Raw genomic sequence first — 72,089 nt, 5'->3', positions numbered from 1 at the left:
TGTACCATATTAATTCTCTAAAGCCCTTTTATTCCAGAGAATTAAAGGTTTGTCAGTTTACAGCCCAGGGAGGAGACGACGCTGAGTGGCCTGAAGGTGTTTACTACGAAGGGAAATGTGCTGGTGGTGTGGAAGAGGTGAACCTCTCCATGACCCTTGGGCGTATGCAGCGACAGCAGATCCAGGAGCTGTGCACTAGCTACGCGCCAACGTTCTCAGCCACCCCAGGACTGACTGAACGGGCATACCACTCCATTGACACAGGTAATGCTCACCCAATTAGGGTCCAACCTTACCGGGTGTCTCCTCAAGCAAAAACTGCTATAGAACGGGAGATCCAGGATATGTTACAGATGGGTGTAATCCGCCCCTCTGCAAGTGCATGGGCATCTCCAGTGGTTCTAGTTCCCAAACCAGATGGGGAAATACGTTTTTGCGTGGACTACCGTAAGCTAAATGCTGTAACTCGCCCAGACAACTATCCAATGCCACGCACAGATGAACTATTAGAGAAACTGGGACGGGCCCAGTTCATCTCTACCTTGGACTTAACCAAGGGGTACTGGCAGGTACCGCTAGATGAATCTGCCAAGGAAAGGTCAGCCTTCATCACACATCTCGGGCTGTATGAATTTAATGTACTCCCTTTCGGGCTGCGAAATGCACCCGCCACTTTCCAAAGACTTGTAGATGGTCTCCTAGCGGGATTAGGAGAATATGCGGTCGCCTACCTTGACGACGTGGCCATATTTTCAGATTCCTGGGCAGACCACCTGGAACATCTACAAAAAGTCCTTGAGCGCATAAGGGAGGCAGGACTAACTGTTAAGGCTAAGAAGTGTCAAATAGTTCCTTGACCCACCTGGTGTCCAAGGTAAGTCACTCTGTTTAGGCCTATCAGCCCCCTACAGGCCAAAGTGGATGCTATCCAAAAGTGGCCTGTCCCAAAGTCAAAGAAACAGGTTCAATCCTTCTTAGGCTTGGCCGGTTATTACAGACGATTTGTACCGCACTACAGCCAAATCGCTGCCCCACTGACAGACCTAACCAAAAAGAAACAGCCAAATGCTGTTCAGTGGACCGGAAAGTGTCAGAAGGCCTTTAACAAGCTTAAAGCGACACTCATGTCTGACCCTGTACTAAGGGCCCCAGACTTTGACAAACCGTTCCTAGTAACCACAGATGCGTCCGAGCGTGGTGTGGGAGCAGTTTTAATGCAGAAAGGACCTGATCAAGAATTCCACCCTGTAGTGTTTCTCAGCAAAAAACTGTCTGAGAGGGAAAGCAACTGGTCAGTCACTGAAAAAGAATGTTACGCCATTGTCTATGCTCTGGAAAAGCTACGCCCATATGTTTGGGGACGGCGTTTCCACCTGCAAACCGACCATGCTGCACTGAAGTGGCTTCACACCGTCAAGGAAACTAACAAAAAACTTCTTCGGTGGAGTTTAGCTCTCCAAGATTTTGATTTCGACATCCAACACATCTCAGGAGCTTCTAACAAAGTGACTGATGCACTCTCCCGTGAAAGTTTCCCAGAATCAACTGGTTAAAATCGTCCTTGAGATGTGGAAAATATTGTTAGTCTTTATGTACTTGGTAGTATATTTAGAGATGCATGTGTCTTATTAACTCTGTTTTTCCTAGAGCTCCAGGAAGAAATCCCAGCCAGTGTTTCACCCTAGCTGAGATTTGGGGGGCGTGTCATAAATATAAAGGGAAGGGTAAACCCCTTTGAAATGCCTCCTGGCCAGGGGAAAGCTCCTCTCACCTGTAAAGGGTTAAGAAGCTAAAGGTAACCTCGCTGGCACCTGACCAAAATGACCAATGAGGAGACAAGATACTTTCCAAAGCTGGGAGGAGGGAGAGAAACAAAGGGTCTGTGTCTGTCTGTATGCTGGTTTCTGCCAGGGATAGACCAGGAATGGAGCCTTAGAACTTTTAGTAAGTAATCTAGCTAGGTATGTGTTAGATTATGATTTCTTTAAATGGCTGAGAAAAGAATTGTGCTGAATAGAATAACTATTTCTGTCTGTGTATCTTTTTTGTAACTTAAGGTTTTGCCTAGAGGGGTTCTCTATGTTTTTGAATCTAATTACCCTGTAAGATATCTACCATCCTGATTTTACAGGGGGGATTTCTTTATTTCTATTTACTTCTATTTTTTATTTAAAGTCTTCTTGTAAAAAACTGAATGCTTTTTCATTGTTCTCAGATTCAAGGGTTTGGGTCTGTGGTCACCTATGCAAATTGGTGAGGCTTTTTATCCAACATTTCCCAGGAAAGGGGGGGTGCAAGTGTTGGGAGGATTGTTCATTGTTCTTAAGATCCAAGGGTCTGGGTCTGTAGTCACCTAGGCAAATTGGTGAGGCTTTTTACCAAACCTTGTCCAGGAAGTGGGGTGCAAGGTTTTGGGAAGTATTTTGGGGGGAAGGACGTGTCCAAACAGCTCTTCCCCAGTAACCAGTATTAGTTTGGTGGTGGTAGCGGCCAGTCCAAGGATAACGGGTGTAATATTTTGTACCTTGGGGAAGTTTTGACCTAAGCTGGTAAAGATAAGCTTAGGAGGTTTTTCATGCAGGTCCCCACATCTGTACCCTAGAGTTCAGAGTGGGGGAGGAACCTTGACAAGTGGCATGTTTAATTCTCAAGTTGCTCTAACTACCATACAACAGGGACTTTTCCAATTAGTTTTTGGTTCACTTCAGCTAATTTCATTGTTCATTTCATTGTTGTTGCATCTTTGTTTTGTTTTAGTAACAGAATTTTAAAGGGAGAAATGGGAGCTATAGAAGTGACACCTTGGCATTAGGCAACCCCAACTTTCCTAGCTTCTAATTGTTTTTTATGTCTGTCATATGGGCATGGGAAACTGACAGGGATCAAAGATTTGATTTAATAAGGATTTCAGCTTTAATTGCTGGGTAGGAAGGTCTATACCAGAGTCCCTGTGGTATCATAGAATCATAGAATATCAGGGTTGGGAAGGGACCTCAGGAGGTCATCTAGTCCAACCCCCTGCTCAAAGCAGGACCAATCCCCAATTAAATCATCCCAGCCAGGGCTTTGTCAAGCCTAACCTTAAAAACTTCTAAGGAAGGAGATTCCACCACCTCCCTAGGTAACTCATTGAGGTGTTTCACCACGCTCCTAGTGAAAAAGTTTTTCCTAATATCCAACCTAAACCTCCCCCACTGCAACTTGAGACCATTACTCCTCGTTCTGTCATCTGCTACCACTGAGAACAGTCTAGATCCATCCTCTTTGGAACCCCCTTTCAGGTAGTTGAAAGCAGCTATCAAATTCCCCCTCATTCTTCTCTTCCGCAGACTAAACAATCCCAGTTCCCTCAGCCTCTCCTCATAACTCATGTGTTCCAGTCCCCTAATCATTTTTGTTGCCCTCCGCTGGACGTTTTCCAATTGTTCCACACCTTTCTTGTAGTGTGGGGCCCAAAACAGGACACAGTACTCCAGATGAGGCCTCACCAATGTCGAATAGAGGGGAACGATCATGTCCCTCGATCTGCTGGCAATGCCCCTACTTATACATCCCAAAATGCCATTGGCCTTGGTAACAAGGGCACACTGTTGACTCATATCCAGCTTCTCGTCCACTGTAACCCCTAGGTCCTTTTCTGCAGAACTGCTGCCGAGCCATTCGGTCCCTAGTCTGTAATAGTGCATGGGATTCTTCCGTCCTAAGTGCAGGACTCTGCACTTGTCTTTGTTGAACCTCATCAGATTTCTTTTGGCCCAATCCTCCAATTTGTCTAGGACCCTCTGTATCCTATCCCTGCCCTCCAGCGTATCTACCTCTCCTCCCAGTTTAGTGTCATCTGCAAACTTGCTGAAGGTGCAATCCATACCATCCTCCAGATCATTAATGAAGATATTGAAGAAAACCAGCTCCAGGACCAACCCTTGTGGCACTCCACTTGATACCGGCTGCCAACTAGACATGGAGCCATTGATCACTACTCATTGAGCTCGACAATCTAGCCAGCTTTCTATCCACCTTATTGTCCATTCATCCAGCCCATACTTCTTTAACTTACTGGCAAGAATACTGTGGGAGACCGTGTCAAAAGCTTTGCTAAAGTCAAGGAACAACATGTCCACTGCTTTCCCCTCATCCACAGAGCCAGTTATCTCATCATGGAAGGCAATTAGATTAGTCAGGCATGACTTGCCTTGGTGAATCCATGCTGACTGTTCCTGATCACTTTCCTCTCCTCTAAGTGCTTCAGAATTGATTCTTTGAGGACTTGCTCCATGATTTTTCCAGGGACTGAGGTGAGGCTGACTGGCTTGTAGTTCTCAAGATCCTCCTTCTTCTCTTTTTTAAAGATGGGCACTACATTAGCCTTTTTCCAGTCATCCGGGACCTCCCCCGATTGCCATGAGTTTTCAAAGACAATGGCCAATGGCTCTGCAATCACATCCGCCAACTCCTTTAGCACTCTTGGATGCAGTGCATTCGGCCTCATGGACTTGTGCTTGTCCAGCTTTTCTAAATAGTCCCGAACCACTTCTTTCTTCACATAGGGCTGGTCACCTCCTCCCCATGCTGTGCTGCCCAGTGCAGTAGTCTGGGAGCTGACCTTCGTGAAGACAGAGGCAAAAAAAGCATTGAGTACATTAGTTTTTTCCACATCCTCTGTCACTAGGTTACCTCCCTCATTCAGTAAGGGCCCACACTTTCCTTGACTTTCTACTTGTTGCTAACATACCTGAAGAAACCCTTCTTGTTACTCTTAACATCTCTTGCTAGGTACACCTCCAGGTGTGATTTGGCCTTCCTGATTTCACTCCTGCATGCCCGAGCAATATTTTTATACTCTTCCCTGATCAATTGTCCAATCTTCTGCTTCTTGTAAGCTTCTTTTTTGTGTTTAAGATCAGCAAGGATTTCACTGGTAAGCCAATCTGGTCGCCTGCCATATTTACTATTCTTTCTACACATCGGGGATGGTTTGTCCCTATAACCTCAATAAGGATTCTTTAAAATACAGCCAGCTCTCCTGGACTCCTTTCACCCTCATGTTATTCTCCCAGGGGATCCTGCCCATCAGTTCCCTGAGGTTGTCAAAATCTGCTTTTCTGAAGTCCAGGGTTCATATTCTGCTGCTCTCCTTTCTTCCCTGTGTCAGGATCCTGAACTCAATCGTCTCATGGTCACTGCCTCCCAGATTCCCATCCACTTTTGCTTCCCCTAATAATTCTTCCCAGTTTGTGAGCAGCAGGTCAAGAAGAGCTCTGCCCCTAGTTGGTTCCTCCAGCACTTGCATCAGGAAATTGTCCCCTACACTTTCCAAAAACTTCCTGCATTGTCTGTGCACCGCTGTATTGCTCTCCCAGCAGATATCAGGGTGATTGAAGTCTCCCATGAGAACCAGGGCCTGAGATCTAGTAACTTCCATTAGTTGCCAGAAGAAAGCCTCGTCCACCTCATCCCCCTGGTCCGGTGGTCTACAGAAGACTCCCACCACGACATCACCCTTGTTGCTCATGTTTCTAAACTTAATCCAGAGACACTCAGGTTCTTCTGCAGTTTCATATCGGAGCTGTGAGCAGTCATACTGCTCCCTTACATACAGTGCAACTCCCCCACCTTTTCTGCCCTGCCTGTCCTTCCTGAATAGTTTATATCCATCCGTGACAGTACTCCAGTCATGTGAGTTATCCCACCAAGTCTCTGTTATTCCAATCACATCATAATTCCTTGACTGTGCCAGGACTTCCAGTTGTCCCTGCTTGTTTCCAAGGCTTGCATTTGTGTATAGGCACTTGAGATAACTTGCTGTTTGTCCTGCTTTCTTAGTATGAGGCAGGAGCCCTCCCCTTTCACGTTCTCCTGCTCGTGCTTCCTCCTGGTATCCCACGTCCCCACTTACCTCAGGGCTTTGGTCTCCTTCCCCCGGTGAACCTAGTTTAAAGCCCTCCTCACTAGGTTAGCCAGCCTGCTTCCGAAGATGCTCTTCCCTCTCCGTTAGGTGGAGCCCATCTCTGCCTAGCATGCCTCCTTCTTGGAACACCATCCCATGGTCAAAAAATCCAAAGCCTTCTCTCCGACACCACCTGCGTAGCCATTCGTTGACTTCCACGATTCGACGGTCCCTTCCCAGGCCTTTTCCTTCCACAGGAAGGATGGACGAGAACACCACTTGCACCTCAAACTCCTTTATCCTTCTTCCCAGAGACACGTAGTCTGCAGTGATCTGCTCGAGGTCATTCTTAGCAGTATCATTGGTCCCATGTGGAGAAGCAGGAAGGGGTAGCGATCCGAGGGCTTGATGAGTCTCGGCAGTCTCTCCGTCACATCGTGAATCCTAGCTCCTGGCAAGCAGCAGACTTCTCAGTTTTCCCAGTTGGGTCGGCAGATAGATGACTCAGTCCCCCTGAGGAGAGAATCCCCGACCACCACTACCCGCCTCCTCCTCGTCGGAGCAGTGGTCGTGGAAACCCCATCCCTAGGACACTGCATCTCGTGCCTTCCAATCGGTGGAGTCTCCTTCTGTTCCCTTCCCTCAGATGTATCATCTAGTCCACTCTCCGCATTAGTACCTGTGGTGAGAACATGAAAACGGTTGCTTACCTGTATCTGTGCTGCTGGTACATGGACGCTCCCCTTTCTTCTTCTGGAGGTCACATACTGCCAAATTTCTTCACCGTCCTCCTGTCCCTTCTGCGCAACCTGCTCTGAATCTTGAGAACGTTGTGCCCATAGAAGCATATCCTGACATCTGTCCAGGAAATCTTCAGTTTCTCTTATGCAACGCAGGGTCGATACTTGTTTCTCCAGACCTTGAACCTTCTCTTCCAATATGGAGACCAGCTTGCACTTTGTACAGACAAAGTCGCTTCTGTCCTGTGGAAGAAAGAGAAACATGGCACATCCAGTGCAAGTCACAACAGCTGAATGCTCCCCATCCATATTACCTTCCTTCTAAGAGCTTCCTCAGGAGTTGTAGTAACTACTCAGAGAAGCCGGCAAGGTGTAAGCCTCAGTGGGCTCTCCCCGAGTGAACACCCAGGCAAACTCCCTCTGTTCGCCTCTCTGCTGTTCACCACTCAGCTGTTTTGCAGCTGACTGGCTTTTTATAACAGTCAGGCCCACTCAAGGCTCACCAACACAACCTCCCTAATGCAGCCCTTAGCGTACTTCCTCTCAGACAGATCCCAGGCAAACTCCCTCTGTTAGCCTCTCTGCTGTTCGCCGCTCAGCTGGTTCGCAGCCGACTGGCTTTTTATAACAGTCAGGCCCACTCAAGGCTCACCTGGAACAAAGCACTCCCAATTCACACTTTTCAAACAAACAACCAATCAAGCACACAGTCAAACTGTCAAACTGTCCCCACAACAGACACTCAGATACTCACCAACAGGTAGGGTCCCTTGCGTCTGCTGCTTCAGCCCAAGCTTCCTCAGAACAGTCACTAAGCCACTGCTGCCTCTGTGCCAGCCTTTGCGTCCAAAGCCACCTCAGCTTTACTCTGTCCTCTGTTTTGTAACTGCCTCATCTCAGCTCTTTAGAGAGGGATTGATGGAATATAGGACACTTGACAGAGTCCTTCCCAGCAGAGCGGTACTCCCAGAAAAAGGTCAGAGCCCTTTTCTTCTTTCTCTGTTTCTTTAGCCATGTCCAGGCTCCCTTACCCAACCGAATCTGATTGTGGTCAGTCAGGGTGACCCTTTCCCCCAGGCATAGTTGTTGTAGATCTCATCTCCCTTTCCCACTAGGGACAGTAACATCTTATTGCTCCCAAACTGAAAACTTAACTGTATTTTATCCAAAATGCCCCAAACTGTCCCACAACTGCAATGCAAATGAAGCCTGGCCCATTCAGTCATTCCCTCTTGCTCACTAACAGATGCTGGCGGAGAGCTCCCTCCCCAGCAGAACCCCTGCCCATCTGGAACTCTCAAGCAGCTCTGGGTCACTCTTTGCCTGTTCACCAACAGGAGTCACTAGTGAGCTTCCTTTTCTCTAGGGCTTCAGGCCACAGCGGTTACTTACAGCTACACAGCAGCTCAGGGTGAATTTCAAAAAGGACTCATTTCAAAATGTTCTTTTTGCCAAAGTTATCAAGTTGACCAAACAAACTGTATAAACAAACTGTATAAAATACTATGGGAAATTCAGCTGGCCTATGAAGAGCGAAGACCAGATTTTCATCAGTTGTCAGTACCCATCTGTGATGCGTTCCCCGGGGTGCAACCTGGAATTGGGGTACTGCTGAGCCCTCTGTCCCTCCAACCTGGGCTTCTTCTCACACCATGATGCTGTTGCTTAGCCACAAACCTCTTTCAGGTACTGCACTTACACAGACATCCACAGGCAGGGACACAGCTGCTTGAGTTACATGAATGCTTCTCCTAGCCACTCATAAACTAACAATAGAGAGGTTCCAGCCAATTCCCCAAGCTCTCTAGGGTCACAGGGCTGTACTGTCCTGCCCTGATCAGAAGTGTGACCAGTATATGTTTATAATCCAGTCCGCCCCTCACTCAATAAGGAGAGGACATGCACCAGTTTTTTGTTCCTAAGCAGATTTCCTAAGCACTTCAACCAAATGCACTGTTTTAGGTAAAACATGAAACAGGGTTATTAACTACAGAAAGATAGATTTTAAGTGATAGGCAAAAAGGATAGGGATGGTTACCAAAGAAAATAAAAATAAGCACACAATCTAAGTTCTATAAACAGGATTTAAATCAAGCAATGTCTCACCCTGATAGATAGTACAAACAGGTCACAGATCTTCAGTACACAGGCTGAGACTCTCCTTCAGCCTGGGAGAACCTTCCCAGTTCAGTCCTCCAGACTTATTTCCAGGTGTTGAGCTGTAGGGGGAGTAAGTCCAAGTGATGATGTCACTTCCCCTCTTTTATAGCTTCTTCCAGCTTGCTGGAAAGAGCCTTTGCTATGACGTGAGTCAAGCAGTCTCCATTGTCTATGTATTATCTCTGAGAAGTCTCCACTTTTATACAGTTCCTAGGATAGTCCTTGTGAGTGTGGACTTCCTTTATTGGGCCCTCAACAGCATCTAGCTGCTCTATTGTTGTACCTGAAAGGCTGGTTGTGGGTGTTCCCAACCTCACACCATATTTCAGTAACACACACAAGATATTAACGTTCAACAGATCAAGACTTTAAAATGATACCTCACAAGGTATACTTTATATAAAACATGTCATAATTATATGACAGTGGTGAATATAGGGGTGCCAGGGTGCTGCTTTGAGGCATAGTGTCCCACACCATTAATTTGGCATTTTCAAATCTGGCCACTTCATTTAAGTGCCTAAATACAAATCAAGTTCTTTGAAAATCTGGCCTATAGTGTGAGGAGAATAAATTCACTCATTAGAGTGTGAAGAACAGGGATTTTAGTCTGCTTCAAGTCCAACCTTCACCACAGTCTTAACTATGGAGCTCTTAGGGCAACTCCATCATTTCAGAAAGTCCAAGTATGAAATCCTAGCTCAACCGAAGTCAATGGTAAGACTTAATTGACTACAATGGAACCAGGATTTCACCCCCAATATTTAAAGTGAACTGCTGGTTTGAGGGAGGAGAAATACCCTTGGTTATAGCAACTGGTGTTGCAGCTGGAATGACTGCTGTTCTTGCCATTGTTAGTGTAGACATTGCAACGAGCACCATTTGTCTCTTGGCCTTTTGCTCTATGAGGCAGGAAAGACTGGTTAGAACAATTTGTTTCATTAACATACTTTGACCGAGGAGTCAAATTAAGCATCCAGCAGCAAAAATATCTGTTTTGTTGTAGTGTGAGAAAATGAATGTACAAAGTTTCTACAAGTGAAACAAAGCATGGAAAAAACTCTCTGAGTTTTCTTATCTTAGTTTCAGTATCTCAGATTTAACTGAATAGGCAGAGGCTTCTTCGGAAAAGCTCTTAAACTAAAATTTATGTATATTCCTTGATGAGTTTCTCTAGAAGTAGGGCGCACAGAAGGAAGAAAAGCCTACTGGAAATTCCAAGGTGAACTTCATGCAGTTTCCTTCCCTTCATGGGTGCCGCAGTATGTGACTCAGCCTCTAAACAACCAATCAGATTAGCGAATTCCCCCACATGTAGCTTTTCCTTTTACTCTTTTCCTTCCTCTTTTCTCCTGATAGCTATCCCCTCCTCTGACACCATCAGATACAAACACATTTTACTCCTTTATGGCTCACCCCTTCCATTTCCTATCCTCCCTCCCCTTATGAAATGTAGGGATAAAAACCAATTTTGTACTGATACAAGAGCAAACTGTGGCCCAGCTTTACATCCCTCTTTCCTGAACCTCTACCGTGCAGCTTCTCTAGATCACCAGTCCAGAATCAGGGGAACAACAGGCTGTGTGAATAAGCAGGTGAGAGTAGCGTGGGGAAGAGAGGCAGGAGAGGGTGAAGCCTTGACTCCTCTACATTCTACAATGTGTTAGCCAGTGGAGTCAGCACAGGTGAGGAAAGTAATCAGCTTCTAGTAAGGGGCTGTAGAGCAAGGCAGAGCAAGAGGGAGTAGGGGAAGATCTCTTTCTCTGGACTACTCCTGGGGTAGTACAGCTATGCTTCGTTCTTTACACAGGGCTGCCTGTAAAGCCACAATTGAGCCCTAAATAAAGTTCTGCAGAGATTACTCTAAACCCCAATAGAAAGGAACAGAAAATCCTATCTTTTCCATGACCGTTTGTACACATCGTATAGAAATATCCCTCTATAGATTCCAGCAGTATCCAAGCAGTTAGAGGGGAACAGCTCAGCTGATCACAAACCACTAGAAAGAATCTTCAACTAACTTGTTTGCATCTAGGTTATCAGCTCAGGTAGAACTATGGTCTCTTGGCTGCAGCTATACCAAGTGACACAGAATTCGAAGGGCAACCCAGCTAACTATCTGTCATGACATCCCAGATAGAAATTAATCTAGTCTCCACCAAAGAGCAGATTACAGAGGATTTTGTCCTGTACATTGTTGTAACAAGTTGTTCCAGAAGCTAGGAACCTGTAAGCTGTTAAGAAAGCAACCTTCATAAACACAGCCAGGAAAGCAGTAATACAGGCTCTGCGTCCAGGAAAATGGTACTGAAAGATCTTCAGTGAATGAGCTGTTTCCTCTTAACTAAGAATGGACTGAGACTGAACTGTCCACGGAAACAGATGAGACATATATATTCTTCAGGTTCAAAGTTGGTGATTCCATGCCTGGGTCTCTAAAAGAATGAGATATGAATACTAAATAATTAAATGACAGCATTAATTGTTCTGTTGCATTCACCTTCCACAATGACAGAACTCACTACTCTGTCTGCCGTCTTTTTATAAGAAACAAAAGAGGACCATAACTTTAGAGTTGGGCTGAATCTTGAAATCCTTGCTTCATTTTTATGCAGATATTACTCAGGAAAAACTCTCATTAAAGTCACTAGCTGAGAAGTTGGGAATTCTGGGTGAGTGAAATCTGTGAAAAACTGAACTTCAGTGAGGACTCCAGGATTTGAAGTAAAATAATAATAAATAAAAATAATGTTTAACTAACACAGCTATGCCTTATGTTTTACAGTTTCCCCAGGTGTGGGGAAAAATGTATAGTCTCAAAATCAATTTGATTTCTCTCATTGTCTACAAGATAAATCAAGATTTTAATAACAGGGCTTCGGTCAATGAATATCTTCTTTGTAAAGTGGCAAGCCTTGAACCACCTTCAAATATCTATTTAACCCCCATGACTTCTAATCTGTGAGAGTCTCTTCCTTCTAATATGTATTACAGATTCCAGCACCCCCTTTAGGCCTGATCAGTTTTGTTTTATGTATCCTGAAATAACCACCTGAGAACTCAGATAAGAAGTGCTGCTTTTAAATACCCATTGGCAGAACTCTTTATCACAATTCAGGGCAGGGGATGACTCAGAGGAGATAGGGATCAGAACCCCCATGGGACGAGATAGTTGTGGAGTGGAAGAAAGAGAGGTTACTGCTGCTATATCTTGTTCTATCACTTGTTCTTTCCCTCTGATAGTGGAAACACTGGCTGCCAGTTTCACATTATGCATTTTCTCCTCTTAGTTTTTAGGATGTGGGGGAAGGTGCAATGAAGATGGATTAAATTAGTGCTGGTACAACATTTCTTCTCCCTGATTGCAGCTGATTTTTCACATCGTTTGGTTTCCTTTCATCTCCCACGTAGTCTGTCATACTTTCCCATGACTGTTTCCGACTCATGTTCTCTGCCACACAATCACAAAACAAAAATTATTATGAAGCTGCTTTGCCATAATTATATGGCTTGGTGATTTATTACCCAGTCCAGTTTAAACAGATCAGCCTCTATTCTGGGCTGCAAACTTTCTAACCCCTTTACACTGTTCCTTGCAAAAAGTGAATAAAGTTCAGTCTCTCTTACAAGCCCTCCAGTGTGTCACTTGGTTCTTACATGGGGTAAGAAGGAAGCTACATCTTTCACGAAAACAGATCAAGTGAAGCTATCTGAATTTCTTATTCTGGAAGAGAATAGGGCAGAGAATTGGAAGCTTTAAAACAGTATCAGAGTACTAGCACCTGATACGAAACAATCCTGCTTCAGCGAACAGAGCAACTGGATGACTCAGTAGGTTATCTTAATCGCCATCATCAATGATTATATGATTAAAAGGCCATCATAAATACACTTATACAATTACTCCTTTGTCTCTCATAGGTTAATTGCTAAGAGGACCTTGTGGTTAAAATAACATTGTCAGGTATATTTAATATGTTGATTGTGCATTTTTATCTAGAGATAGGACTAAATTGCGACACTTTGATCTGGATTTCAAATATCCCAAAGATGTATAGTGTTTACATTTAAGGTTTTGGCTCAGCCAGTTTTAGACAAAGGGGAAAGAAGCAGAATTTGTATCCAGACCTGAGTCTGGATTCAAAGTCCTTCCTAAGGTCTAGAGTGTTCAGTTCTGGGATTTTGATTCAGTTGTATCCCTTAGTTTATGAAAGCTCTTATGTTCTGCTCCCCAGAAACAAAATCCTCATTATGTCGTGATTAGTAAAAATGACACCTGGCAAAAGAGAATTTTAATAATGTGATTCAGTAAAAAGTGAAACATGTCTTGCCCAGTAGAACTTTGACAAGAATTATTTTAGGTTTTTTATTAAGATTCCCTGACACTTCCCAGCATTAGAGCCTATATTCAGTTGTTCATAACCCTGGAAAACTTCAACTATTTGGGGTGAACTTTTTCAATAGTGGGTGTCTGCCTCAGGTTCCATTATTTTGGGAAAATTCAGCCAAAATGGTTCAGCCATTTCTAAGAATGAGGCTAGGAAAGCATACTTTGCTTTCCCCATAATAAAAAATGCTGGTGACTTTTCTTGAGATGCTCTAGTATCCACCCCCACTTTGTAGTAAGGACTTGAAATTTGGCATGGGTTGGAGGTAGCCTTTGTGTCAGGGATGTGCCTTTTGCCATCATTGTGAAAATCTGCCCAAATCTGGCTAAGTTATAAACCTTTAACAAAATCAAGTTTGCATATGCTCAGTAAAGACTTCTTCAATTTTAGCAGCTCAAATCTCTGACGATTTCATCATCCTGACCATGCTCATGTCTCTTACAGCTTGTATCACTGATCAGCCTGCACATGCATTATCCCCACAGGGTGACTGAGCCATCTTCATCCCCTCCCCGCTCCTAGTTCTGACCAGACTGTGCATATGCTGTCCCTAGAGAGTGACACTGAGCATTCTCAAACTAGGGTGACCAGATAGCAAGTGTGAAAAATTGGGACAGGGGTGAAGGGTAATAGGAGCCTATATAAGAAAAAGACCCAAAAATCGGGACATCTGGTCACCTTAGCATTATGGGCTCAGAAGGACTTTCCTTGTAATTGCTTATCCCCAATGCTTCTGGCAGGGATGGGGCTGAGCATGGAACTGAGAGCAGGAAGCCTGTCCCTGTGATCGCAATTGGATTGGATGAGATTGGATGAGGAGCCCAGAAAGGGAGACTGGGAGCCAAAGGGTGGGACAGGGAAGAGATAGGTCAGATAAGCAGCCAAGGGAATTGGGGCAGCCTGTGCAAGGAGACTGGGGCTAGGTGACAGAAACCTAAGGAGTAGAGACAGGTTTCAGAGTAACAGCCATGTTAGTCTGTATTCGCAAAAAGAAAAGGAGTACTTGTGGCACCTTAGAGACTAACCAATTTATCTGAGCATAAGCTTTCGTAAGCTACAGCTCACTTCATCGGATGCATACTGTGGAAAGGACAGAAGATCTTTTTATACACACAAACCATGAAAAAATGGGTGTTTACCACTACAAAAGATATTCTCTCCCCCCACCCCACTCTCCTGCTGGTAATAGCTTATCTAAAGTGATCACTCTCCTTACAATGTGTATGATAATCAAGTTGGGCCATTTCCAGCACAAATCCAGGTTTTCTCCCCACCTCCTCCACTCCCCCCACACAAACCCACTCTCCTGTTGGTAATAGCTTATCTAAAGTGATCACTCTCCTTACAATGTATTTTACCAACAGGAGAGTGGGTTTGTGGGGGGAGGAGGGGAGAAAACCTGGATTTGTGCTGGAAATGGCCCAACTTGATTATCATACACATTGTTAAGGAGAGTGATCACTTTAGATAAGCTATTACCAGCAGGAGAGTGGGGTGGGGGGGAGAAAATCTTTTGTAGTGGTAAACACCCATTTTTTCATGGTTTGTGTGTATAAAAAGATCTTCTGTGCTTTCCACAGTATGCATCCGATGAAGTGAGCTGTAGCTCACGAAAGCTTATGCTCAAATAAATTGGTTAGTCTCTAAGGTGCCACAAGTACTCCTTTTCTTTTCCCTAAGGACTAGAGAGTGTGGCTGGGTAGGCACAGATGGGACAAGGAGAACGGGAATGGCACAAGGAGCCAGGGGTGGAGAAGAGTTAGAACTAGGGACAGGGATAGCGTTGGCAGAGATAGGGTAGAAGGGGGTCAAGCTTGGGGAAACAGGGAGAAGAATATGTGCCCACTAGAGCGCACTCCCCTCCAAAGCCTGGAATGCAGCCCATGATTCTTGAGTCTCATCAGTGCTCTGCTCTCAGCAAATGTTGGTGAAACCCACAAGCAAAGTGTGTTTCTCATACTCCTCTAATGATGGTCCATGTAAAGGATGACAACCTGTTACTGCTATCATTCTGCCATAAGCTCAGGTGTCAAAAGCCTGTGTGGTAGATCTGAAGTTAGGAATGTCCGAACTGAGGTCTCTTTGTGCGTATGCATTCTGATACAGTCTATAATTATATGGTCACATACTATGTTTTCCATAGAACCCTATCTCATTTAGTACACTGCTCTGGGGATGGGCAGGGTAACGCAATAAGGGAGACTTGTCTGTAGGACCCTATCTTCATTTGTTATAGAAAAGAGTGAATACAGCTATGCAAATAACTGGGTTTTTTTGGCTCATTCCAGTTCATTAAAAAAAAAAATTGTTTCAGGGCACCCAATCCTGAATTTGTAAAAGATTTTCAGTGAACTGAAAAGTCAGACTTTGTTTCTTTGTTTTGGGTTTAACAAAATGTTTTCTTTCATTTTGTTTCCAGGCATTTTAAACTTCTCTTTTTATTAAATCAACTGAAATTTCAGGCTAGATTAACAAAACTGATACCCAATAGCCCATTTGTTAGGGCATTCACTGGGATATGGGAGACCTGCTGCAGAATCGGGATTGCAGTGAGTGGGCTATTGGATACAAAGGAGCACCATTGCCTGTGTTTTCTGAATCTAGCCTCACATTTCCCCTCATTTATTTTGACAAAACAATTAAGCAACACTTATTAATTTGCAAAATATTTCGGTCAACCCAAGTCTGCATTTTTGGGTGGAAAAAAGTTATGGCTAGAGACAAGGGATTGCGGGAAGAGAAAGAATGTGCTTATAGTTAAGACAGTGAAGTGCTTCCCTGGAGAACTGGATTCTATTCCTGTCTCTGCCACAGAGTTCCTGCATGATGCTGGGCAATGGGGTAGGCAACCCTCCAGGATTGTCCTGGAGTCTCCAGGAACTAAAGATTAATCTTTAATACAAGATTATGTCATGTGATGAAAACTTCAGGAATACATCCAACCACAATTGGCAACCCTACTGGGCAAGTCACTTAAACCAAAGACTTTACAGTTGACCACTATGTGTATTTCATTTTCTGCGTACCCAGTTTGAGATAGCTGGCATCTGATTTGCGGAAGAGATGAGCACTCGCAGCAGTAACTGAAATCTATGGGAGCTGGGCTTGAACATATAAAATGAGATATAATGACAGGTTTCAGAGTAGCAGCTGTGTTAGTCTATATTCACAAAAAGAAAAGGAGGACTTGTGGCACCTTAGAGACTAACCAATTTATTTGAGCATAAGCTTTCGTGAGCTACAGCTCATCGGATGCATCCACCGAATGAGCTTATGCTCAAATTAATTGGTTAGTCTCTAAGGTGCCACAAGTACTCCTTTTCTTTTTGTGATATAATGCTAAGTACTCTTGAAAATAAGGTCCTAGAATCTCAGATTGGAAACCTAGAATTAGTGGATACTGTTGACCTTAATCTCTGTGTGCCTCAGTTCACCACCTGTAAAATAGGGATTATACACCCCACTGCCCTCCCCTCAGAGGGGCATTGTGAAAATAAATTTATTAATGTTTTGAAGCACTCAGATATTGATGGGTGCCATAGAAAAGCCCATGAGAAAATGAATTATTCTGTATTCAGAGCAGGGTTTGAAACATGTGCAGGAAATAAGGCCTGGAGCCACACCTTGAATATTTTGTGTAAGCAAAATATTGAATAGCTGCTGATTAAGTGAACACCGCCCGTCCTGTGAATGAGATAGGAGTCCTGTAGTTGGAAAAAATAGTATATGATCATGTAAAGACTGTATCATAACGCATACGTCCAAGGGGGCTGAATTAAGGTTTCACAAGAACCTTAATTCGGGCATTTCCTAATTTTTGAGTGCTTGACTTTGCAACCTTAATAATGCTCTTGTAGTTTAGTTTTTGTGTGTAATATAGTTTCACTTGCTCTGCCCTGGGATAGTCATTAAATCCAGTGCAAACTGAGTGGGAAGTGGGCAGTTCGGAATGGCAGCATTTCACAGTCACTTTGCACTGGTGCCAATGACTGCACAGGGTGCAGGGACGATGGAGGCTCAGGCCATTGTATTTCATTTACATTGCTGCAGTCTCTTAGGGCAGGCCTGCACTTACAAGGCTGCGGTGGCATGCTGCACTGGGGCAACCGTGCTGCTGTAGCACTTCAGTGACGACACAACTACCCCGCGGGAGAGCTTCTTCTATCGCTGTAGTTAATCCACTACACAAGAGATGGTAGTTATGTCAACATGAGAGACAAGAGGTTAGGTCGGTAGAATTGTGTTGCTTAGGGGTGTAGATTTTTCACCCCCCCCCGAGTGACGTAGTTACACCGATGTCAGTCTGTAGTGTAGACCTGGGCTTTCCTAGACTTTCAGCTGTTGCTTGCTGTGGATCCTCCTTGCTGACATGGAAGTAAACTGAGTCAGAACACTAGGGTGATGAGAAATGCTCAACTACGAATGAAAGATCAAGTCAGAAAGTTCTGTAGTGTCATGCAGATTATAGTGATATGATGCAAGTGACTGCGAGGCAACAGGAAACTTCCAGTGATAAATGTATATGCTGTAATCACATGCAGCATCTACAACAGACTAAAATGATGCTTGATGGCAAGCTAAAAGTTAAATAGATAACATTCTTGCACACACATCAAAAATTAAAAATCGTTTGCTCAAGAATAAACCCTGCATAAGGAAAATCTGCAGGGATTTCTGAAGAACATAAAAATATAGAAATGTACATAAGAACATAAGAACGGCCATACTGGGTCAGACCAATGGTCTATCTAACCCAGTGGTGGGCAACCTGCGGCCCGTGGGCCACACATGGCTCATCAGGGTAATCCACTGTGGGGGGGGTTGCGAGGTATTTTTTTATATTGACCGTAAGCAGGCAAAGACACCTGCAGCTCCCAGTGCCCGCAGTTCGCCATTCCCAGCCAATGGGAGCTGCGGGAAGCAGCGCGGGCTGCAGGGATGTGCTGCCCGCTGCTTCCCACAGCTCCCATTGGCTGGAAACGAGGAACCGCGGCCACTGGGAGCTGCAGGAAGCAGCGCGGGCTGCAGGGATGTGCTGGCCGCTGCTTCCCGCAGCTCCCATTGGCTGGAAATGGTGAACCACGGCCACTGGGAGCTGTGGGAAGCAGTGCGGGCTGCAGGGATGTGCTGGCCACCGCTTCCCGCAGCTCCCATTGGCTGAAACTGATGAACTGTGCTGTGGGCAGCCGCACAAATGTAAAAAAAACGTCTAGCAGCCCACCAGTGGATTACCCTGATGGACCGCATATGGCCCACAGGCCGCAGGTTGCCCACCGCTGATCTAACCCAGTATCTTGTCTTCCAACAATGGTGAATGCCAGATGCTTCAGAGGGAATGAACCGAACAGAGCAATTATTGAGAGATCCATTCCCTGCCATCCAGTCCCAGCTTCTGGCAGTCAGAGGTTACTTACCTAATTGTTTTTTGAACCTAGTTATACTTTTGTCCTTCACAACATCTCCTGGCAATGAGTTCCACAGGTTGACTGTATGTTGTGTGAAAAAGTGCTTCCTTTGTTTGTTTTAAACCTGCTGCCTATTAATTCCATTGGGTGACCCTAGCTCTTGTGTTATGTGAAGGACTAAATAACACTTCCTTATTCACTTTCTCTACGCCGTTCTTGATTTTATAGACCTCTATCATATATCCCCTCCCCTTCGTTGTCTCTTTTCCAAGCTGAACAGTCCCATTCTTTTCAATCTCCGCTCATATGGAAGCTGTTCCATGCCCCTAATAATTTTTGTTGCCCATTTTCCATGTCCAATATATCTTTTAGGAGATGGAGTGACCAGAGCTGCATTCAAAGTGTGGGCTGGAAGGGACCTTGAGAGTACATCTAGTCCACTCCCCTTTGCCGAGGCAGGACCATGACTGGTGTTTGTCTAACCTGTTCTTAAAAACCTCAAAGGACGGGGATTCCACAGCCTCTCTAGGTAACCAATTTCAGTGCTTAGCCACCCTTATAATTAGAACGTTTTGCCTAATCCCCCAACCTAACTCTCTTTGTAAAAGAGCAATTTCTTTTCTTCTCAAAAGTGATTACCTCTTGTCCTACCTTCAGTGGACATGGAGAACAATAGATCACTGTCCTCTGTATAACAACCTTTTACATATTTGAGGACTGTTATCATGTGCCCCCTCAACCTTCTCTTCTTTAGACTAAACATACCCAGCTATTTCAACCTTTCCTCATGGGTCAGGTTTTCTAAATCTCTTACCATTGTTGTTTCTTTTTGTTGGATTCTCTCCAATTTTGTCCACATCTGTTTTAAAGTGTGTGCCTAGAATTGGACACAATACCCCAGCTGTGGCCTCATCACTACTGAGCAGAGCAGAACAAATACCTCCTGTGACTTACATATGACACTCCTATTAATACACACCAGAATGGCATTTGCCCCTTTTAAAATGGCATCACAAGGTTGATGAGCAGATGTAACTCTGAGCCCTTCCACCCACAGCTTGAATCTGAATGTTGCCATTCTGCCCGGGGAAAGGAAGATCCATATTTCCCACGCACAATATTCGTTTTCAGTCATGGATTACTCCCATGGCTGGGCTGCAATGCAGAATTTACAGGGTCAAATTCTATGGCCTGTGCTATAGAGGAGAACAGACTAGCTGGCCCTAAGGGTCCCTTCTGAACTTAAAATCTGTGAAGGTGTACTAACTCATATTGTTTTCTCATTGTACTCTGCCCGGGCTGACTAACACTAACCATATTCCTTAGTTCCTCTCTGTCTCAGAGCACAGAAAATATTGTCACAACAAGTCTTATTCACTAGATAGTCACCAGTGATATATCTCCCTCTTTCTTGCCTTCATCCATTGCATCTCACCCATGCTTGGATGGACACAGTCTTTACACACCTCTCAACCAAATGAGAATGCAAAGCTAGCACTGGTAGGGGCACTCTCTACACCAAAGGTGGTGGGGAATCACTGGGTGTTGGTGAGATGCAGACCATGTATCTGCACCAGGTACAATACACTTTCTTAAGTGATGTTTGGAAGCTTCAGTTTTGGGAGCTTCTGCAGTCATTGTGTCTATGCTGCCTAGAGCTCCCACTCAGCCTGCAAAGAGGGGTTGTGCCCTACAGGCCATGTCATTCACAGAATAGTACAAACTGAAGGCCAGACTAGTGCAAATTGGCTCCATTGAGCTAAACTGATTTACAGCAGCTGAGCATCAGACCTTACTATTCTCTACTAATTCTCTACTATTCTCTCTACTTCCTCTACTTTGTACAGCACAGAGCGCACTGAGAGTGCTGGGTTGGTAATAAAAATACAGTGACCTGCCCTGCAGACAGGAACGAACAGTGTGAACGTTCCATTTACATATCCATCAGCTGTTCCGTGGAATGTGTAGCAATGCAAAAAAGCAAACAAAGAAGAAGAAGAAGTTATACACAGGCTATTGTTTATTTAGGTCCCTATAAGAAGGAACAAGTAAATTGTCTGAGGCAATTTACTTTGCTGAGATATCTGATGATCAAAGGCCCTTTTCAAATTGAAGATGAGGTAGGGGAATAAAAAGGAGAGGAAGGAAGTTGGTGAGAGCAGCTGCAGATGCTGCAGGAGGAGGTAGGTGAGCAATTCTAAAAGCAACTAATCCTGGGTGGAGGATACAATTGCTGGCACAGGGCCAGGAGTTCTTATTGGACTGGAGCCAAAGCTCATTGAACTCAAAGGGAATCTTTCCATTGACTTAATGAACCCCGGATCAGGCCCTAGGAGAGAAGGCACTGTCCTTACTCTCTGGGTGATTCTTTAGCAGCTGTCACCTGGCAGCTTACAGCCTTGCTCAGTTCAGCCTCCTTCAGCATCCATGCCTATAAATGATTAACTTGTTCTTGATCTTTGCTCCCTTTAGGCCTGAGGGAGGCTGTGCTGGAGCCAGGTTTTTTGGACCCTCCTCTCCATCCTGACATAGGGATAGGCATTTGGGATGTCAGGCTGGAGAGCAGGGTCCAAACGAGGGTGACCAGACAGCAAGTGTGAAAAATCGGGATGAGGTGGGGAGTAATAGGAGCCTATATAAGAAAAAGGCCCCAAAATCACGACTGTCCCTATAAAATCGGGACATCTGGTCACCCTAGTCCAAACTAACTGGGCTGTGGCACTGTCTCAGGGGCAAACGGAGCAAAGACCAAGAGGGTGAGAGTGAGTTAATCATTTATACATCCCCAAACAAAGCACCTAAACCTGAGCTACTCCTTGGTTCATGGGTGGCTGCACTGCAGAACAGATCTCAGGGCTCACGGCATCTTAGTTCATGGACTGAAGATCATTTATCTGTGGAAAATATATAAAAACAGGTAATTACCAAGCTCCCTGAAATGGTGGTTAACTCTTTCCTTGCTGGCTCCTGAAGCATCTCTGTGGAGTCAGTTTGTTTTACGCAGTCAGATTGTCACCTAGGCATGCTCAAGGAGATCCCTTCCTTAGGGTTTGTCTGAGAACCCGCTGAAATCAGTGGGAGTCTCTCTGTTGACTTTGAGGGGCTTTGGTTACAGTCCCCAATGTCTCAACATGAGGATTGGTTTCTGAAGTCAATGGCCGTCCCTGAATGAAGAAAAGGGGAATGCAGTAGTTTTGACTTAAAATATATCCTTTCCAAAGTATTTCTTTAGTAATTATGGGCTAGTGAGGGGAGTGCTAAAGAACCTTTTCCTTGTGTCTTCCTTTGCCCCACCCCCGCCCCCAGGCCTGGAATAACAGCAGCACCAGCCTGCTTTCCTACAGCTGCAGTCCAACTGAGATTTAGCCAGTAGAAAGTGTGGCAAGAAAAAAAAAATCATCTTATGGCCCTTGTACAGCAACCAGGGGACCACTTAGTGGCAGAGAGGAAAACATACTGCATCCTCTTTGGGGCTATAGCAGCTGCTGTTCTTCCCCAGAATGCCAGAGTATTCTGCCCCCTCTCCTTTGCTGACTCCTGGATCCTGCTCTCCCCCTGCTTGTGGTACTGCAGTCAGTGATAGAGCCAGTTAATGGAGTGTGTCATCATGGTGCACTGGGTCCTGGAGTGCCTTCAGTGCTAAAAATACCCTTCCCCAAAGCAGACCAGAGGCTATTAGGCATGATTAAGCCGTATACTAGTAATTATTATTATTCAATTACTATTATTCTTCTGCCTAACAGTGGTATCACATAATGTGAATAACATAGGCAGACACGTGAAGTGCTGCTGTTCTGTAATAATATATATTTCATTCATACATTTGTATATACATGAAAATTAACTTTTTGTTTCCTGTTGTCATTTCCTCTAGTTCCTTCCAGTCTCTGATATTAAGCAGTGAACTCCGGAGGTTAAGATTACTCATGAAGAAATGCTATCAAGGCTTCCCGTGGTAATCTGATCATAGACTAATGAATATTTGCAAGTATGGGGTTAGTCCTTCAAGCCCATGCAGCAATCTTTATCTTGGGCAACCTGGTGGCTTCTCAACCACTTGCACAAAGTAAGTTGAACTTCCAGATATTAATTTTAAAACCTGATGTGCAGATTCACATTATTTCTGTGGATGCTTTATTTGCTTCATGTTTTATCAAGTACAATACCTTCTTAAAAAATGTGGCCCGTTTCATCACTGGTGTAACATCACAATGACTTCAGTGGAGCTACACCAGGCATGTATTTGACCCCTGTTTCTTCACAAATCTATAGGGATATAACAGAAATATTTAAAATGGTTTCTTCCAGTTAACATTCAGGGAAGATGAATGTTTTGTTTGAAGATAAGGGGAGTGCCTCTCAAAACTCTGAGAAGTGGTACATACTGCCGAAGTTATGAATTATGCGAGCAGGGATCATGTGCAAAAAATAGAAGTGCAATCTTCTGACAAGATATTCATATTAAAAACCAGAGATTAAAGTAAGACTTAAACAATTAATATTCTCTCATATTAAGTAGTATATGGGATAATGCCCATTGACCTGAGGATACTGAAATATCCATTGACCTGAGGATACTGAAAAAGTATATACTTAATTATACATTTCCCAGAGGGGAAAACCTCACTTATTATTAATCCACGGTAACAGCTTGGATATTTGATAACCCGGACATTAAAATATCTGTCTTTAGTTATATTGCACAGTATCATTATTACTTGTGCTAAGAAATAAACAAATTAACTCAAAAATCCATTAAAAAAACCACCCAGCACACATGGATGACAATTTGACCTTCATTCTTGTTAACTCTAAGTTCCTGTTTTTCATTTCTGAATTTCATGAAAAAAAATCATGGTTTAAGATTCTTCCAACAGTTTATCATTTTCTTTAGAAATCTGTACTATATTATATTTTATGTCTGAAACATACTACTTATGGCAACTCAGTAACACAAGGACCGATGTTCCAGTACTAATTACCTGGTATGGTTATTTACAAAGTGGGTGTAACACTCTACTATTCACATATGTTAGATCCAATTTGTACAAGCATAAATGACCTCATAAGATGCAAGGCTGTGGAGAATCAGCCTAGTAGTGCCTAGCTACTGCAGTGTCTGCTGATCCTACCAATTGTGTGCCACTTCCGCCTGCTATGAAGCCCAATAGATGTAATAAGGAATACGTTTCTCCCAGGCATATGCACTCACTTTCTCTCCATCTCACTCCCTCTCATTTTTAAGACAGGGATTCACTTACCTTTTATTCTGAGTCATGGGAGCTCATTTCATGCTTTTCAGTGCTTACCCTGAGTAGCATTATTTCCTACATGCGGTTCTACTGACTTAGATGAGATTGCTGTCATGGATAAATAATATTCAGTGCAAGTAGCTGCTGCAGAATCAGTTGCAGGGTATCAGTCTCAGGCTGGCTCAATACAGCAGGCTAGGAGCTACTGCATGTGGAAGTACTATGTGTGGTTGCCTATTAGGTTTTAATCAGTTTGGGGAAATCAGAAGTGGTTTTTCTTTTTTGTTCTGTTTTGTTGTTTTGGTGAGATTGCAACGGTTCCAGAACATTGGTGTTCCACTCTGTTATCTTTGTAGATATGTGTTTTTTGTCTGTTCCATTACATTCAGGTTTATTATGGTGTTCCTTTTGGTTCAATGATAAAGAAAAACATTACTTGTGGTTCGCAGTACTGCTGCTTTCCTAATTGCTCTGGGTTCTGCTTGCATAAATTACTGAGGATGGTGGGCTCAACTAATAGTCACATTTTCTGCTTATTTTTCCTACCAGACGACTTCCTGCACATGCAGAGATCACATATTTCATGTATTTATGCTTCTACACACTTTCAGTGCATTCAGTGATCAACTGTGCCAATAAGACCCTGTCATTGAGGGCCATGTGGTGCACCATTAATGCTGTTGGAGTTCCAGCAAGAATTTTCCCTCAGAGAACAAAAGTAGAGTTTTCCCCGGAGCTGGAAGAGTCTGACCTTGCTGTGGCCCTTCCAGCAGTGCAGCAGGTTCCTTACTGAGTTCTTGGCCAGGTCCACTGGCTGACACAGGAGGGCATGGGTCCAGAACAGCTCTTCAGGGCAGGCACTGTCTCCTTGCTGTATGGTAGTACAGAGCCTAGCACTATGAGGCCTTGGCTTCCAGCCATGCTACAGTAATAAATAATTATAATAATAATAATTAACTAATAACCCTGCTTCTTTCCTGTCACTTTGGGGTGTCATGTGATCTCCCTGCTCTTGTGCAACTGTGGGGCAGCGGGAAAAATAGGGGGCTACAATTATTATGAAATGAGGCACCCAATTGGCTTGTAAAGATCCTGACTGGGTGGACAGTTCAATGCTTAAGACCATCCCACTTACCCTCCTTGGAATCATGAAGCCTATGAAAGGGGGAGAAAATATCCTTTGTTTTATCGCTCTACCTTGTTCCCGCTCCTCCCCCCCCAAGTTAAAACTCTCTGACTTGACTCCCATGAAAGCCACTTTCCACTGACATAAGACGGTTCTCTTTCCAAAAATGCAGTGTCTGCCCATAGAGGACAATAAACATCCCTGCAGCAAACGGGGCAGGAAGTGTTGGGCGTAAGAAGGGATGATTAACATTTGGATAAGCTATGGAAAAGAATCCAAACTACTGATGCTGATCTGAGTCAACCTTTTAAAAATATTATTTAAAATAATACCTTTTCTTTATTTATATTATTATTTGTAAAGATGAACACAGTACTGTCCCAATACTTAAAGAGAGAGCATGGGTCCAGATCCTCAAAGGTATTTTACTCCCATCACATTTCAGAGGGAGTCTGAGGGTCTGGTCCCTACTCTGGAACACATAGGGTATTGGAGAGGGCTCTGAAATGTATATGAAATACTTAAACAAACCAAAAAAGTGCAGAGTCTGAAGTTCATTTCCTCAACAGCAATGCATATTTTAATAATCAAATGATTTTAAAATGTATTTAAAATTATATAAGTCCTCTGTAATTGAATACATTATTTTAAAATCTTTAACAGGTTATGCCATCACTTACCTTTTATGAAGTTCTTAGAAACTAGAGTACATCAGATGGTTCCTATCTCACCAGATGTTTTATTATAACCCCCCACTCTCTTTCTATTAATTACTCACTGTTTATTGTTAATGTATTTACAAGGTGTACACTTCAATGACCATGTTTGCTAGATGTCAAATACAGATGTGAAAATCCCAGAGTTCCAATCCATAATATGCAGCAGGCCTATAGTTATGTGCAGAATAAGACCGCGATTCTGCAAAGATTCCTGCATGTGGTTAGCTTTACACAATGCACATAGTCCCACTGAAGCCAAGAGGACTAAATGTAAAGTTAAGCATATGGGTAAGTCTTTGAAGGCTCAGAATAAAAATGACAATCTTTAAGGCCGAATAAAAAGCATATAAAGCCAAAACATAAGGTCTTTATCCAGGGTTAGATTGAGCCTTTAAGGGACAGCCTATACTAAAGGATAGTATGGAGCTATCCTCCCACAGGAGAAGGACCAGGAGGCATTTTTTGTGGGATGCAGCTTACTCCATCCTTTGTGACCAGTCATCTCTATTGGTTTTCCATGGAGGGTGAGACCCCCCAGCCTCACCTCCTCCCCATCCCTTTCCATCCACTCTGGGATGTCAGAAGGAAGTGACCACAGAGCCTGGGATTCTGCCTTGTGCTTGTGAGGGGTGTGTAAAAGTGGGTAAATGGATTGTTCTCTCCAAATAGGCAGAATCTAACCCTCAGTTTCCCTGGCAGCCTTTTGAAAAGGAATCCAGAGGAGCCCAGGTGGCTTCCCTGATTTGCCCACTCAGAGTCTGCAGATCTTGAACAGTACAGAGTCTCTGACGAGGGGCCTCTATGGGGTGGGGGAGTTCTTGTGTTGTACCAATAAAATAAAAACCAGCAGGATCTTATTAAAGGGAAAAAGGCAAAATACCACATTTATTGTGAATACAGAAAGAATCATAGTAAGCAGTTAGTTATAGCTATAACATGCCATTCAATCTCATATTTATTCACACATTCATTCATACAAACACACGCTCACAGGTTCTGCAAGGTTGTTATCATAGTTACCAGCCTTAGAGTTGCTCATGCCAAGCCACTGGCCAGGTGGCCTGGACATGAGGAGGGAGCAGGGCCTTGTCAGATGCTCATCTGATGCTCCTGGAAGTTGGTTTGCAGAATCAGACCCCAAAATTCTCACTTTTTAGAGTCTATTTTTATAGGAATTTCTTCCTATGCCAGTCTATGGGAATTGCTTCATCATGCTGTTGCTGAATCAATCAGCAGATAGCACATTCCTGACGGCTCCAAGATGTTATCTTGTTCTTTGGTTCTCCCATTCTTGAGGCTGTTGGGTGGATTCCAGTCTGCCCTCCGGGTGGGGTCCTCTGGTTATTTCCACTTGACACCTTCTTCAGCCGATGGACACTGGATTCTTAGGCTGGCACCTCCCTGATCATTCAGTTATTATCCACACCAAGCATCCATCCACATACATCCTCTCTCTCTATTTTAATCACAATGGTTAATACAACAAAAGGGCGGGGAGTCTCTGGGTGCTGTTTCTGTTGTTAGAGTATTGCTTTGAGTCTCTCTCTCTTGTGAATTGCTTTGAGAACAGACTCTGTCTTAGAATGTACTAACACAGTTAGCAGCTTGCAAGTTTCACACATAGAGGGAGAGAAACAGTACCAAAAACCAAGAGACCTCTTAATTAGTAATACCCTGGAATTTAAACTATGGGGAATCAAACTCATTTGTGATTTTAATACAGAACTTCTTTAATATGATCCAACATAATCCCCCTTTTGACACTAAGATTTATAATCGTCAGTGTCACTTTCTATGTAGCCTATTCAAGAGAAAGTACTGTGAGGCAATTTGAGTTTGTGATTCCAATTCATGCCACATACATGATCCTAGTGATGTATCTTTACTACAAGGTTCTGGGGCAACAGGCAAGGTGAGGCACACCCACTTTTGAGGAGTCCATTCGGTACAACCTCTAGTGTCCAATAGCTTCCCTCCCTCCCCAGCCCACTGGCTCAAGGTCCAGGGTAGCCAAAAGGATCCCATGTGTAATATGGGGAGTGGGTTAACCTTCAATACCTTTGCCTCCAGGGACTGTTGGTGTGCAATTTTGACAACAATTTCTCCCATTAACAAGTCTGGTTTACAATAGTGGAAACATATTGCATCCATTCATATTGATAGGTGTCAAACAATGATCTCTTTCTTTTTTAACAAATGCATCAAACCCTTAATATTTCCCAATATGACCCAGAACATTTTGTGTTCCAAAGTAGCTAGTGCAAGTATCTGCATTTCAGTGCATCCCATAGCTATGGCTGTGTAGTTTCCTATTTCTAATATATATATATTTTTTTATGGATAAGCCATGTGGTAGTATTAAGCCACTACTAAAGATTCCATCGGCCTTTTAGGTTACCCAGACCAATTTGGACCAAGTCTACATTGGCATGTACTTGTTTTTGTATCAGGCTGTCCTGTAGCTGGGACAGAAAGCTTAATTTATTTTTAATTACCTGCAGGTCTTCAGTATTTTTTTTTAAACACACAACAGTGCTAGCAACAACACAAAACACAAGACAAAACATAGAACACAGAACACAATTTCTATTGTGACAGTAGATTCATGGTATTGGGTTGCTTTTCAGCTGGCAGCTTTTCCTGATTTTCTGAAAGACAAAAAGAACATGTTTCTACCCCTTTTGGGGTGGCAGATTATTGCTTAAAATATTTCTTTTACAAATACCCTTGCTGATTGCAGGCAAAACAGAGAAATTGCCCCCATATTTTCCTGTTTTTGTTCTATAGGCAGGCCAGGTTTCAAAGGCTTTTATCTTTTAAGGGTTATGGGGAAATTATCCCACTGTTTAGTCATTAAATCCCTGAGTTTTCCTTCTTATACAGCAGACCAAGTTTATAATGTTTTTCCTGCTGTGTTAAGCTTTAAGTTGTATTTACAGGTAATAACTGAGAAGCATCATTACCATACGACCTTAAAGGATTTTTCCAAAAATCATACACACTATACGTTGTTACAGGGATACTTATTATCATTAAATGTATTAAAATTATCTTGTTATCCCATGCCTTTTATTTAGACAATTTGTTTGCTGACCAGGTATGTCCTTTATCTGCAGCTCCTTTGTGCTGCTAGTTCTTTCCTTCCTTTATCATTTAGGTAATTTGCATTTTCACAGAAACTTCCTGCTTTTGGATTTAAAGCCATCAGCAGCTCAGAGACTCTATCTTAAAAGGGACACAATCAACTTTCACCAGAGTTTTGATTACTTTTAACTTCTGCTTCCAAAACACACAGCAATCTGAAAAAGAAAACCCAACCTATTGTGGGTCCCTTTGGAGCCCTAATAGCATTTTAATTAAGTAGCATGGTATGTTTGCATTTCTTTTGCCCCTTCTACAATATACCCTGCACATGTTCTGGGGCAAATGCACATTTCTTCCATAGTTTAACTTCTATAACATTATCCAGATCCATTTTTACATAAGGTGTCACTATTTCTTTTTTTTGCTTACAGAGTTTTCATGTACCTTTATCAAAGTGACAGTCTGATTACTCAGAGCCATTTTAAGACTCAGTGTTTCTAACATTGCTTCTTTTTGTTTTGTGCACCTCACCCCTGCTGTTGCTTCAGAGAGGCACTGTCTTTTTTTATTTTTATTTTTTTTACTACAACTCTCATCTGCTATTTTGTTACAAAAACAAACAAACAAAAAACAAACAAAAAGAATCCAAATTTTTTTTTTTATATATTCTCCTGATTTTGACTGCCCTGCTGCAGCCACAACTTAAAAACATTTTAAATTTTGTAAAGCATTGAGTTACCTTTTAAGGGTTAAATGCCAAATCCCAAAGCCAAACAACACTAATTACCCGTGTCTAGCAAAAAGGTCTGTCAGTTTTGCAACTTTGAATTAAAGAGTCAAATGGATTTTTAGTGGCATTAACAAAAACAAAACTAACTGGTCCTTAGAACTTTACATATTTACACACACACAGACAGATACATACACATTTTCTTTTCCTTCAACATCCCTTCCACACTGCTCTGTTTTTTACATCTTACATTCCCTTTATACATTTGACGCAGTTAAGTTCCAATAGAACCCTCTTATGTTCTTTTAGCAAATTTGACTAAATTGTCCAGTCAAATGATTTTAATCAGATAGTTTATTTTTGCCTGGCTAATTTACAGACATTCCTTTGGAAAAGGGCCCATTTTTCTTTCAGAATGGCTGCAAAGAAACCAAGAATGCTCTAACACTTTTCCTTTTTAACATTTTCGGTTAAAAGTTGTTTGGGTGAAATACAAAGTTTAACTGCTTAATTCCCTCCAGCCTCTGCAGAGTTAACTTTTTTTTTTTTTTTTTACTCTCTTTTCTCTTTGTAATTATGCCTGGGGGTGCCGTACATAGGACCTTCTCCCCCTTTACCTGCCTCCCTCCAGCCTCTGCAGAGTTAACTTTTTCACTCTTTTTGTATTCCTGGAGTGCCTCTTTCACTATTTTCAGCTGGCTTTGGATATTTGTAGCCAGCACCTTCCAATTGTCTGCTCCCTTTTCCATTTGTGCCTTTTCCTCTTTACATGAAGACAAGCGGAGAGAAGAATCCTTACATGCCTCCCACAACAACCAAATTGCTGCTGCATCTCTTTTGGCAGCACTAGAAGGTTTGTATATGAGGATATACTGAGCCAATCTATCCTCTAGGTCCAAAATAGTGCAGACATCAGCTAGGCCTTGTTTAGTCCAAGGACTGTGCCCAAATTTTTGAAGGATTTGTTTAAAAGGTGTAATTTCTTTAACAAAAGGTGAGGTTGGAGTTCCTTCTGACTCCATTCCTCCCTCTAGTACTGGCTTACCCTGTTTTCTTTTAAACATCTTAACATGGATATTTCAATCTCTTTGTCACTGCTGGTATTACTTAGCAAGTGACACAGCCTAGATTCTGAAATCATAGCTTAATCTATGCGTTTTTCCCCTGCTACCTTCCCGGAGGCCAGCAGGTCCCCTGCTACCTTCTCGGAGGCCAGCAGGTCCGGTTAACCTGTTCTTCCCTGCTACCTTCTCGGAGGCCAGCAGGTCTGGTTTAATCTGTTTTTCCTGCTACCTTCTCGGAGGCCAGCAGGTCCCCTGCTACCTTCTCGGAGGCCAGCAGGTCTGGTTTAATCTGTTTTCCCTACTACCTTCTCGGAGGCCAGCAGGTCCCCTGCTACCCTCTCGGAGGCCAGCAGGTCTGGTTTAATCTGTTTTTCCTGCTACCTTCTCGGAGGCCAGCAGGTCCCCTGCTACCCTCTCGGAGGCCAGCAGGTCTGGTTTAATCTGTTTTCCCTACTACCTTCTCGGAGGCCAGCAGGTCCCCTGCTACCTTCTCGGAGGCCAGCAGGTCTGGTTAAATCTGTTTTTCCTGCTACCTTCTCGGAGGCCAGCAGGTCCCCTGCTACCTTCTCGGAGGCCAGCAGGTCTGGTTAACCTAATAGAAATGCCTAGCTCACTAGAGCTGGCGGTGTGCACACCAATATTTACAATAACTGAGGTTTTTTACCAATATTCCCCCTTTCGCAATTCTCCACCAAAATGTTGTACCAATAAAATAAAAACCAGCAGGATCTTATTAAAGGGAAAAAGGCAAAATACCACATTTATTGTGAATACAGAAAGAATCATAGTAAGCAGTTAGTTATAGCTATAACATGCCATTCAATCTCATATTTATTCACACATTCATTCATACAAACACACGCTCACAGGTTCTGCAAGGTTGTTATCATAGTTACCAGCCTTAGAGTTGCTCATGCCAAGCCACTGGCCAGGTGGCCTGGACATGAGGAGGGAGCAGGGCCTTGTCAGATGCTCATCTGATGCTCCTGGAAGTTGGTTTGCAGAATCAGACCCCAAAATTCTCACTTTTTAGAGTCTATTTTTATAGGAATTTCTTCCTATGCCAGTCTATGGGAATTGCTTCATCATGCTGTTGCTGAATCAATCAGCAGATAGCACATTCCTGACGGCTCCAAGATGTTATCTTGTTCTTTGGTTCTCCCATTCTTGAGGCTGTTGGGTGGATTCCAGTCTGCCCTCCGGGTGGGGTCCTCTGGTTATTTCCACTTGACACCTTCTTCAGCCGATGGACACTGGATTCTTAGGCTGGCACCTCCCTGATCATTCAGTTATTATCCACACCAAGCATCCATCCACATACATCCTCTCTCTCTATTTTAATCACAATGGTTAATACAACAAAAGGGCGGGGAGTCTCTGGGTGCTGTTTCTGTTGTTAGAGTATTGCTTTGAGTCTCTCTCTCTCTGTGAATTGCTTTGAGAACAGACTCTGTCTTAGAATGTACTAACACAATTAGCAGCTTGCAAGTTTCACACATAGAGGGAGAGAAACAGTACCAAAAACCAAGAGACCTCTTAAATAGTAATACCCTGGAATTGAAACTCTGGGGAATCAAACTCATTTGTGATTTTAATACAGAACTTCTTTAATATGATCCAACACTTGGGGGAATTTGCCATTTAGGCGCCCGCTTGCTCATGGAAGGGAAAGGCAGGATCGCAATCAAGGACTTCAGGATTTTGCCTTGAGGAAGGATTGGTTCAGCGGATTGATAATAGGATTACAGAACCTTTCACCTCTTAGTATGGAGAGGAGGTCAGCGGTGATCAAATGCCCTTAGCATATGATGGCTGTGAGGTATTCTAAGTAAAATAAGTTACGTTTTCTGATCACATTCTCAGGGCACATGTGTCCACATCACAAAAAAAAAACAACAACATCACAATTAGTCCTAGAGCTGGCATCCTTGTTGGTAATCTCAGCATTGAGATCAAGGATTAAATGCCAATCTGGCATCTTCCACAGGGATTAGTTATTCCTCGCTAAAAGAAATAAATTATAAACTTGTTCAAAAGGACAGGAATTGTGGTTTATTTTTATGAGTATGTTGAGGTCCTTGTGATATGCCATAAAATGACAAGGGAACGTCCAGATATGTACTGATAGTCACCACAAATTTGAAGGGGAATTAACACAAAAATGTTCACATCTGGCCACCACAATATTTCTCAGGTGTACATAAAGAAATTCAGACCAGTACTTCCCCTAAAAAAAGTACAGTGCTACATCTGACAGTTCCATAAGACAATAGCTGGCTGAAAGACATTAAAGAAGTAATTCCCTTAGAGAAGGACACATATCCAGCAGACAGCATATGGGCTTCAAGGTACTCCAGAGTCATTTTGGGTCCTACATACAAATACTTCATATGGATAGGAATGCCTCTTTACTGCCTGCCATTATGTTTACCTATAACTCAGTGCATTCTGACATTGAAAAATTAAATGAGCATTGAATTTGACTTAGCCTTGAAAGTATGTGATTAAACAAGCATGCAATGCAAACATTCCCTATTTGTTTTTTATGATTCTAACACATGAAAGTTAACGATTCCTACTTGGTTTATAGAATGAAAAATTGTCCATAATAATAGTCATCAAAATATTTATTTGCCTACCTCTACAGGCTGTTGTAAAGACTAATGAGTTAATGTGTGTAAAGGGACTTCAAGATATGTAGTGTTCTGTATACACACTATTTCAATTTTTTAAAATTTAATAATATGGGATCGTTATTTAAAAGAAGAGATGTGATGGAAAAATAAGAAAAAGCACACTATAAATTTGTTTAATTATTCACAGATATAATTTATGCCCACTTTAATGCCCTTTGACACTGCCAGAGATGTGTAAAGTGGCCTTTGTGTCAATAAGAATCAGGCCCAATCACCTGTATCCTGCAAGTGCAGAATTGTTCCCTATAGTAATTTTTCCTGTATTATGATAAATATTTTAAAATGACTCCGAACTGGAACTTACAGTTTATAGATCTCATTTTAGGAGTTTTGTTTCTGATATTTAGCATAAATTTTCATACTCTTGATTTCATTCCACTACCTATAGTTATGCTTCTTGTGTAACCCAGAAAAATTCCCTTGGTTCCTTGATATATGCACCCTTCAGATATTTGTAGCTGTTTATCTTGTCTAAAGATAAATCAAGCTCTGAGGAATATACTTGATGTACCACTGTGGTATTCTAATCAAGCCTGAATAAATGGAAGCAACATTGGCTTTGATCAGATGCCTAGAATCTGAGCAAGAGGGAAGTCTGGTAGTTGGGAGCAGGAGGATGGGAGAAGAAAGAGGATGTGAGGATAGTAAGATGCTCTGAGGTGACCTGGCCATAAGGAGGTAGGGAGAAGTGGCCAGGTCCATTGGGAGAAACCATAAAATTCCTTCTTATCCACTGATTCTAATCTGGGACACTAGCCAAACTAATTCTGAAGGAGAGGGATAAAAAATGGCCAAATCAGTGATGCTGCATATACTATGTGGAGGCAGTGTTTCTTTCTAAAGATTCCACTTCAAGCAGGTATCTGAAATATTATTTAGCTGAAGCCAAATATCGGAAAGTTGGCTAGATTTCCTCTGAAGAGCTATTCAAAGCTGAATTTCAGTATAGCCTCACAAGCTACCCAAATTCAGATCTGATACTTCTCTCAGACAGCCACCAATCTGCAGTAAATCTATTGAAGACACTCAAGTTACACCTATTCAAAACTGGTGTGAGAGAAGAAATCAGGACCATAGTTCTTCTTTCCCAAATACGTAATCATTTTTATTGCTACTTTCTGCATTCCTCCGAGTCTGCTGACATCTTCTTGGCGTTGAGCTGCACAGAACAAAATGAAATATTCCAGGGCAGTTATACTGAAGTTGTATAATGAGGGACTGACATCAACCTGCTCTGCTGTGTGATGACTCTGCATACGTATTTGGGCCTATTGTGCTGCCACATGGCCTTGCAGACTCATATCTATTGTTGTACACTGTGGGCTTGTCTACACTTGAAATGCGACCGAGCCACAGCTCAGGCACTGCAGCTGCGCGGCTGTAGTGCTTCAGTTTAGACATTACCTACACAGACGGGGGAGGTTCTCCCATTGGTGTAGGGAATCCACCCCCCTGAGAGTCTGTATCTATGTCAATGGAAGAATTCTTCTGTCAGCCTAGCGCTGTCTACACTGGGGGTTAAATCAGCTTAACTACATCGCTCAGAGGTGTGGATTTTTCACAACTCCCGAGCAATGCAGCTGGGCCGATCTAATTTTTTAGTGTAGACCAGGCCTAACAGTCCCTCGGTGTTGTTCATTCGCTATTGTTCTCCAGGTTTCTCCTTCCAAATGTTTCAGATTATATTTCTGCAGAGGCCTTGTTTTGTACTTTTCCAGTCTCAATGCCCTTATTATTTTCCACCCATATTTCTAACCTCTCTAGGTCCTTTAGTCTTATTTCTCTGCCTTGCAAGTCTTCACGTCACCTCTCATTTTTTCTGTCGTCTGTGACCGTGGAGTAATTAAATCGGAACTACTGGTCTCTGAACAAATGTGTGGTCATGTCCTTGATTTCTGGGGTTAAAACTGTTTTGTTTGTCATTGCAATGAGACAGGTTTGAAAGAAACTATCAAAATCACAGCAGTCAATTTCAATGGTGAACAGATGCAGATCACATGGGCAGCTAAAGACTATTTCCCTGACAGGAATGTGACTTTTTTTTACAGGTAAGTACTGGCAATGGCTATCCTCTTCCCCTTGGCTAATGTCTTTGGTTAGTGATTCTGAAAGTATGTCTACACTGCAATTAAATACCCATGGCCTGTGTCAGCTAACTTGGGCTCATGGGGGTCTGGAACTCCGTTTACATCACAATTTTACAATCCTGCAGCCCAAGCCCTGCGAGTCTGAGTCACTGACATGGGGCACCTGTGAGTGTTTTAATTGCAACTCAGACCTACCCTTCGCCATCTCACTCAGTCCAAGTTGTGTTTGAGCTACACCCGCAAATGAAAGAGAATCTTATATTTGATCCAGATCAACATGCAGACTCGTTTGTGTTCGCTCCACACCACAACCCTATTTTCCAAACTAATCATCAGATCTGCTGAATACTTAGCTGCACGCAAGTAGTTACACCCACAGTTTTGTCCATTTTTCTGATGCCCACCAGTTTGTCAGAACAGTTGGAGCCATTTTTCACACACACACACACACACACACACACACACACACACACACACACACACACACACACACACACAGCTTTAGCTGCTGTTATAATTAAGAGCTGTGCAGCAATCAGTTGATGCTGCAAATGAAATGAAACATTTATAGCTGCTTTGGGTCAATGACAAGTCAACCAGTAGGAGGTTTACTCAATTGTTAGTGGGTATATGAGACAGCATTTCCAGTAGTATGGTGTAGAAATAGGACATGTCACCAAATGGTGAATGTCTGACACAGCTGTTAAAACAAACCCTTCCCTTCCTAGAAAAGACAATATTAAAGAAACCTCACAATCTCAAATTGTAATGAACAGCTATCTGGAAAGGCAATAGCAATTAGGTACCAAACTCCCCTTTTCCGCTTTGAAAATCCCATCTATAAATTTCCCATGGGAGAAGTATTTTAATAAGCTAAAGTGACAAAACGCAACTAACTCATTTCAATAGATAACATAATAACTGTGTTAACTAATTTTATTTTGTTTTTACTTATAGATTTGGCACAGCTCTTCAAAACAGAACTTGGAAGCAATGCCCCCACTATATACTTGACCAAGGTTACAATTCTGGCTGTTTCTTTAAGACAGAGGGACTCACTCTTAACATCTCTTTTAAGGATAAGAATGGAAGTGAAGAGCTTTTCCATCATCAGCTAAAATCTGATTCCTTTAGTAAGTGAGTGAGCAATGACATTACCAGATTCCTTGGTAATGCTAGTGCCTTCAGTGATCTTCTTTTGTATTGAGTCTGAGATGAAGAGATAGAACTATTTCAGAGTATAAAATATTATCGAGGAAGATGGCGAATTAGTCAAGTGTATAAAATATTATCAGGATGGACAGAATATTGTTCTCTGTTTGGGTATACTGAGGCTTCTTCTTCAACACTTACTTCAGTGGTCACATTGCCTTCACTGGGGCTACTTGTTTTGAATAAAGCCCCCCAAATTCAGATCAAAATCTGGATTTTGAACACTTAAAAATGTAGATATGTTTGGATTTTGAAATATTTAGTATAGTTGACTATGTAGAACATGTAAACATACATGTAGCAACAACTGGAAGCCATGCTTCCATTTTCATAGTGGAGGGGTAAATAGATGATATCACAATGCCAAAATGACAACGGGTTACAGTGAGAAAACACTGGAAGAGTAAGAAAGAGGCATTTCCATTTCTGTTATACTTTTATTGGTTTTATGTATGTAGATGTGCCTTATGGGTTCAACATGTAATGACTATTAGTGCAAAGAAATCTGCAGAATAGTAGGAACTAATACTAAATAAAATAAAATAAACCAGCTATAGAGCACCACTGAGCATGTCTTCTAAAGTTAGGAGAGCTTCCCAGGAGGCAGGGTAGTCTTATGGCTAAGACACTGGAGTGGTGTTCAGGAACTCAGGTTTAATTCCCAGCTTTGTCACAAATGTCCTGTGAGACACTGGGCAAGTCACTTTGGATCTCTGTGCCTCAGTCTTCCATCCCTAAAACAGAGATAATAGTGCTTCAGATCTCACAGGGGGTTTTGCGAAAATTCATTAATATTTACCAGGTGCTCAGATACTACAGGAATGGGAGTGAAGTAGTTAGATTTCTTGCAGGTGGTGTGGATCAAAAGAGAGGGTGCACTAATGTACTTTAGGAAGGGTGTTATGCTCCAACTCCCATGAAGATGCAACTTCCACTGCTAAGAGGTAAACAACCAAATGGTTCAAAATATTGTGCCCATAACCGCTGACCATCTGTAATCAATGTGTCAATTTAGAACAGCACAAATGCATGATGCCATGGGTCTGAATTACATTTTGATGTACAGAAAACAGGCCAGCTGGAGAACTGAACATTCCAGGAGAACTGAACTTCATGACAGTCTAAAGAATTCCAGGAAGGCTTGGGTTTGGGAGCGATGGTTTGAAGTGAGTTGTAGTGATTCTTTTTAAGAGCGTATTGTGTAATTTATATCAAATTTTTTCCTCAGTAAAACCCAATCCGCCTGAAAATGTAACCTTCCATTGGAAAAGAGATACGGTTACGATAGAATGTAATAAACCAAAGACAACAGCAAGGTGCTTGAAGCTTGAACTTCAGTATAAAAGCAAGTATGACAAAGAATGGCAGGTGGGTAGAGTTTGGAATTCTCACTTAGCACAGGAAAGAGATGGGAGTGGCACCTCCACAGAACAGAAAGCATGGGTTTTCCCAACAGGACCATCCCATCCCATCCCATTAACATACACTTGATGGGCTGGCAGCAGAATAATGTCTAGTCTTCACTGCAAAAAAGGTGCATTTTTTCCTTTGGGGTAACTAACACACATGTGCTACCCTGAGGTAAATACATGCTGAAGGCCAGACACTTTAATTTAAAGAAAGGTAAAGTTGTCAAGCAAAACAATCCTATACCTCCTCCAGGGATTAGCCTTGAGGAGTTTACTTCATGGTAAACTAAGTGGCTGGTCTTCAGTGTATTTTTACCTCAAGACAGTGTTAGTTATCCCCAGTAAAAAACACATCTTGTTTAGCAGTGAAGGCAAGCCCTAACATTTGCTAGACTCCTGGATATCTAATGTGTGCTGAATGTCAGCATTCCAGTAAATGGCCACATTTCAAGGGAGATTCACTTCACCTCATACACACATATCAAGAAGACATAGGGGAAAGGCCATATATAAAGAATGGGAGCAGGGAGGGGAATCATAAATGGGAAATGATGATGAAAAATGGGAGAAAGAAGAAAAACAACAGAGAACAGGAGATGGGGAAGAGACAATGTTTCAGGCAACTTATTTATCTAGAACATGAATACCAGCTTTACATTTCATTTCATGGATTAATTCTTCCTAGGCTCATAACTAACGGGTATGCTTTGTGGACCAAAGCTAATTCTGTTTGTTTCACTGCAAATAATTATTGAGACATAAATGTAACAAAGAACTTATACGTTAACTTAACTGTAACATTGTTTAAGGCTAGAAATCAGTTTGAACCAGGAAAATCCATCCAAGATCCAGATCTCCTAAAATTTTTGGGGATGTTCTACTTGTGTCAGCCCATCTCCTATGTTTGTTATTACAATGATATAGTATAATACTGTGAGAAGAAAAATATATGTTGGAAATAATAATTAATGATCAAATATCTTCCTGTCCAGTCTAGAAAATCTGCATGTTGCAAAGTTGAAGAGCAAGGATTTGATCTGGAAAAGTGCTACTCCTTCCGGGTCAGATTGGAAAGACTCGTTCCTTTTTGCAATAGAATTCCTTATGCCAGTGAATGGGCAGAGGCAACAGTTTGGAGAAATGGCAGCTTACTAGGTAAATGCTAAGCTACATTCATGTTCTTTGCTGGGAATATAATCAGGGGAGGGGAGGCTGGGAGAGGGGATGTCAGGTGGTGCATCAGGTTAATTCAAAGTAAAGATCTAGTCAAACAATGGAACAACCGAGTCTAAAGCCACACTGAGTATTCTGGCCTTTGCCACTGATTTAAGACATTGACATGGAAGTGGAAATTTCCCTTGAATCTGTCAAATACTTGGGAAGTGACATAGACAGTTGCTGCCATGTTTCAGGCTCTTCAGTGACTTATGGGGGGAGGTCGTGACATCAAGCTTGCTATGAAGTTGTGGATCTACACAACCATGGTTATACTGACTCTATTAAATGGCAGGGGAACTTGATCACTGTTCCATATCAAGTGGCAGGACAAGATCAGAAATGAGGATATTTGAAACTGAAACCAACAGCCACCTCCATCAATGTTGGTTTGGTTTCAGTGACTTTCTTGGTACAGAGATATTAATAGGATGGAATACCAATGAATTACGAAGCATGTTTATCTAGGAATGCTGCTACACAGCTGGCAATCATCTAGTCACCAAAAGCTTTGGTGGCGGAATAAATTTGCCAGCAATAGACATAAACTGAATATCTAGGCAGACCACCTAAAGGACCAGGTAGAGATTTATGTGGGTGGTGCTCAATCTGCAAGGAGAATACGTCCCTTTGCAATTTGCCATCATGATGATGGATGGATCAGGTTAATTCATAGCCCTTTCAAAAATAATTTGATTCATGAGTGCAAATTGGGTTGGTGGCCTGATCCTTCAGTTCAGATCTATGTTGCTGTAGATGTCCCAAGCAACTAGATCTATCTGGCTTTAAGATTAAACTCAATAAGTTTATGGAGGAGATGGTATGATGGGATAACATGGTTTTGGTAATTAATTGATCTTTAAATATTCATGGTAAATAGGCCTAATGGCCTGTGATGGGATGTTAGATGGGGTGGGATCTGAGTTACCCAGGAAAGAATTTTCTGTAGTATCTGGCTGGTGAATTTTGCCCATATGCTCAGGGTTTAGCTGATCGCCATATTTGGGGTCGGGAAGGAATTTTCCTCCAAGGCAGATTGGAAGAGGCCCTGGAGGTTTTTCGCCGTCCTCTGTAGCATGGGGCATAGGTCACTTGCTGGAGGATTCTCTGCTCCTTGAAGTCTTTAAACCATGATTTGAGGACTTCAATAGCTCAGACATAGGTGAGAGGTTTTTTGCAGGAGTGGTGGGTGAAATTCTGTGGCCTGCGTTGTGCAGGAGGTCAGACTAGATGATCATAATGGTCCCTTCTGACCTAAATAGCTATGAATCTATGAATCTATGAAAACTACTGATTTGGCCAGTAACAAATAGGCTTTGTATTACAGTAGCACCTACATACCCTAAATGAAATTAGTTTCCAGTTGTGCTAAGCCCTGTACAATTTCCCTCTAAAGTGGAAAATTTGTCAGTACACTATTTCAGAATTACAGTGACATTAATAATTATACACAAAGTTGATTCATGGATTGTTCAAATGATGTGTGCAATTTTTCAATGACAGAGATAAATAAGGAAAAGATACTGTCTGTGCCATTGAGAACTTATACACATGATTTAATTTTTTTAGTTCTAGATAATACTTTTTCCTTTCTCCCACAGTTTTGTTTACCTTGTCTGGTTTGTCTGTGAGATATATATGCTGCTGACATCCCTGTTTGAAGGAACTCTTCAGGGTTCCTCAATGTTATTTATTTATTTATTTAGATTTAAAAATGCAAAATTCCCATCCACAGCTCTGTGAAATTTAGCTATAGTTCATACATCCAATAATCACTATAATTATGAGACTAGTACAAAGAATATAGTGCAATAAAGTAATGGAATAAAATAGAATACTACAATAACCTCCAATAAAAATGAAATTGAAATACTCACAGCCAATTAAGTTGAAAAGCCTTAAACCATCAGCCAACCATTGCCTAAATCAGTGGTTCTTAACTTTTACTGCAGCCTGCACCCCTTTGGTTCTCAAAATATGTTCTCGCACCCCTTATCAAAAAATCAAAATATGTTCCCACATCCCTTATCAAAAATAGTTGAAGTAGGTCAGTTCTTTAAACCTAGATATATTTTTTGTTTGTATATTACAGTAATAATTTAAAAATGTATAATGTTAATAAATTAACATTTAGGTTTGATGAAACAAAGTAATTGTACTTACGTGCCTGTGTTTAATTTGTGTTTTTGATGATTTACCTTCTAAAAAAATCTGGCATGTCTCTCACCCCCAGAAAGGGCATCTCGCACCCCCAGGGGGTGCGTGCACTCCTGGTTAAGAACAACTGGCCTAAATCCTCAGAAAACAGAAGGGCTTTTCAGCATGTCTGTATGGTTAACAGATCCAGGTTCTGGCAGGCCAAAAGTGGAAGTATAATCCAGAGTTGTGTGGCCTTCACAGAAAATGCCACACCAGCAATCCCATCAGGTTTAAAATGAGAGAACTCTATCAGTGTAGGCTGAGAGAAGGTGTCTTCCAAGTAGCCAGCTCACTTTTAAGGATTTGTAAGTTAAAATCAACACTTTATATTCCACCTACAAAGTAACAGGCAGACAGTGGAGCTCACTGATCGCTGGTGTTACAGCTGCTGCACCAGCTTCAGTATTTGGTGGTCTCAAGATGCAGCCCCCTCTAGAGTGCAGTCCAGAATATCAAGTGTCTGGCTAGGTCTGCCTCTGACCTTTTCTTTTGCTCATTCCTCGCCAAGCACAATGAAAAAACCAGAACTCTTGCCAGCAGCTGTTACGTGAACATCAGGTAAGCTTTGGATCTAACAAGACCCCCTAGTGCCATCCTGTGCCTCGTTCTTCTAAGTACAGTCTCAAAGACAGATCACATTAAGTTAGAGGACACTTTTCACAAGCTTTAGTAGGTCTGGATTATTCCTTATCGCTTTGCTGGAAAGCAATACTCCCAATGAGTGCCATGAACCAATAGAGAGAGAGTTGCTGTAGTTACATGAACACAGGCAGTCACTCAGTCCACACACCTTCAAATCAGATCTCCACAAGGTGCCATCCACTAGGCTTTATAGGAACTGTGAGAGACTCAGATTTCTAACTCCCCAAAAAGATATCTCTACTTTGACACATGGGGATAGTAACTTCCTGGGGAAAATCTGTCTACACGAAACACTAGGGTGGGAATCCTGGCCTCATTGAGGTCAATGGTAAAACTCTGATTGTTTTCAGTGCAGCCAGGATTTCACTCTGGGACCATACCAAAGTTTTCAGTGCCTGCATACTAAATAACATCTGAAAGGCAAGCCAAGAAGAGTCTCTTAAAATTCCATAATGTCTGAATCCAAGTACTGTCTAGAGACATCATCCCTTCTCCTTGTGGCTTTTTGTGAATATGGACCAGATGGGCAGGTGGAAAACTCTGTTGTTGGGTAGGGTGTAAAACTGGAACTTTACCCATAATGCAGTCATTCCAATATATTAAATATTAAATAATATTTAAATTATATCAATATATAAGTTATGTTACCTTTCGAAGAGCAGAAGCTCATGGACTAGATTCACAAAAGTACTTACGAGCAGAAGTCTTGGGTTTAGGATCCTGAGTTTAGTTTTAGGCTTCACTGTGATTCACAAAACTCCCACTGAACCCTCTAGGCACCTCAACTCACTTGGCACCTCAGTTTCTTCAGTAAGACTTTCCTTCAGTGCCTATGTTTCTGCCCCTGGAATTGAGCACAGCTGCCTCACTTAAGGAGTCTGGACATCTATCTCTTCCAAAGCCCAAGAGCATGTGCAGGGCCTGAGTTGGTAGGCATGCTCAAAGGCCACCTACTGGCTTAGGCCCCTCAGAGAAGTTCACACACAACAGCCATGGGAGGACCTCCCTCATAACTTTTACCCAGTGGTTACGTTATTCATGTGGGAGACCCTGGGTTCAAGTCCCTCTTCCACCAGCTGTGGAAAAAGGATTTGAAAAGGCCTCTGCTACCTCTCAGAGGAGCGCCCCAACCACTGAGCTATATGGTATTCTGATGTATGGTTCTTTCAGTCTCTCCTATTGAAGCTGTTCCACTGTGGCTAATTCCTTAAAGAGTCATTGGAGCAAGGGGATTGGAGCTTGGGTCTCTCACATTCTGGGAGTATGTGCTAACCCTCTCTGTGTGTGGCCTAAATGAAACCAGCTTCAACAAGAGAGATTAAGAGAGCCCCACATCAGAATATCCCCTCATCCAGTTGTTAGGCACTCATCTGAGTGATAAGACACCTCTGTTCAAGTCCCTTCTCTTCAAGAAATGGAAGGGAGACTTGAACTGGTGGTTTCCCACATCCCTAGTGAATACTCTAATCACTGGGCTAATATTTATGAGGGAATAGCTCTTCTCCCCTCTGCTTTTTGCAAAAAGTTCCTTAGGCATCTGACTTCAAAGAGGACCCATAACTGGAAATCACTAGTGGAGATAAGTTCCTCCCTGCAATCTGGATTTAGGCACCTATCTGTAGGAGAAAGGCGGGGCTTACCACACACTCCTCTTGGCAGCATCTCCCTTGCTAGCTGAGGCAGCGCCCCACTTCAGATGCCGGCTTTTATGAATCACAGTCTAACGCCTGTATTTCTCCCCATTTGTTGTGTAAGGAGCTAGGGCCTAACTCAGGCTTTGTAGATTGCAGTGTGTTCCTGTGATTTTCTAGGCACCTAAAAGTGAGGTGTTGTGACACTGAATATCACAACACCCAAGTCCCTCTGTGAATCAAGCCCTATTTGCTCCAGTTAGAGTGCTGAGCTGGCACAATAAAAGGTTTTTACTACAAGGAAAACTAAGAATTCCAGGAGGTTTGTAAATGCGTCACACTGCGCCAGTAGTCTTCTCCCTAACTCTCTCTGGGTTTAGGTATGAAACATTTGGAGGTCTTGTTTGTTTGTTCTGTTTTTGAGAAATAAAAAGCAGGGATTACATGTGAAAACTAGGTCATTTTGGGGGGCAATTTTGAGTAGAAACATGTACCATTGTCCATAATTATTGCATTATTGTTTAATCAGTACTGTTTGTTGAACATGATATGGAATACCCCAAATGATGCCTAAGACCTCCTTTTAATCACACACAAGGCTATTTCTAATGGATAATACCACAGCCTTAAATTCATAACTTTGTTAGACACTAACAATCATAGACTGAATAGAAACACTGGATTTATGGCTAATTACAACAATCTGTAACCCACTAGCAATCCCCTGCACTCCCAGCTGCTTTCTCCACCCCCTTCCTTTCCTCCCTATGACTGGAGGGGTGTTATCAGGTCACTTCACCTTGAATGGTCCCTTGAAATGTGTTAACTACTTATGATAAACAATCTGTTCCTCCTTGTATTTAGCAGTGACACTCTGAGTAAGGCTATGTCTACAGTGCAAAGTTAGGTTTCAGAGTAACAGCCATGTTAGTCTGTATTCGCAAAAAGAAAAGGAGGACTTGTGGCACCTTAGAGACTAACCAATTTATTTGAGCATGAGCTTTCGTGAGCTACAGCTCACTTCATCGGATGCGTACCGTGGAAACTGCAGAAGACATTATATACACACAGAGACCATGAAACAATACCTCCTCCCATCCCACTGTCCTGCTGGTAATAGCTTATCTAAAGTGATCATCAAGTTGGGCCATTTCCAGCACAAATCCATTTGTGTGTCGGGGGGTGGGGGCTGAGGGTGAGAAAACCTGGATTTGTGCTGGAAATGGCCCAACTTGATGATCACTTTAGATAAGCTATTACCAGCAGGACAGTGGGGTGGGAGGAGGTATTGTTTCATGGTCTCTGTGTGTATATAATGTCTTCTGCAGTTTCCACGGTACGCATCCGATGAAGTGAGCTGTAGCTCACGAAAGCTCATGCTCAAATAAATTGGTTAGTCTCTAAGGTGCCACAAGTACTCCTTTTCTTAGTGCAAAGTTAAGTCGACTTAAGTTACGGCAACATCCAGCCACCACCATAATTAAACTGCTGTTGCATGTCCAGACTATGCACCTTCTGTTGGCAGAGCGCATCCACACTAGCAGCTCTTGCATCAACACAAGGAGCAGTGCACTGTGGGTAGCTATCCCACTGTGCAACTGGCTGCAGGGTGATTTGGAAAGGGTTTGCAGTGCCTCATGGGGCAGGTAAGCATCACATGATGCAGGTTTCTCAATCTCAGCATTGCATGGGCATCCTACTAGGTTTCCAGCTGCTTTTCAGGTGCCCTGGTAACCTGCGAGCCAGCCATCTGTGTCAGAAAGCATGGATCCCACACTGCCCTTTAGTCTTGTGCTGTGCATTATGAATACAAGGCTTTAGGAGGAGCTCAATGTGCGGGGAGGGGCTATTCACCACCATTCTGACCCCAGTCCCCTCCTTGTAGAAGTGACTATTTGCCTCCCTTGCCTCCTGCTATGCCTGCTGCAGCTCTCTGATTTTTACAGGACACTGCCGTGTGTCCCTATCATAGCCCTTCTCCATACCCTGAGCAAGTTCCTGCAGCTGGAGCGGAGCTGTGACTGCAAAGCCTCCTCTCCCCACAGACCCAGAAAATCCACCACCTCCCATGTACTTCAGGCAGAAGTGGGTTTGCTGCATGGAGCCGGCATGCTCAGCTGGGCAGTTGCTATGTGATCTCTCCATACCGAGCAAACAGGAAGAGCAAGTTCAAAACTTCCCGGGGCTTTAACAGGGGAGGGGTGTTCACCTGTGTCCCTTGCTGCAGAGCAGCAGAGTTCAAAACAGTGACCAAAGCAGTCAAGGTGGGCATTGTGGGACACCTCCTGGAAGTCACTGTAAGCAATGTGGTGTCATTGCATCACTGACACTGCATCACTCTAACTACATTGCCCTAAGCTCGATGCTTCTCGTCAAGGTGATTTTATTATGTCGGTGTAGCAGGTGAGTTAAACTGGCAGCAGGAGCATTGCACTGTGTACACCTCCAGAGTGAGGTTGATGTAAGCTGCCCTGTGTCAACACAACTGTGTAGTGTAGATATGGTCTTAGTCTCCCAGACCTGCAAGAGAGCTCTGTGTCAGCTGAAAAGCTTGCCTTTGGTTTTATCTACTCTACCACTTTTGTCAGTAAAACTTTTGTTGGCACCCCTCCCTCCTCCGACATAAGTATCACCAGTAAAAGTTCTGGTGTGGACAGTGTTGTGTTGGCAGGAGTCCTGCTGACATAGCTAACACCACTCCTTGGGGTGGTTTAATTATGCCAGCAGGAGAGCTCTCCCTTCGGCACAGAGCGGCTACACCAGGGACCTTACAGTAGCACAGCTATAGTGGTACAGCTGGGCTGATGTGAGGTCGGTACTGTAGACATAGCCTCTCTCACAACAGAAGTTGGTCCAGTAAAAAGATATTACCTCACCCACCTTCTCTGTCTAACACCACCAGAAAGCATTTCATTGCAAGAGCGAAGGAACTGTGATTTTCTTTTGCAGTTTTCGATTAGTTTGTCTAGTTTCTTACCTAACATTGCTACTGTTTTAAAGAGAACATCTGCAATAGGTACATTTATAAATTTACATTTATAGAAACATGACATTTTAAAATATTATTTTTGTGATTACTCCTAGATTCATGTGCTGATGATATAAAAAAAAAGCCTCTGTCAGACAATGTGATCCTTTTAATTTCTGTGCTGGCAGCCCTTCTAGTCATAATCCTCCTTCTGATTTTTGTGCGCAAGTGCCAAAGGTAAGTGTTACTGGTCCCTACTGATATTTGTGTCATGATAATGCAACGTACGCAAAAAATGTGCATATTTTGATCCTCTCCTTCTCCCACCATCCATTGTTGTTTGTCCTCTGAAAGTGCAAATTCTTGAGGGCAGGGATGGCGCGTTCCTTATGGTTGTGTCCTGTGCCTTGCACATTGTAGGTATTACTGGAAAACAAAGAATAATTAAATATTAAATACTCCCCAACCTAATAGGCTCCCACTGGTCTTTATGATGCCATGGAATCATTGGCACCTTCAGCCTAAAGTCTGCAGACTGCAGACCCAGTCATTTGCTCTTTAGTTTCCTGCTGCCATACTTGTAGAGAGCACATCTCTGGAGTGCCTGTAATCAGAGATCCCAACCCTCACTGCCATAGAAGCAGGGAGCTTCTGCAGCTGCAGACACATACTTTCTACTAGAGGAGCTAAGAACAGAAGGTGAGAATTTCCTTCTACCTGAAGAGTGACAGTTGGAAGGGTGATGGAGCCACAGGGTGAGAAAGGCAGGGTAACAAAGAAGAAAAGATGACAAAAGTAAAGGGGAGGAGTGCAAAAGATGTTAAAGGGGAAGATAGGGGAGGTGGTGGTGGAATGGATGACCAAGAAAAGGAGGCAGGTAAAAGATGAAAAGTTGTAAAGGGTGATTAAATGGGAGAGCTTCAAATAGTGGTAGAGGAGCAGGGGATAGGTGAGGTGAAGTGAGTGGCAGTCTCCTGATCTATTTAATGGTCTTAACAAGACTACCATAACCTTCAGTGACGTTGTGAAGATTTTGTCAGTAGTACCTGGAAAGCACTTTGGGCCCGTTGCATGGAAATAGTATTATTGTAATAATCCTTACTTACAATACTGCTTGAATGACAAATGTGGGATCAAAGCCCCAAGACATCTGCATTTGCTTTTCTCTTTCATTTATAAATCGTAAAGATAGTTTAAAAATAGCATCTCCTGGCTGGGGTTTATAAAACATTGGCACTAGATTCTTCTTACCAACTCCCTCACTTGCCTTCCTGCCTCATCTGATCTATTACAAATGAAACATGAGAAACCAAAACTGAAACTTTGTGGCACTGAGGTGCACGTTGGAAGCAACATAATCGTAACATCTGTGAGCGTTCAAAAGAAAATCCATTTTATGAGCATTCTGTCTTGCAAACAGTCTTTTGGGCTTGCAATTCCAAGGAGAATTTAGGCTGTTTCTGTTAACTTTTTGAGCTACAGTACTAAATATTAAAAGGGTGCATGTTGCAAGAGTGATAGCTATTACAGAACTTGAAACATGTTTAAAGAAGCTGCAGTTGAGAATATTCATCATTGTTTGTTTATTTCTATTGTATAACCATTATGCACGGTAATTAGCAACATAAATTAAGACAGGCACAATACAAGGGGACAAATATAGGGCAGGGATGCGTGAGGGGATGGTGGTGGTGAAAAGAAAGAGATAATGTGTTTCAGTGAATAATGTGTGCACCTTGAGGAATACAAAGAGTTCCGTCTTTTCTCTTTAGTCAAACATATATATATGTGACCATAGACTAAAATTCTCCTTGAAGAAGTGTGTTTTGTGAAGTAACTCAGGCTATGTCTATACTGCAATCAAAGGTGTGATTTGCAGCTCAGGTAGGCATACTCATGCTTCCTTTAATCTAACTAGGTTGCTAAAAATAGCAGTGTAGACCCAGCAGCCTGGCCTTCGGTGCAGGCTGTACAAGCTTCAAGAATCCTGACTGTGTACTTGCATTGCTAGCCCATGCTAGGGTGTGTTCTGCCCTGTCTTCACTGCTATTTTAGCTGTGCTAACTAAATTAAAGCTAGCAGGGGTATGCCTATCTGAGCTGCAATCCCACCATTGATTGCAGTGGAGAGATACCCCATGGCCTCACCTACTTAAGAAAGATGCATTGCTTTAACTAAACACATTTAGTTAAACTGGGGTGAAGCCCAGTGTGGACATTTTTATTTTGGTCTAGCTCAAATGAGTTAGAAATCAGTTTCAGCTAAACCAAAATAAGCCACCCTTAAACTGAAATAAGAGCATCCATACAAGAGTTTGCATTGGTTTAGGCAAATTATTCTAAAAACTGATTTAAGTTAAACAAGTACAACTTTCTTGTGTTGACAAAGCAGTAGAATAGGAAAGAGTGGAAGCATGGCAGGTGGGCCTGGGAAAGGGCCCCTGGGCACCAAGGCTACATGAACAAAAACATTTGTTCTAGTGCAGGGGTTCCCAAACTTGGTTTCCAGCTTGTTCAGGGTCCGTGGCTTGTTCAGGGTAAACCCTTGGCGGGCCGTGAGATACTTTGTTTACCTGAGCGTCCGCAGGTACGGCCGCTCGCAGCTCCCATTGGCCAGGAATGGCGAACCACGGCCACTGGGAGCTGCGAGTGGCCGTACCTGCAGACGCCCAGGTAAACAAAGCATCTCTTACCCTGAACAAGCCACAAACCAAGCTTGGGAACCCCTGTCCTAGTGCAATGGGGTCCTGATCCATAACTGGGGCTGCCAGGCACTACAGTGATACAAATAACAATAATACAGCTAATGGCTACATTTTGGAAGGCTTGACCTTAAAGGGTCCCATCTGCCCATTTAATATAACACAAACCATCTCTTTCCAATTATCAATATGACCTAAAAATAAAATAGAAAGACAGTCTCTCCCAGCTGAATTTCTGCCAGCCTTCCAACAATGTGTGAATTGTGAGAGGGCTCTAGCCCTTGAAAGCTAAGGGTTTGTCTACACTAGCACTTTTGTTGGTAAAACTTTTGTTGGTCAGGGGTATGAAAAAACATACCCCTGACTGACATAAGTTTCACCGACAGAAGCTCTCCCGCTGACTCGTTGTGGGGTGGTTTAATTATGCCAACAGGAGAGCTCTCTCCCGTCGGCATAGAGCGGCTGCATGGGAGACCTTACAGTCAGCAGCTGCAGCGATACAGCTGTGCCATTGTAAGGTCTGTAGTGTAGACCAGTGGTTCTCAAAGCTGGTCCGCCGCTTGGCCCGCGCCACTTCCCGCAGCCCCCATTGGCCTGGAGCGGCGAACCACAGCCAGTGGGAGCCGCGATCAGCCACACTGCAGACGCGGCAGGTAAACAAACCGGTCCGGCCCACCAGGGGCTTTCCCTGAACAAGCAGCGGACCGGCTTTAAGAACCGCTCGTGTAGACAGCCTCAGTCCTTCCCAGAGTAACTATGAAATTCCATACAGTGGCCTTGCAGCACCTCTTGATTTGTACTTGAAACTGCTCAGATTGCCAAATGTAGAATCCCATCTGAACACTGGCTGCCAGGAAGGAGCTACCTTTAATTCCCATGCTATCGCTGGATTTGACTTCAAGATTAGACTACTTGGCACTCATTTACTTATCTGATAATGAAGTCAGCTTTAATGGATGCTGAGGAGCTGGAAGCCAACACCTTAATTCAGGCTTCCGGATATGCCGCACCGTGGAACTTCCTTTCCTTGTACTTCCCCAGACTTTTCTTCCTTTCATTTTCAAGGACCACAAGGGTGATTGTGAGGATGCAGAGGTGACTCTTCTAGTCCTACGAGGCCTACGTAGGCCAGTACTAGAGTAGTTTTCCAGAGGAAATTAAAAGACAGTTTTTCAGGGCAAAATGCTGTCTGTTCCACTTTTTTTATTGCTCCTACATAGAGCCAAAATTAAATCTTTCAAACTAACTGTTTTTTCCTATTACTGATAAGCTGACTTTCACTCCTTTGTTTCTCCGTCAACTGCCTGCTTCAGTACTGGACACGATCAGAGCACCAGTGATCTTGGCATCAGTCTCTGTTGCACTGATGAGCAAAATCAGCACATGCAAGATGATGCCAATGTTAAGATTTATGGTTTGCATGCCTGTGCTCATCAATTCAGATCTACAGGACATATATTACAGCTCTACAAAAGCTGCCAACTGCCAAAACCACTGAATTAGCCTTTTTTCTCTCTGAAAAATCCCATGCTGTTGAACCACAATTACATTACTGGAGATAAGTGTTACTGGAAAGTCCACTGATGTTACAGGCCCAGAATTGCTTCTCCTCTTCATTCTGTTTATGCCACTCTGAATAGCAAAAAAGCAGAAACAGGCCTCAGTTCCATAGCAGGCATACAGCTACTATGACTGGCTCCTACACTACCACTCCAGAAGGGAGGGGACATGGCGGGATGTGCTGTGCTCAGGTAATTCCCAGCCAGTGGATAGTTCCCTTGGGACTGCTACCAGCTGGCAGAGTTTAGAGCAGCTGAATGCTTACTTTGTTTTGTTCTGTTTACAGATTGCAGAAATCAGTTATGCCTGTTATACCAGACCCAAAGCATATATTTTCTGATCTCTTTAATGATCATAATGGAAACTTCCAGGTAAATATCCAAGCACTCTTGAACTTCCCTTGGTGAGGTTGCATTCATTCCAACACAACAGTCCTACCTTGCACATAATTTAAAAAATGTAGCCTACCTTTGTGGTCTCTTTTGAAGTTTAAACTCAGTGCTCTCTGATCCAAAAGCAGCCTCTCGCTCTACTACGTGACCACCTGGTCTTACAGAAGAATGATTATTATTACTTATTTGCACTGTATTAGCACATAGAGAACCCAGTCATAGAAGAGGACTTAATGTGCTAAGGACTGTACAAAGACAGTTCCTGCCCAGGGGAGTTTGCAGTGAAAGTAGAAGAGAAGATATGTGGAAACATACAGACAGACAGGGTAAGACTGAAGCAATGGTGGCCAGCATGAAAAGCAGAGATCACAACAGGCCAAATTATTGTACAATCCTCTTTCCAGCCCTCCTGTCATAAAAGGCTTTGTCCTTTACAAAACTAACCATGGTTTCCCAACTTGCCTGATTTACCACTATGCCCTCCAATCCTTTAGCACACAGCTTGCTGTGAAACAGCAAATCTTCACACAGCCTGACAGAGGAACAAACTTTTTGTTTGCTTCCCATTAAATTGAAATGTTGAAATGTATGTAGTTTACCTGAAGAGCATTTGTTATTTGAATGTTCTTGAATCTGCCCAGCACCTTACTATTTAGACTATGCTATACCGGAAAGCAGCCTGGCAAAATAATTAGGAATATTCACTATCTGATGCATAATAGCTACTGGGCCACCGTTACAACAGTGATGAAAATGAAAACCAATAATAATGTTTTACTTGTGAGTCAAAAATGTACTTGCCCAAGGTAAGTTTGAAAAGATACAAAATAATAATAAAGGGCCTGATCCTGAACTCCTTAATCAGGCAGATCTCCCACTGAAGCTTTGATTGAGGTAGGACTTGGCTTAAAGGATTTGCAAAACCCTGACAAATGGAGGGGGAGAGGGAGGTAATGTATTCATCTAGTGTGTGTTGAAAGCACCTATCACTGTAAGTGCTATATAAAATTAAATCCAACATTGAAGGTGTCCTCAGTGGTAATTTTCTTGAAGTTTTCCTTGTTCTTTGTGTGCATTCATGTTTTTTGCTTTTGTCTTATTTTCTGCTTGCCTGCTATTTCCTCCTCTCCAACATGACATCCCCCAAATGTATAGGTCCTGGGGTCATGCCATTACTGGAGCAATGATGAAGGTCAGTGTAGCCTGTGCTTGTTTCAAATGAAATTAGGGAGTGTGCTGACACCAACCTTTCATTCTCCTAGGAATGGATTGACCAAACTGACAATGCAATGGGCCACACCAAGATGGAATGTGTAGAACATGAGTGCATCATTGAGGAGAGAACTGAGCTGGAAGATGAGAAGGAAGCTAGTGAAAAGCTTTGTGAATTGTCAAACATGAATGAAAGAGATTATCTGAGTTCTGCTCAGAACACTTGCCTGCAACCACCAGCCAGTGATACAGTTTCTTTTGGGAGTTTTAAGTTCTGTATGAATGAAGACATGTATGTCATCTTATGAAACTATATAATGCAGTAGGAACATATGGTGTCGGGAAAAGGTACACAGGATCCTGATGAGTTTAAAGAAGCTATCTGAGTAGAGTAAAAAGTTAGAATCAGGCTTGCCTGGCATAACATACAAAACTATCCAATCTGGATCTGGATTGCAACTTTCCCAGAATTCAGGGACAACCTATGCAGGTCCATTAGAGAAACAAGAAGGCATGGCAATTCAGGTGTATTTGGATGTGGGGCTCTAGTTTGGGCCCATCTCTTTGGCTAAACCGAGCCCCATCCTGCATGGTGAGCATTCAAGGAATCCTTCTCACTCACTGCACACCTTTTAAGAGCTGGGCACAAACTCAGTCCTTGTTCTGAGGGAGTGCACGCACTATGTGCAGGTAATGAAAACAACTGCACTAGCCATATCCGAGTGGGCGGAAAATGTAAGAGTTAGGGCAGCGCCATCGACCTACCTTCTCCTTCTCATCTGGTAGCAGAACGTGGTGGAGTACATGCGACACCTTTCCAAAGGGGGTGGCAGGAGCTGTGCACAATGCTTCCAGCAGCTCTCATGGGTGAGGTGAACATTTGCACCGCACCTCGTGGAGCTAGGATCTGAAAAAAAACCAACCAGAATCTGCCCCCAAGAATATGATAGTGAGGATGTACAGAGTCACACTGGGTCCTGATCCTGCAATGAGCTCTGTTTGGGCAGCCCTTTCAAATGCGCTAGGGGGTCCATGCAGGCACAGAAGTCTGTGCATGTGGACCTTATTGCAAGATCGGGCTCGAAGCATCTAGTCATGTACATGTCCTTAGGTTTTCTCTTCATATAGTAGACACATTCTTGTAGACAAATGGGATAATTCACCCTTAATGGTGGATTAATTTGACTGAGAAAGTCTCATCTTTGCTCGATATTTTACATCTTCTAGCATGTTCAGCAACTGTAGATTTTATTAATGACTATGCTATACCGGATATAGCTGTTCATTTATTAGCCTTTTATTGTATGTGTTCCAACTTCAGCTAAACTATGTCATATTTTTTTTCTCTAACCTCATTTTGTTAGATAGCGGACTCGGGAAAACCCACTTGATTCTTGCAAACTGTGTTTTGAATATCTTCCTACATCATTTAATGTGCATGCTTCTTGAAAGCAAACATTGTAGTCAAACATTTAGGATGAAATTCATCCCTGGCACAAGTCTATTTAAGGCAAAGTAGTTACACCAAGGATTAAGATTGTTGGACTAGCTTCTCAGTTAGTGTAAATTGACATTACTGTTTGGAAATGGAGCTGGTCAGAAAAACCACAGATGAAGTCATTTTCTGTGAGACAGTGAAGTGCCTTTGAAATAGAAATGCTGTATGAACTAATGTTGATTTTACTGAAATTTCATTGTGGAGAAAACCAAAAAAACAAAACAAATGAAAACAAAACAAAAGAAAGAAAGAAAGAAAGAAAGAAAGAAAGAAAGAAAGAAAGAAAGAAAGAAAGAAAGAAAGAAAGAAAGAAAGAAAGAAAGAAAGAAAAGAAAAGTCACCACAAAGTCAAAATGTCATGTTGACTTTTTTCAGGAATATAAATCAATTTTGAAATTTTGAAATGACTTTTCATTTTTAATTTGTAATGTATTACATTATATATTATAATATAAAATAAAAAGTCAAATAGAAACAAAACATTTTGATCAATTTGTTGTTTTTGGAGCTTTCTGAATAAGTTTTACATTTGGGAGTTTGTTCTGATTCAGAAGGAAGCCAAATTTTTTAATCTCAAAATCCTTTGCAAACCAGAATTTCTCCACATGCATCTAGACATATGTATTCAAAGCTGTTAAAAATATTGATTAAAGAAATAAAAAAGATGTTTTTTTACTAGTGTTGAAGTTGATTCTTATGGTTACATGTGATGAGGCATTAGTCATTCTGTGGTGTCTGAGGAACTAGCCAAAAATATGTCATATATACAGTTTTGGGGGGGGGAGTGAGAATATGTATGATGCCAATTAAGAGGTATGACATTTTATAACTGAAATATAGATGGTTCAGAGATTTCAGAAAATCCCTTGACTGCTATCGTAGCCAAATTATTGCCACATCAAGTGTTCAAGATATGCAAATTATTGTGCTAAGACTGTCTGAGGTACTTCAAATCTTATTGCAAACCCAAATATACTTCTGAGGACAATTTCTTTTCCATGATGTTGTTATATGAGTAAGTGAATCAGATCCCAATTCTGCCCCCCTGTATGTAGTGGGAAAAACAAAAACCAACAGGATGTTGCGTTAACCTTCCAAGTTCTTCCTATGGTCATCCCATAACTTAAGGTACAGATTTGAGTATCTTAGACTCATAGACTTTAAGGCCAGAAGGGACTATCATGGTCATCTAATCTGACCTCCTGCACATTGCAGGCCACAGACCCTCACCCACCTATTTCTGTAATAGACCCATAACCTCTGGCTGAGTTACTGAAGTCCTCAAATCATGATTTAAAGACTTCAAGTTACAGAGCATCCATCATTGACACTAGTTTAAACCTGCAAGTGACCCATGCTCCATGCTTCAGAGGAAGGCAAAAAAACCCCCCAGGGTCTCTGCCAATCTGACCCAGGAGAAAATTCCTTCCCAACCCCAAATGTGGTGATCAGTTGGTCCTGGGGCATTTTGGCAACACCCAACAACCAGGCACCTGGGAAAGAATTCTCTGTAGTAACTCAGAGCCCTCCCCACTTAGTGTCCCATCACTGGCTGTTGGAGATATTTTCTGCTAGCAAATGGAGATTAGCTACATGCTATTGTAGGCAGTCTCATCATCTTATCATAATTTATTTTCTTAAAGACGCATACAAGGGAATTTAAGAGACTTTAACATTAATTTTAAAATGTGGTATTCTTTTACACAGCAGATTAAAGAACAATGATTGTTTTAAGAGTTCTTTTGTTAGACTCCCCAGTTCCAACTGACTTTATATTTTAAAACCAAATTTCTCAAACGTGATTACTAATTTGTGTGTTTTAATTTTTTGGTCCCCGACTTGAGATACCTTAAAGGGGTCTCATGTCATGTGCATGGGTGCTCAGCTCTCCCTGAGCATCCAGCCCTGCCAGGTGTCTGCAGCTGGGCCCTCCTCCCCACAGTGGAGGTACCTAAAATCACTTGAAAATGTAGGCATGAAAATCTGGAATCCACTTTTTATATTTTATTCTTCTCTTGTGTTGGGGATAGGATTGACAACTTTCTGACTGAACAAAACCGAACACCCTTGCCCCCCACCCCCTTCTCCGAGGCCCTGCCCCACTCCCTCCATCCCCCCTCCCTCCGTCGCTCGCTCTCCCCCAACATCACTCACCAGCTCATTTTCACCAGGCTGGGGAGGGTTGGGGAGGGTGCCTTTTCTACCGGGTGTTCGGTTGAAAACTGGACACTTGACAACCCTAGTTGGGGACTAGAAGGCCACTTCATGCAGTTTATTATGTGGACACTTTCAGGGCTTTGAGTTTTTCTTCCCTTTGTTGCAAACAAACAAGCTTCTTTGTAGCAGTACACATATGCTTTATCATACTGAAATTCACACCCGCACAGTAGTCTGTTTGCATGGATCATAATGCAGGGCTGGAGCCTAATACTATCTAAGGGGCTGAGAACAGGGCCCAGGCTAACCCAGCTGATTTTCTTATCCACACATCTGCTGGTCTTTTCAGTACAAGTGGTTTGTCACCTCAGGGTAATTTATAGCCCATTACAGCAAGTTTTGTTTTGTTTTGTTTCATTTTAAGTCCAGGGATTACAAGCAGTAGGGCAGCCACTTTAATGAGTGCAGTGACGTCCCTTCTTCCTGGACATTCATGTGACACACATTTGTGTTCCCTTGCCCTAGTTCTACCCACGCAGAGCGCACTTAGCTGAGCCCAGCCCTTTGGTGGTGCTATGATGCTGTGCTTTTGTTAAAGCAACTTGTATAATGTGATTAGGTGACTAAAAAAAAATGTTGCACAATTTTCTACCTGAATTGCTCAGATGCATAGGCCTGACCATTTGCCTGCCCACTCCTTCACTTGATTCTTTGTCAGTTTACCTTCTTCCTCCAGGCCTATTTATTTCTTTTTGAACGCCTTTCTGAGTGGAAAACAGTGGGTTGGTTGCCCCTGCTCTTGCACTGAGTGACAGATAAGGAGAAAGAGATTATTTGTGATTCCAGACAAAAAGGACTCCTGGAGCCCCACTCAGGGATGGGAGGACAGAAAGTGCTGTCTGGTGAGGAGCACGTGGAAGCCTACAGGAGGCAGCCCAGCAGGAGTAAAGCTGTATTCCTGAGCCAGTCAGGAGTCCAAGAAGGCTGACACCTTCTGCCAGTCTAAAAAAGATCCTCCCAAGCCTCCGACAGTGCCATTAAACATTGTGCATTGGTTACAATTCCACTCTGTGGTGCATTGTTCAGATTATGAACCTGGAAGTTGTCAAATGATGTTGTAACCCAGTGGTTCTCAAACTTTACTAACTCAAGGACCCCCATTTTGATTTAAAATTTTTCACAGACCACCAAGCCGCCCTGCTCAGCCCCAGGCCCCGCCCCCACTCCACCCCCTTCTCCCAAGGCCCCACCTTACCTCACCTCTTTCTGCCCCCATTCCACCCCTTCCCCTCCTCTTCCCCACCTCTTTCCACCCCCTCCCCTGACTTCACCCCATCTCCGCTCCTCCTCCTCCGTCCCAGCGCCTCCTGCATGCTGCTGAACAGCTGTTCTGTGGCGTACAGGAGGCCCTGGGAGGGAGGGAGAGGAGTTGAGGGAAGAAGGAGGAAGAGTTGATCAGGGGGGCCCGCTGACCCCCTGGAGTATCCTCGCAGACCCTAGTTTGAGAAACGCTGTTGTAACCAATTAGCTTTACTGCCTATGCTGTGGCAGAACTGTGTGCTTCACTGTGGCATAAATCAGGAGGCCTTGTGATATGCCGTGCTGCACAGCCCTTGCCTACTAGTTTAGATATTTTCTGAAGTAGTGACAGAGCGTGACTAGCAAGAGCTGAAGCCTCTCTTTACAATTTCATTTCCCGGCGGACCATTTCCTAACATTTTGTTGTTGCTTTCCCTTCTGCCTGCAGCAGTGAAAGGCTCAGTCACCTGCTATCTTTGCTGATCATTTGGCTGGATGGTTAAATGACCATTGAGGTAAAGTATCAGAGTGGGTTTGGAGAGATTTGTACACCCCTAGTTATGGGAGAGCAAATTAAATAACCAGTCAGAAAAAGGCATGTTCAACTCCCCACAGTGAGAAGGAGGGTACCATAGCAACTTTTACATCTCCTTTTTATTTATTCAAAAGTTATCATGTTCTTCAAAGGGATGAGTCCCTCAGATAGTACATCTTGTTCCTAATTATATCTCATAGAAAGGGAAGAACTGCATATCATGCAGCTGAACCGACTAATTGAACTGTATTTTCACAAAAAACAGCCAAACTGTATATTTGTGTCTCATGAAATGTATGCATTAGCTATACCTATGCTGAGCCAATTTGCATTCATATAGGTAGTATCTATATTGTTTACTTTGGTTTTGATGTATGATTTCCAGTGAAAGGAAGGGTGGGAGGAAACCACACAGCTCTTTTAAACAAATAACAGGATTTATTGGAGCCGGGTTTGCAGCTTTTATTTTCACTCATTTTTTTGTGTTTAATTGTGGCTATGTTAGTGCTGTATAATTTCCTCAAAATTTATAAGTTTATTTATATGGCAAATACATATGTCTGAGCAGAACTTGCTTGCTTCTTTTGCAATGAAACAAACAAAAGCATTTTTAACAATTTACTGATGTAGTCCTTCTGCCAGATGTTGTCAGTGGCAAGAAGGTCTGGGTTCAAATGTCTGGAGTCGCCTAAAATTAACAAATGCACTGGCTCAAGCCCCTCCTGGAAAAACTAAATACCTCCCCTAGGACCCCTTAATAGACTTCTCTCAAGGCCTGAGTCTGTGTATAAAAATAACAAAAATGATATCTAGGGGAAAAGCAACAAACCATTAAGGAAGTATAACAATAATAAATCAACCATATGTTTATACAAATATAAGTACACTCTCTAAATTTCTTGGGCATCCACCCCTACAGTATCTTTGCCTCAGTTTCCACATCTACCAGTGTGAACATCTGATGAACAAATGCCCGTTTGATACCTCATTCCCCACCCCATGACTTTTCCCCTCTGGTGCTATTCACTCATTGTTTATTTGTTTAGTGAAGTCCCAGAGTCCTCAGGGCAGGTCCATCTTCAACCACTAGGAGGAAGCACTGCCTGGCTTCCATGAAGATACACCTTACTGCCACCGCTGAGTTGTCTCTCACCATGCTGTCACCTCTGACCACAATACTGCCATGTCTAAACCAGCTGAGCTCAGTCCTAAGGCGTCACCAACCCCCACCCCCTCCGACCTCCGGAGTGAATTCAGTTCTGTGAATGGAGGGCAAAGAAGGGCCATCACTGGCGTTCATTCAGACCTGTTGCTGTCCTCTGCAGTTTCAGAGGAGAGCTACTATAATCTCTGACATGACACCAGTTCCAAGTTCCAAGGCTCCACCACATAATCCATAGTCAATAAAATATAGAACTACTTAGAAGGGTTCCTCCCACAAGAAATTCAGTCCCCCCTACAAAACAAAAGTCTTCTTCCTTACACATGTCCAAGCTCTACTGTCCATTGTACATGGCAAACTTTGGTTTGGTGAATCCCTCAGTCAGGTCATATTATGTACAGTTCTGCTGCCTTTTAGAGACACAATAAAGATAACATTTCATTACCACTATATCCAAACCTTAAAGAATTTTAACCCAAACAACTGGCAAAAAAGGAGGCACTCATGCAAATGTAGTCTGTTGATTCTCTCTTTCCTTAATTCACCAATAGATGGTGGCAGAGAATTCCTTCCCCTGTGATCCGCCGACCACTGGGCTACACTAATAAAAGCTTTTAAAGCCAATTTTTAACCCATTTATTGTTTGCAGCTGACATTTCTACAGTAACTGTTTGCACCCATACAACACAGATCTCCTTAATCCACTGCTGCTCTTCCTGAATCAGAAGTGAACTGTGGCAAGCAAGGATGGAAGTAGCGAAGGTTCTACATGTGTGGCTAAAGATACTCACATGCATAAGTACATGAAGGATTAGGGTGGGTTTCACAAGAGGGATTTAAGCACCCAGCTGCCATTTTAAGCACTAAATCCAAATTTTAAATCCTCAAAACCCACACTCAATTGCTGCCTAACCCTGTAGCTACTCCTTAGGCACCCGAATCTCCACTGATAAAGTCCTCTACCTTTCTGTCAGTAGCATGTGCAGAGCCCTTTCAGTTCTGATGTCAGTGAGCAGCTTGGCACCTAACTCATGCCTAAGTCCCTGCAGGATTCACAAACTAGGCATTCCCCCAGCCCAGCAGGCCCAATCTGGTAGACATTCTCAACTGCCTCCTTGGAGCACATCTGGCAGGTTGAGTCCTGCATGGAACGCAGGGGGAGGAGGTGGTGGTGCCTCCTATATAACCTTTAGCCCCATTGGAGTGGTTGGAACCCTTACCCACAATGTGGGAACCCAAGTTCAACTCAATATGGAGCAGGGAGTTCACCCTGCATCTCCCATGAGAGTGCCCTAGCCACTGGAGCAGGTACTTCTCAATGTCTCCTGTTGGAGCTGCTGTCCTTTGTACAACTCATTGAATATTCATTAGAGCAGAGACTTGAGCTTGGGTCCCCACCTTTTCAGGTGAACATGCTAACCACTGGGCTATAGAGTTATGCTCACTCTCTTTTGTCCAGCGACTCTTACATATTTCATACAAAGTGGAACAGTTTCACCAGGAGAGATTCTGAACTCATGTTGCTGACACGCAAAGAAGAATCCGGCTCTGTGCCACTGAGTTACCACAGACGGTATATATCTTACAGCTAGTACAGTGCAGAGCTGATTTATAGAAAATGATAAGCTTCTATAGTAATCTAAACCCATGATTTTTTCTCTTGAAAGCCAGGAGCTAATAGGTGGTTATTTTGCAATGTGGTGAATTAACAAGAATAATCATCCCCACATACTGATTTTACAATGGATTCCTGAGATTGTTGCGCTTATTTCTTAGCATGACTTATAGTGACACCAGGCCAAATAACTAAGTATCAGACATTTCCTGTTATCTAGGTTACCAAATACCCAACCAATGCTGCTCTGAATTAGTAGTGAGTGGTGAGGCTTTGCCTTTACCTGGTACAATGGATAACTTCCTCACACTGCTCAACCTTCCTTTCTTTCCCTCTATCTTTTCTCATATTAGTACGCTCTGTAATTAAAACCATTATTTGACAGTACTGGCTCCCTGCTCTGTGCTGCCCTATAAAGACCTCAGATGAAAAGTGCACCAACAGGAGTAAATGCCCCTCGGATCTAAGTGACGGGGTAAATTAGCAGACCTATCTTTTTATATGGCCCCCATCATCACACTACCTGAGGAATTCATAACATTAATTCATTAAACCTCACAACATCCCTTTTAACCATTATTCTGGAGAACCAAAGCACAGAGAGACTAAGAACAAGATTCACAAAAGGATTTAGGCACTTAATTGCCATTGTAGGCACGCAAATCCAAAATTTAGATTTCAGACCCCTGCGCAGCTGCTGCCAAACTTTGGAGGCAATTCAAGTCCCTAAGCATTTAAGTTTCTGCCAATCAAGTCCCCAATGGCACCTAAAAATCTGCCAGTGAGCATGTGCATAGAGGCATCAGCCTAGGAGCCCATCTCATGCCTAACTCCCTGCAGGATCCTCAAAGTAGGCATTCCCTTGTTTCCCTCAGCTGTGGGACTCAATCTGAAGGGTGTTCGCAGAAACCATTAACTGGATCAGGCCCCCAAAAACAATGTCCAAGAAGAAGGATGCGGTGCCCTCTTTATAACCTTTAGCCCACTTGTCAGGGCACTCACCTGGCATGTGAGACTCCTAGGTTCAATGCCTCTCACTGCCTGATGGGGAGAAGGGATTGGAACATGTGTTTCCTACATGCCAGGTGAATGCCCCAAAGATGGGCTAAAGTTTATAAGTTGGGGGGGGCACCTCCTCCTCCTTTTTTTGTTTGCGGGAAAGGGCTTAGGCACCTAATTCCAGGAGAGGGTTCACAGTACAAATCCCAAGCAAAGGGAAGCACCTCCCTCTGGCCCCAGCTTAGTCACATAACTCCCTTTGAGGGCAGGACTTTAGGACCGATCTCTCGCCTTGGCGTTTCCTACCGGCTAGCTTAGGTTGCTCCTGGCTCAGCATGTTTGCTTTTGCAGTTCCCCTTTTAGGTGCCTAATTCTCCCCAGGCACTTTATAGGGAGCCTGAGCATCTAACTCGGGGCTGTGGATTGCATCAGGAGAAACGGCCCCTAAAGTTAGGTGCTGCAATGCTGAGTCTAAGCCCCCATTGTGGATCTAACTCTAAAAGTAGAGTTTTCAAAAGCACCTGAGTGATTTAGGAGCCTAAGTCCTGTTCTCAAAAGTGATTTAGGCACTGAAGAGTGTACGTCTCATTAACTTCCATGTTCTTTACAGGGCTAAGCAGATTGTCAACTCTCAAAAAGTCTTATTATTAGTGGATCACTAATATCACTTCTGCAGCACCTCTGCAGCCTCCTACCTGAATACCAAGCTTACCCGACCCTGTTTACTTTGTGAGAAGCAACAGACAGAACAGCACAAGACAACGTAGCAGCAACCTACCATAAAAGAACAATACAATAAAAAGTCACTGAAAACACATGCCTTTGTTCCTTATCATATTCTGCTGATGCTGTTGTTAATAAAAAAGTCGATGCTTGTGTTGGTTTTTTTTTCACTTCAGAATACTTGAACTGCAGCACAAAGTACAGCGGTAAACGTTAGCAGAAAAAGTCTAGCAGATGTTCACGATTATCTCTCATGGCATCTATATGCGTGCAACCATCTTGAAACAAGCTCTCTTGCATGCTACTTTGCAGGAGGTTTCAGATCACAATCAACAATGAAAATGATCTGAAAGCCCATCTGTTGATGGATATTTCCTCATCAGAAAGGTCTGTTAGAGCTGAGCACACTGGCAGGCAGAAATGGGTAGCATGGGTAATATGTTGTCTATTAAAGATGAGAGGTAAAACAAGTCATGGAAGATATCTTTGTGTTTTCCATTAATTTTAGCGAAATCCTTGACTGAAAGGTCATTCTCCAGTTTAGGCTGAAATCAGCCAAAAAGTTGTTTTCGAAGGCCACTCCCCAGTAAAACACCCTGGGTTACCGTCTGCTTCTGCTCTGATTGAAATCAATATGACTTCTCCAATCATGAGTGCACTCCAGGGAGGTTTGGAGAAAGTGAGCACCCCTATGTATCATGGCACTTTTTGTTTTACAATAGTAGCCAAATGAAATGTTTCAAAGAGCAGGTTTTTACTTTGAAATAATTTCAGCCAGTTTCCCCCAATTTGACGTGAAAGTATCATTTAAAAAAAAATCCAATGTTCAAGGGACACCCCTCCCTCCTGTATTAACAGGGGTATGTCAGGGAAGAATTTGTCTGCACTTCCCAGCATTCCACTGGGCAACCTACACCATCTGACAGCTGTTGGATGCTGAAGGAAACTCCAGTCGGCGTTTGTTCTGTTTCTAGATATTTTGATGTGGCTCTTTGAAGCTCAGAAACCAAAGGAGTTGAAAGACAGAGAACTTACATAACCTTTTGAACAAATGTTGCGTTTGCAATAACAGGGAAATTCATAGAAAAATTAAATGCCTCGTTCAAGAAGGAAGAGCATTCTTACTTACAGGACACATTTCTTCAGTGATGATTAAAAAACCCACTTAAAGCAGCCACTACCTGACTTTGTTGTGAACTTTGCTACACATTAACTGAGCCAAAGAGTCTCAAAAGTGAAGTGAAGAAACAGATTGACAGAGCCAGAAGGGTACCCAGAAGTCACCTACAACAAGACAGGCCCAATAAAGAAAGTTGACAGAACACCAATAGCTGTCACCTACAGCCCCCAACTAAAACCTCTCCAGCGCATCATCAAGGATCTACAATCTATCCTGAAGGACAATCCCTCACTTTCACAGACCTTGGGGGACAGGCCAGTCCTCGTTTAAAAACAGCCCCCCCAACCTGAAGCAAATACTCACCAGAAACCACACACCAAACAACAAAAATACCAACCCAGGAACCAAACCCTGATGCCAACTTTACATATCTATTCAAGGGACACCATCATAGGACCTAACCACATCAGCCACACCATCAGGGGCTCATTTACCTGCACATCTACCAATGTGATATATGCCATCACGTGCCAGCAATGCCCCTCTGCCATGTACATTGGCCAAACCGGACAATCTCTGTGCAAAAGAATAAATGGACACAAATATTACATCAGGAATCATAACATTCAAAAACCAATAGGAGAACACTTCAGTCTCCCTGGTCACTCAATAACAGACCTGAAAGTGGCAATTCTTCAACAAAAAAACTTTAAAAACAGGCTCCAGTGTGAAACTGCAGAACTGGAATTAATATGCAAACTGGACACCATCAGATTAGGCCTGAATAAAGACTGGGATTGGTTAGGTCATTACAAAACCTAAACCTAATTTCCCCAATACTGATTTCCCCCTATTGTTACTCACCCCTTCTTGTCAACTGTCTGAAATGGGCCACTCTCATTACCACTTCAAAAGTCATTTTTCCTCCCTTGGTATCCTGCTGTCAATTGAATTATCTTGTTAGACTGACCTCACCCTTGGTAAGGCAAATCACATCTTTTCATGTATTTATACCTGCTCCTGTATTTTCCACTCCATGCATCAGATGAAGTGGGTTCTAGCCCACAAAAGCTTATGCCCAAATAAATTTGTTAGTCGTTAAAGTGCCACAAGGACTCCCCATTGTTTTTTCAAAATTTAGAATCAATATTATTCAGGCATCCTCCATAATCATTAGTACAATTACTTAAATTACATTCTGAACATCCAGCACTGTCTAGGGGAGACGTTTAAGCATCATTCCTATAGAATAACAAAGCAGAAACTAAAAAAAGAAAAAGAGAAAATTAAAGGGTATATAATAAGATTACATGTTCCTTTTTGTTTTTATTTCACAAAGAAAACTCAGCTTCTTTGGGTTTCAGAGACATGTGGCCTCATTTAGCTGGATGGGGAACATGCTGCCTAAAGACAAACAAATTATTTTGCAAAAATTTCATTTAAAAGTAAGTGTGAATTAGATGATTCGGATATTTAATACCCAGCTTCCACTGGTGTAAATGATGGCACAAGTTGTAGGACAAAAGAGAATCAGGCCTATTATAGTAATAATACCCTCCTCTTATATAGAGTGTAATAGTAGTAGATTATCTTCTTGAAGCTACGACTTTAGTCTCAAGGTTTTGCCATACGTGAAGTAAGGTGAAAAGACAGAATAACAATTTTACTGATGCTATTCACATAACTCTAATTTCAGCATCAGTGCTATGTCAGCTTTTGCATAGGTTTCTAACTTTGTCTTCTGAAGAATGAAAATAAGTATAGGCAGAAGGTTTGCAAACAAAATCAGCCTGAAGAGCAAAACTATTAGGCAATTTTAGGGGGAAAATGTCCCTTTAGATATGTCTAGGCTATCAGACCACACACAAACACAAAATAAATCTTAGTAGTATCAGATGTGTGTCTGTACTCAGACTACTCCAGTTATACAGGCCAAATGCCCCTAGGTATTTTGGAAAAGAAAACCATTATAAAAATGGTTAATTTGCCCCAGGTTAATTTGCTTAGAAATTCAGCTTACTGCAGCTGCACATTAATTTTTTAAAATAAAAAAAAAAATCTTCTAAGGACTCTTAGACTCACAGAACGCAAGCATACATGTTGCAACCAAAAGGTCTATGGAAATGTAAGGGATGCTGAGTATTTGGGGACATGAAAGAGCCTAGTAGGTCTGAAGAAGCCTAATCACAAGTAAAAAATTATTTTTCATGAAGTCCTTAAAGGTGAACGGGAAAGTCGGTTGTTTCTTTTAATTTATGAACTATTTAAAATCCCAAATCAGTAGCAGATTTACAAATTACATAGCGTCAAGTAGAAAATTCTTTCCTCCATTGTTTCCTTACAAAGACCAGGTTATAGGATTTTGTTTTTCTCCTATTGGAGTTGAGGACATCAAAAGTCACTCAGAGTCTGACCCTTTAGAACTTTACTTATACAAGTAATTCTCACTCATGTCAATAGTGCCATTGACTTTAATGATGTCTTCAGTGCGAGAATTATGCCTGGTCAAGGTTTGTCAGGACTCATTTACTGTGCCAGAGCATTTCCCTGCACTGGTGTAGCATCTGATCTTGCAGTCCTTATTCAAGCTAAATTTTCGTTGATATAAATGGGAGTTTTGCCTGAGAAAGAGCTTCAGGCTTGGACTCAAATGAATTAGAGAAGTGCATTACAAATGCTTTTCTTAGATGAATATTTAAAAACCTAAGCCTAAATCATTTTCTATGTAGATTATCCTCAATAGGATAGTACAAACTCTCCATCACATGAGTCAAAGATCCCAAGAAACAAAGCAAAAGAAGAGAGACCTCTTCCTTGTTATTCTTGTGTGGCATACAGATGTGTCCTAAATGCCCAATGCTCCATCTGTGTGTAAATGTCTCTGCGTTTGTATAAATGTGTGTGTTTCATGGCAATTTTAATTATCTTTCAAGGCAGACACTAAACCCCAGTCTGTTGTTTAATTAGTAAAGGATCCCCCAGGTAGAAAGAAGTGTTCATTCTAAAGTTGCTAGAATATGATTTAATGATCTAAAGATCAACTCTGTGTAAGCCTGCCATAAAGGCAGTGTTACTGTGTTATTGTGTGGAGGGGCAGAAAAATAAGTACAGTAAGTACAGTGAAATAGAAGTTCCCTCAGTGGGACTTAAAGGGAATGTTAATGTAATAAAGAAGTCATTCTAAGAGCTGTGCTTCCTTGGGACCAGCTTTTGGCAGTGTCCCTTGGTTAAGACTCTTAACTCTCCTGGGTCGAAGTAATTCTTTCAGGAATTCTATAATTATCTTAATTAGCTGTTGTGTTAATTGCACATACTGATAAGTTGAACCATTGATTTATTGATTTATTTCAGTTGTAACCTTGATTTGATCAATGCATTATGTTAATTTTACTTCTGATTGAGACTTCAAACTGACTATTTTTGTTCCATCTTTAATTGATTTAGGAAAGTTATAGTACATTCAGTTTGTAAAACATTTACTTAGTTGTATGTTTGCTTGCTTATGCTTTTAAAAACAATCTATCAAAAGCACTCTGGACTGGTTTACCCGTCATAAATATAGTGTGGCTGAACAACCTAAAGGTATATAAGGGCCACTGACCTGCCCTTGAATTAAACCCTTATTATCACTACAAGAGTTTAAATATCCCAGGTGGCATTCCTCAACCTCACAGGATTCTATATTATGGTTAAGAATTATTATAATTATTTAGATGGTGCTTTAAGTGTAAGCTGTAACAAATCTGAAATAAGATATAAAACATAAATGAGCAAAGAGGGTCCTATTCTGCAACTGACTCATACTCGTGAGCATACCCACAAGTAGTCCTACTGGGGGACATACAGTATCAGTGGGACTACTTGCATGAGTAAATACTGACAAATGTTGGTAAGGGTTGCAGGTAGCAATGTTGGTAAGAATTGGGACCTACAATTCCTCCCCTAAAAAGCTTATGGGATGAGCAGGTACAGTTGGCTCAGATCCCTTTTGAGTTGCCATTGTGGCTTCTAGTCACAGGGTGGGAGGGCACCTCAGCAAAGCAACTGCCAACCCAAAGATTGTCCCTTTTTGTTATGAATGAAACAGACATATTTGGGGGTGAGATGGGGGTTAAAGATGATATCACTGGCTTCCCTCAACATCCTAAAAGAGGCCCTGATTCAAAAGACTATTCGGGGAGTGAGTGGTGTCCTGAAAAGAAATTTAGGAAAACAGGAATTGCCAGAAAGGATGAGGCCAGTGGTCTGTCTAGGGCTGTATTCTTTCACAGTGGCCGATGACATATATTTCAGAAGGTATAAAACCTTCTCCATGGACAATGAAGCAATAGCAAGAGCATGGGGAAGTTCTCCCTAACTCAAGGTAGTCAGTGTTTGGCTTATGTCCTGAAGAATAAAGGTTAATATCCCTTGTACAATTTTATCCTGTCTAATGACCATCAACTAGTAAATGAGATAATGAGCTGCCTACCAATGATTAAACAGTGCAATGCACTGTTAGCCTGACCTAAAATCCTTTGCAGTCAGTAAGAAGGCTCCTATTGACTTCAATGGCCTTTGAACCAGGATCTATGATACCTCTGCGTTAACCCCATTAAATAAGACTAGCATTGATTGGATGTTCCATCTTGTCACTAACTATAAGATTCACTGATAGAGTTCAGGGCAAATAGTCCTTGAGCCACAGCAAACTGGCTGCTGCAGTGACAAGCCACACCCCGATGCCCCCAGAAATCTCTTCATAGGCAATATTTACATTATTGCCAACTCTCAAGATTTTAGTGCAACTCAGGTGATGTTTTATCTGTTTATTTTTACCTGTCACATGAAAACATGCTGAAAAGCTGCTGGCTCACTAATTTTCCCTTATGTAAAATGGTGCCCATCTCCTCTTACTGTCAATGGGAGTGAAGTCCACAAAATGGCCACCATTTCCCAACAGTCTGTCTGCATGTGGGAGCGAGACTGCTCTTTAATAAAGCTAGCTGCCACCTCCCACTGTTTTCCATGAGGTTGAAGCCATGCTCGCAGACAAAATGGCTGTCACTCTCTGGTTCAGGGGGCTGGACAGGACACAGGGCCTGTGAGGAGCTCAGAGACACGGTGAAAAGTGGATGGAGAGAGTGAGGGGGAGCAGGAGGCAGATTTAGAGGTTTTAGGGGAATGGGGTACAGGGAGGTAGTGGAGGGTGCAGAGGACAGAGATGGAGCAGATAGAATGGCAGCACCCCCAGCCTGGGGTTAGGGATAGATGTGGGTACGAGGATTCCCCTCTGCCAGGGGAAGGCAGTGTTGCCAATTCTCAGAAACAGATCGAAAGTCACAGGATATTGATGCCAGCAGGAGGAACTGTCCAGGAGCATGAGAAGCTCCTCTGTTCCCACAGTTTTCAGGGCTGGGCATGGGGGTAGCTCTGGGGCTAAGGACAAGAGTGCAGCCCTGCCATTAAGCCCTGCCTTCAGGTATGACCCTACAGCACAGAGAGGCAGGGAAAGAAGGAGTTGGATGAAAACCTGCTGCAGGGACCCTGGCAGAGGAGAACCCCTGGGGCAGCAGGAGGCAGGGGAGTGGGGAGTCAAGGAAGTGGTCCTACTGGGACCCAGGTAGAGAAGTCCCAGGGCAGCAGAAGGCAGAGAAGTGTGGCTGCTGTGTCAAGACAGTATAGGAAATGGCTAGGAGAACTTCCATCTCAGGGGTGAGGATAAGTACAGTCTCCCTCCTGGCAGCCATAGCATGGTGTGCATATTTGTGTGCATTAAAGGCTGACTTTTCAACCTGAAATTATCACACATGCATTGGCAGAGGAATAGTGGGGAGTTAAAAATGCAAAATATAGTTAGAAATATGGTTAGATTTAAAAAAAAACCTCATGATTTTTTAGGCCTTATAGTTTTTGAGAGTCTGACTCATTATTTTTGATCTCTTGAGGTTGCCATCCTGTATATTACCATTTTGTACAGAAGTTATTAGCAGACCTCCAATAAATGCCTAGCTATAAAAGTGTCCAAGAATGTATCTATCAACGGCTCCTGTTGCATCTTTTGCTCTTTACAGAACAAGAATATCATGAAGGAAACACCTGGGTACAGTAGGTTCCCAAATAAACATTTGCTAAATGTACACAACCTTGCAAGGTCTGGCTACGTACTGACTGGTTTTTGGCGGCTTCTAAAATACAGAATGCAGTGAGCACCACTAGAGGGCTCACAAACCATTTAAAAAAGCATACTATCCTATTCCTATAAACAAAAGCTACCCATTAAAATGAATTTGTAGACTTTAAAATGTTACCTGAACTCACAGGAAACCAAAGAATCTGCCAACAGGAAATTTTAAACCTCTCCCAAGCCTCCCACCCAGGAGGAGAAAAACCCACATTACAAATGACACCCTATGTATATATCCCACCAATCAAATAATAGGAGTTTCTCAGTAACCATTCACACTTTGTGGCACATTTCCCCTTTGCTTCATTGCCTCCTTCAAAATATCTCCTGGTGGTCCATCTGAAGGTAGGATATATTCTTTCTCACACACATAAAAGCCGACCCCAAATCTCAGCAAACAGTTTCCATGTGAATATAGGGTTTGCTCAAGGGGGATACCTGAGATAATTTAAAACAAGTTCTGATGTTCCAATAAGATAATTTCAGACCACACGGACAATTGCCCCTATGAAAATATTAAATACAGACTCCTTTCATCTCACACAATAAGACAACCGTATAACCATTTAACACAAGATTACATAGATAAAAGTAAATGGAAACACATCAAATATGATTTTCTTTAAGTAGGCTGAAAGATTGTGTGTTATATTTTACTTGTATCATGTGAGGCACATATTTTTCTGGACTGACAGGTTATGCCATTGTGGGCCTTATTTATTCAATTAAAGATGTTTTTATCTGAATAAATTTTTCTTTCAAAGCTTTTACATCTCTACACATTTTTTAAAGATGGACACCTACAGTTAAGAGTCAATGTCCATATTTAGGCCTCTAAAATCAGGACTTACACAACAGGCCTCAAACATCTTGTAACTTGACCAAAAATGTGCAGAAAAGAAAAGAAAAGAAAAGAAAAGAAAAGAAAAGAAAAGAAAAGAAAATGCAGACAGCTAGCACAACAGTACTGGTTTATTACAGAAGCAGAGGCAGGTAATCAGGCATGCACTCTGTATAAGTTAATTATTAGTATTAATTTAGTACATGGCTACACTGTAAGTAACTTGCAGTAGGTGCTGAGCATGAAAGCTTGGTAAGGGACTTCCGATTAGCAAAAGCAGAACTATCCCATGGGATGCCTGGAGCAATTTGCTGAGGAGCAGGATGTTGTTAGCATAATTGACTGGACTCGTGCAGCTGCCACATAACTTTCCAGGACAACTTTACCTCCCTGTACCACATAACTTTCCTATTTATTTTTTATAAATATCTTGGAGAATCCAATCTTCAGGGGAATTTAGATTTTACTGACACCTAATATGTAATACAACTTCTAACGACACTGTCTTAACACACAAGATGTTTAGCAAACCCCAAAAGTGAGCATGGGACAGCATAGACCCCAACCTGAAGATGTTTCTGAGATGACCATTTTTACTATCTGAATAACGTGAAACTGAAAGCAGAGTTCTGGGTAAAAATAAAAATTGAAATTAAAATGTTTCAAAGTGGGAACAAATAGCATGGCATCAACAGACAGGAGATAGGTCTCAGCCTCCGATTGCCAGAAGACGGGACTGGATGAAAGGGGCTGGATTACTTGATAACTGCCCTGTTCTGTTCATTCCCTCTGAAATACCTGGCACAAACTAGATGGCAGAATGACAGGATGCTGGGCTAGATGGACCATATTGGTCTGACCTAATATGGCCACTCTTATGAGAAAGGTACATGAGTACTTTATAATATTCAAAATATATGGCTCCCAAGTACGTCATTATACCGTGTCATTTCTCAGCCATGCAGTGGACTTAACTAAAAAGATAAAAGACAAGATCAAATGTTCTTTCTCCTTCTTCAGTCCCCAGTGGAGCTTTGGCTGTACCTACAAAATAGTGCAAATGGCTTTATAACCTTTGAGTTATATTACTATAGACAGTGAAGATAGCAACACTGCTTTTTAAGGTTGCCTGTCACTTTCCATTATAAGACCCTGGTTTTGGTTGCTTATAACTCTGCCAAACTGAAACTGTTTGGGCTGAAATTTTCTATGCTGGGTGTCTGCTTTAAAGCTGTTTTTAAAAAAATAATTTTTTTTCAGCTAAAATGTTTCAGACATTTTTGAGACTAAGTTAGGGGAAAATATACTAACTACACTAAACTTGCCCATGTGAAAAAAATTCTTAAGACCACTGTCTTAAGAAGATCTACCACCTCCATGCTTTGATACAAGGCCTCATAATTTAGCACCAGACTCACCCTCATGTCAGCGATATGTCTTTTTTCTGTTCCTGTGAAAATTTGCCAAAATTTGGCCCAGTTAAGAACTGAAAATT

General features: G+C 42.5%; 1 protein-coding gene across 1 annotated transcript; it reads left to right on the top strand.

Annotated features, from left to right (window-relative positions):
* The first annotated feature begins 22,570 nt into the window (after positions 1-22,570).
* CRLF2 (cytokine receptor like factor 2) lies at positions 22,571-52,787 on the top strand. Its single transcript, XM_073327755.1, has 8 exons — positions 22,571-22,646; positions 35,188-35,299; positions 36,296-36,471; positions 37,779-37,918; positions 38,952-39,114; positions 46,731-46,851; positions 51,162-51,246; positions 52,530-52,787. The coding sequence occupies exons 1-8, from the start codon at positions 22,571-22,573 to the stop codon at positions 52,785-52,787; spliced, it is 1,131 nt and encodes a 376-aa protein (XP_073183856.1).
* The last annotated feature ends 19,302 nt before the right edge of the window (positions 52,788-72,089 follow it).

This window comes from Lepidochelys kempii, chromosome 1, assembly GCF_965140285.1.
Source record: "Lepidochelys kempii isolate rLepKem1 chromosome 1, rLepKem1.hap1, whole genome shotgun sequence".
Taxonomy (NCBI): domain Eukaryota; kingdom Metazoa; phylum Chordata; order Testudines; family Cheloniidae; genus Lepidochelys; species Lepidochelys kempii.
Note: the sequence above shows the minus strand (reverse complement) of the source record. Positions and strands in the feature narration are given on the sequence as shown.

What these genes read in the sequence shown, in the direction of transcription:
- CRLF2 (XM_073327755.1), top strand. Translation starts at nt 22,571, where the DNA reads ATGGGGTTAGTCCTTCAAGCCCATGCAGCAATCTTTATCTTGGGCAAC. An exon ending in TTCTCAACCACTTGCACAAA is followed by an intron (nt 22,647 to 35,187) that starts GTAAGTTGAACT and finishes GCAATGAGACAG; the next exon opens with GTTTGAAAGAAACTATCAAA. An exon ending in GAGAAATGGCAGCTTACTAG is followed by an intron (nt 39,115 to 46,730) that starts GTAAATGCTAAG and finishes GATTACTCCTAG; the next exon opens with ATTCATGTGCTGATGATATA.